The sequence below is a fragment of the Convolutriloba macropyga genome, chromosome 8, assembly GCF_964194025.1.
Source record: "Convolutriloba macropyga chromosome 8, txConMacr16.3, whole genome shotgun sequence".
NCBI lineage: Eukaryota > Metazoa > Xenacoelomorpha > Acoela > Convolutidae > Convolutriloba > Convolutriloba macropyga.
In genome coordinates this window covers 18,951,529-19,023,617 of record NC_134475.1, presented here as the reverse complement: position 1 = coordinate 19,023,617, position 72,089 = coordinate 18,951,529, and the positions used below count along the sequence as shown (strand labels likewise).

Genomic DNA, 72,089 nt, shown 5'->3' with positions numbered 1-72,089 from the left:
AACACCTCGCTGGATTTTTTACACCGCATGATATTGAATGACACGTTGTCGATGCATGTCGCGTGACGATCTTACCGTAGAAACTGAGAAACAGATAAATAGCAGTTTGTATCAATAAAAGAAATGGTGAAAATAAATAAAAAGGTTTAACACAGGATCAGGACAATTGAATCGCCACCTGCCAGGCTTAAAGGAATTGCTAAAGTACAGAAAAACAGTGCTCCGCTTTGGCCTGCTCTGTCAATTTCCGAAAGCAGTAACGAGAACCGCAACAATTGGGTGACTCTTTTTTCCAGAGTCGATTAGGAATCATGTAAAAGCTGGTTTCCTGCAAAATTCGAAAGTATTACTTGGAGTCTAAAAACTGGGGCAGGAAATTGTATGGATCTTTCCCATTGCGCAGAAAAATGTACAGTGGAGGACACACAGGAATTTAAAGCATTCAAGAGGTATGTGGATGACATAGTGTGCACTGGCAAGGGGAATCCTCAAGGGTACCTTGAGTACGTGAATTCTCTTCACAAAAACTTACAATTCACTCTTGAAACTCCCAACGCTAATGGAAACCTGACGTTCATAGATCTGAACTTAAGCATAAACGATGAAACACAAATTAGCTGTCATTCGTATCAGAAATTCACTGATACCGCCATAAACTTAAATTTTCCTAGTTGTGCACGGCTGCAACATAAAATGTGAATCAAGGGACTCTATATAGGATTTTCAATGCAATCAGTGATTAGCAATACTTTGATGCAGCCCATAAGGAGATTCTGGACTGAAAATCAGTATCCAAATAAGTAGTCTCCCTGCCTTCTCAACAAGACGTTGGACAAAATAGTCACAAAAGAAAAGGTTACAGAAATTATCCCAGAATATAAACAACATCTCGAAACAAATAAAAAATCAACGAAAATGAGCTTAAGCTTTTTTTGTTCAATATACATAAGAAACATCACTAAAACGTTTGCGAGTGAACTGAAAAAAATGTTTGGTATTCAAATCACTTTCTCAACGAGAAAACTAAAACGTGCTAGCCTTCCCTGAAATCACATTTCAATAAAAATCTGAGATCATTTGTTGTATATAAAGTTACATGTAATGGACGCATTTTCATCTGTATAAGTCAAACCAGCTGTCATATTACCACCAAAAATTTCAGAACAACAAATGAAAGATTCCCTTGTGGAGTAACACCTCGCTGGATTTTGAAGTACACCGCATGATATTGAATGATACGTTGTCGATGCATGTTGCGTGACGATCTTACCGTAGAAACTGAGAAACAGATAAATAGCAGTTTGTATCAATGAAAGAAATGGTGAAAATAAATAAAAAGGTTTAACACAGGATCAGGACAATTGGATCGCAACCTGCCAGGCTTAATGGAATTGCTTAAGTACAGAAAAACAGTACTCCGCTTTGGCCTGCTTTGTAAATGCCCGAAAGCAGTAACGAGAACCGCAACAATTTGGTGTCTCTTTTTTCCAGAGTCGATTAGGAATCATGTAAAAGCTGGTTTCCTGCAAAATTCGAAAGTATTACTTGGAGTTTAAAAACTGGGGCAGGAAATTGTATGGATCTTTCCCAATGCGCAGAAAAATGTACAGTGGAGGACACACAGGAATTTAAAGCATTCAAGATGTATGTGGATGACATAGTGTGCACTGGTAAACGGAATCCTCAAGGGTACCTTGAGTACGTGAATTCTCTTCACAAGAACTTACAATTCACTCTTGAAACTCCCAATGGAAACCTGACGTTCATTGATCTGAACTTAAGCATAAACGATGAAACACAAAATAGCTGTCATTCGTATCAGAAATTCACTGATACCGGCATAAACTTAAGTTTTCCTAGTTGTGCACGGCTGCAACATAAAATGTGAATCAAGGGACTCTATATAAGATTTTCAATGCAATCAGTGATTAGCAATACTTTGATGCAGCCCTTAAGGAGATCTTGACTGAAAATCAGTATCCAAATAAGTAGTCTCTTCTCAACGAGACGTTGGACAAAATAGTCACAAAAGAAACGGTTACAGAAATAACCCCAGAATATAAACAACATCTCGAAACAATTAAAAACTCAACGAAAATTAGCATAGGCTTTTTTTTGTTCAATATACAAAAGAAACATCACTAAAACGTTTGCGAGTGAACTGAAAAAAAATGTTTGGTATTCAAATCACTTTCTCAACGAGAAAACTAAAACGTGCTAGCCTTCCCTGAAATCACATTTTGATAAAAATCTGAGATTATTTGTTGTATATAAAGTTACATGTAATGGACGCATTTTCATCTGTATACGTCAAACCAGCCGTCATATTACCACTAAAATTTCAGAACAACAAATGAAAAATTCCCTTGTGGAGTAACACCTCGCTGGATTTTGAAGTACATCGCATGATTTTGAATAGGATAATCTCGATGCATGTCGCGGGGTTAAAGAACTAATGACAATAGAAGCGATCTACATCAAAATATTAAACCTCAAAAATATACGCGCGACGAGTACCAGGGGTGGAAATTTACACTGAAGTATTGGTTCAAATGCAGAAAATTTCACTTTTCAAGTTCAAAAATTTTTCTGATATATAATAATTGCAAATTTTGTCTACCCCAATAAATATTGGATAACAGAGGAATGAACGCAAAGACTCTTGTTCAGGAATTAAAATCCAAATAACTGTGAAATTATAAAAGTCCGGAATAAATTTTGAATCTTTTTGATGTATTAAAGGTAAATAAAATCTTGTAAATGTAATTTTAACTAATTAATTTCAAATTTTCGTTATTTTCCTAAATCATTTCGTAGAAATCGATAGATAGAGTCAATGACAAGCTTATAGGCGTTGGAAATCTTTTTAATCGATTGTGAAATCAGTTATAAGTAAACCTGAAGATGAACGCAATGTTTGAATAATGTTTTTAAGTAATTTTAGTTTTTAATTGACAATTCTTTCTGTAGCAAAGACATTAGTATTTTTGACTTTGCGAAATTTTTTACTCTACCACATAACGTGCTAATACAAAGTTTCCATAACATTAGAGTTGGAGTAAAATAAATTGAGTAATCTAACGAACCAAAAACTACTAATTAGGTATCTGTTAGGCTTGAAGTTAGCAGTGGCGCGTAACGGGGTTATATGCTATTTTCCTGATCGTTTCCTACAGTGATTTGCCTGAACAACAAGTGATATAGTTTCTTCGGTTTGGCTTATATGAAACTTGTAAGTGAGCAGCAATTTAATACAGAAGTTGCGACTAACCTCCTGAACGTCAAGGGAAGCATAACGGCGACTAATACTCATCATATGGTAGACCAAATGGAAAACCAAAGCAACCTTGTTACTTTGTAGCGATAATTACCTACTCTCAGGCATGGTTTCCAAATATCGCAAATGAAGGAAATTGAACTGCTAAAATTGAACTACAAAATGGATTTTAATTGAAAAACAGCTATGAAGAGCGACTTTTAACTTTAATTACTCCGTCTTAATTTTGAAATGCACCCTATTGTACCTTTAATTGTAATTTATTGATTTGAAAGAAGGTAAATATGACAGGTCTTTCCTATTATAGCCCTGCCCCCAGCGTACTGGCCAGATAACTTATAGCCCCACCCCCAATCCTGGTTATTATACCATAAGTGGGACTATGATTTCATCGGGGAGGGAGGGAGCTATAATGGCAAAGACCCTAGGGGTCTATCCCATTAATATTATAGCCCCGCCCCCGCCTACTGGCCAGGTAACCTATAGCCCCACCCCCAATCTTGGTTATTATACCATAAGTGGGGCTATGATTTCATCGGGGAGGGGGGGGGCTATAATGGCAAAGACCCTAGGGGTCTTTCCCATTATAGCCCCCCATGAAAGTATTGCCCCATTATGGTATATTTACCATGATTGTGGGGCTATAGGTTTTCTGACCACTAAGATGGGTGGGTGCTATAATGGGAAAGACCCGGTAATTATACCATAATGGGAGCTATAACTTCTTAGGGAGACTATAATGGGAAAGGACCGGACTGAAGAAATTTTCAACCGAATAAAAATTCTTTACAACCGGATCTATTATGTTTTGCGCCCCCACCCTAGTTAGCTTATTGTTCTTACGCCCCTCATCAGCACGTGCTATTTTCTTGCATAGTAACGTGCTATATAACAACATATAATTAACCGGGGGGGGGGGGGGGCAAAACAGAATAGATCCGTACAACCTAGTGCTTAAGGTATGCAAAATATGGAAAATGTTTACTTATAAATACGTTGTCTAATATTTTGGCATTATTTCTGCAATTTGCGTTTTGGGAAAGACTGCAATTTAGTTTTTCTGCAATTTCTTGAATTTACGCTATGGCTGGAACCCAGTGAAGATGCCATCACTATGCGCATGCAATAAAAACTTCACTGTGGCACATGCCCTCTTCTGTCCGAAAGGAGAATACACGCACATGAGACATAATGGACTCTGCGATTCCTTTGAGAATTTGTTAAATGATATCTGCCATGATGTCAAGATTGAACCTCATCTTCAGCCGTTACAAGGGGAAACCTTTACTTTTAAATCAACGACAACTGATGATGATGATGATGCAAGATTAGATATCAAGGCCAACGGACTTTGGGAATCAAGGTTCAACAAAAATGTTGGCCTGAAAGCAGTAGCGAGGCCTACGAGTACCATGAATCTATTAAAAAGAACAAATATGAACAAAGAATAACTGAGGTTGAGAGAGCAACTTTTTGCCCGCTTGTCTTCGCGTGCACTGGTAGAGCTGGCCCATCAGCTTCAAAAGTGCTGAAACAACTTGCATCAAAGCTCTCTGCGCGAAAAAGGGACAGCTACGCTGATTTCATATCATATCTAAGGACAAGGATCAGCTTTGCTCTCCGGATGAGTTCAATCCTCTGCCTTCGTGGGTCAAGGACGCTTAGGCGGCGCGAAATTGTAGATGGGAGCTGTGGCTGAAGGAGGGAGGCTGTTAGTTTGACTCATCTACTTTTGTCATTATTTGTTTGTTTAATAGCCGCCCTCATCTTCTCAGCCGGCTATTATAGCGCTCCTATTTTTTTTACTTAGACGAATAAAAAATGTTGCGCTTTACCTCATTTTGCCGCTTTTTCAACATTTTGCGTGATATCTTTTTGACTTCTCTAGGCTAGTTTCACGCTTCTGTCATTCTGCTCAAAGTCCTTTTAAACAGCAGCTGCTCAGCAAAGCAATTCAAAATGAAGAGAGTCAGTATTAAAAAAAATCAAAATCAGAAGTAGAAACGGGATAAACCCATAAAGCCCAATTTTAGATGCCCGCTATTTTAACGTCGTTCCTATAAGTCTTAGTTACCATCTCTAATGCTTAAAACTAAAACGTTTGCGAGTGAACTGAAAAAAATGTTTGGTATTCAAATCACTTTCTCAACGAGAAAACTAAAACGTGCTAGCCTTCCCTGAAATCACATTTCGTTAAAAATCTGAGATCATTTGTTGTATATAAAGTTACATGTAATGGACGCATTTTCATCTGTATAAGTCAAACCAGCTGTCATATTACCACCAAAAATTTCAGAACAAGAAATGAAAGATTCCCTTGTGGAGTAACACCTCGCTGGATTTTGAAGTACACCGCATGATATTGAATGATACTTTGTCGATGCATGTTGCGTGACGATCTTACCGTAGAAACTGAGAAACAGATAAATAGCAGTTTGTATCAATGAAAGAAATGGTGAAAATAAATAAAAAGGTTTAACACAGGATCAGGACAATTGGATCGCAACCTGCCAGGCTTAATGGAATTGCTTAAGTACAGAAAAACAGTACTCCGCTTTGGCCTGCTTTGTAAATGCCCGAAAGCAGTAACGAGAACCGCAACAATTTGGTGTCTCTTTTTTCCAGAGTCGATTTGGAATCTTGTAAAAGCTGGTTTCCTGCAAAATTCGAAAGTATTACTCGGAGTTTAAAAACTGGGGCAGGAAATTGTATGGATCTTTCCCAATGCGCAGAAAAATGTACAGTGGAGGACACAAAAAAATTTAAAGCATTCAAGATGTATGTGGATGACATAGTGTGCACTGGCAAACGGAATCCTCAAGGGTACCTTGAGTACGTGAATTCTCTTCACAAGAACTTACAATTCATTTTTGAAACCCCCAACGCTAATGGAAACCTGACGTTCATTGATCTGAACTTAAGCATAAACGATGAAACACAAAATAGCTGTCATTCGTATCAGAAATTCACTGATACCGGCATAAACTTAAATTTTCCTAGTTGTGCACGGCTGCAACATAAAAAGTGAATCAAGGGACTCTATATAGGATTTTCAATGCAATCAGTGATTAGCAATACTTTGATGCAGCCCTTAAGGAGATCTTGACTGAAAATCAGTATCCAAATAAGTAGTCTCTTCTCAACGAGACGTTGGACAAAATAGTCACAAAAGAAACGGTTTCAGAAATAACCCCAGAATATAAACAACATCTCGAAACAATTAAAAACTCAACGAAAATTAGCATAAGCTTTTTTTTTGTTCAATATACAAAAGAAACATCACTAAAACGTTTGCGAGTGAACTGAAAAAAAATGTTTGGTATTCAAATCACTTTCTCAACGAGAAAACTAAAACGTGCTAGCCTTCCCTGAAATCACATTTTGATAAAAATCTGAGATTATTTGTTGTATATAAAGTTACATGTAATGGACGCATTTTCATCTGTATACGTCAAACCAGCCGTCATATTACCACTAAAATTTCAGAACAACAAATGAAAGATTCCCTTGTGGAGTAACACCTCGCTGGATTTTGAAGTACATCGCATGATTTTGAATAGGATAATCTCGATGCATGTCGCGGGGTTAAAGAACTAATGACAATAGAAGCGATCTACATCAAAATGTTTAAACCTCAAAAATATACGCGCGACGAGTACCAGGGGTGGAAATTTACACTGAAGTATTTGTTCAAATGCAGAAAATTTCACTTTTCAAGTTCAAAATTTTTTCTGATATATGTTAATTGCAAATTTTGTCTACCCCAATAAATATTGGATAACAGAGGAATGAACGCAAAGACTCTTGTTCAGGAATTAAAATCCAAATAACTGAATTTATAAAAGTCCGGAACAAATTTTGAATCTTTTTGATGTATTAAAGGTAAATAAAATCTTGTAAATGTAATTTTAACTAATTAATTTCAAATTTTCGTTATTTTCCTAAATCATTTCGTAGAAATCGATAGATAGAGTCAATGACAAGCTTATAGGCGTTGGAAATCTTTTTAATCGATGTAAAAGAAACCAATTTGTCAAATTAAAATTACTTCCAATACTTAAAACAAACGTTTTCGAACTTTACGTTCATCGTCAGGTTAAAACTGTTTTACAAATTGTTAAAAGATAAAATGAATATGTATTTACATTTGTCTGAGATGACAATTAAAACAATTCTAGGAAACATTCTAAAAAATTCAATCAAAAATTTTTCCTTATATACAATATTTAGCCTATTTACAACACATATTTACATCTGTTATCAATTTACTTAAAAACATTCCTATTCCGGATTTTTCGATTTTGTCCATGTTCTTGTATTTTTAGGGTTATTCCGAATTTGCCCTAACCATAAGTATCCCTCTTGTGGAGGTTTTGCAAATTTCGTTTTGTCATGCACAAAATGTTTTTTGCCCTATGCATTCTCATTTAGTCAAAATTATGATTTGAACTAATATTTTAGCGTGAGTTCCCTCCCCCTATATTCGTCGCGTGTGTTTAGTGCCGGCTTCAGCTTGCTGATATATATAGCTTCGATGATCATTAGTTTTTCTACTGACCGACAGGCGTCCAGAATTCTCCATTCAATGTCATTCGTGGCGCCACGACATTCAACTAGATGTTGACCCACCTGTGAATCCTTCTTTTGATGTTCTGTTATCCTTGTGGTAACATGCCGGCTTGTTTGCCCAACATAGATGGATCCGCATCCATTACATTTAATTTCATATACCACGTGGGATTTCAGATCTCTATCAAAGGATGATTTCAGGGTGGGGAGGCACGATCTTAATTTTCGCGTTGTAAAAACTACTTGCAATTCGCATAGTTTCTTCAATTTGCTTGCGAAGTTTTGAGTGAGGTTGCCTCTGTATTGTAGAAAAATAGTTGGCTTATCATTAGATTTAGTCTTGCTTTTTTGATGCTCTTTTGGTGTTGTTCTTAATTGGTCTTTACCGCCACTTATTATTTTTTCTAGAGTCTGATTCACAATTTTTGAAGACCATTCCTCTGGATATTGATTTTTGGTCCAGCAAGATTTGTTCTTTTCAAGAGCCTGATCGAAGGCCAACCAATTAGAGGTTGCATTAAAAACCCTGTGAACCGTCCCTTGAATCACATTTTTCTTACGTTGAAGCGGTGCACAGCTGCGAAAATTCAGTATTATTCCAGTGTCAGTTGGTTTTTGATACCAATGACAGGTGATATTATTTTTGCTGCTCACATTTACGTTAATGTCAAGAAAAGCCAAACCCCCATCCATGTTCACTTTTTCTAAGGTAAATTGCAGGTTGTTGTGTAATGAATTTGCAAATTTTAAATACTCATCCGGGTCACCACGAACCGTGCAGATAATATCATCCACATACCTTTTAAACAATTTCATCTCCTTATCGTGTCCCACTGTCTGTTGGTTGCTGCAATAAGTACAAATCCAAACCACATCCTGCATGTTGGCGTATTCCTCATTCGATATTTTTTGGCATCTTGCATGAAACCAGTTTTTGCATGACTCACATTCCACTCCTTTTCCTCGGTAGGTCACTCTCCGGTTACAGTCTTTGCAATTCCCGTTTTGGTCGCATCTGGAAAAGTTTTTACTGAGCTCTGGTTTTTGAAGTGATGCCTCAAACGATTTCATCCACACATTTGCTAGTATTACAGCCAGTGATGCACCCATAGCCAGTCCCTCTGATTGTACATACCAGATCCCATTACATTTGAAATGAACATTCGTCACCGCAAGCTTTAGCAAACTTTTCATGGCGGACCTTGGGATATCTGGAGCTAGGTTGCTTGAATAGAGATCTCTTAGAGCTTTTTCTATCGATTGTGAAATCAGTTATAAGTAAACCTGAAGATGAACGCAATGTTTGAATAATGTTTTTAAGTCATTTTAGTTTTTAATTGACAATTCTTTCTGTAGCAAAGACATTAGTATTTTTGACTTTGCGAAATTTTTTACTCTACCACATAACGTGCTAATACAAAGTTTCCATAACATTAGAGTTGGAGTAAAATAAATTGAGTAATCTAACGAACCAAAAACTACTAATTAGGTATCTGTTAGGCTTGAAGTTAGCAGTGGCGCGTCACGGGGTTATATGCTATTTTCCTGATCGTTTCCTACAGTGATTTGCCTGAACAACAAGTGATATAGTTTCTTCGGTTTGGCTTATATGAAACTTGTAAGTCAGCAGCAATGTAATACAGAAGTTGCGACTAACCTCCTGAACGTCAAGGGAAGCATAACGGCGACTATTACTCATCATATGGTAGACCAAATGGAAAACCAAAGCGACCTTGTTACTTTGTACCGATAATTACCTACTGCTCTCAGGCATGGTTTCCAAATATCGCAAATGAAGGAAATTGAACTGCTAAAATTGAACTACAAAATGGATTTTAATTGAAAAACAGCTATGAAGAGCGACTTTTAACTTTAATTACTCCGTCTTAATTTTGAAATGCACCCTATTGTACCTTTAATTGTAATTTATTGATTTGAAAGAAGGTAAATATGACAGGTCTTTCCTATTATAGCCCCGCCCCCAGCGTACTGGCCAGATAACCTATAGCCCCACCCCCAATCTTGGTTATTATACCATAAGTGGGACTATGATTTCATCGGGGAGGGAGGGGGCTATAATGGCAAAGACCCTAGGGGTCTATCCCATTACTATTATAGCCCCGCCCCCGCGTACTGGCCAGGTAACCTATAGCCCCACCCCCAATCTTGGTTATTATACCATAAGTGGGGCTATGATTTCATCGGGGAGGGGGGGGGGCTATAATGGCAAAGACCCTAGGGGTCTTTCCCATTATAGCCCCCCATGAAAGTATTGCCCCATTATGGTATATTTACCATGATTGGGGGGCTATAGGTTTTCTGACCACTAAGATGGGTGGGTGCTATAATGGGAAAGACCCGGTAATTATACCATAATGGGAGCTATAACTTCTTAGGGAGACTATAATGGGAAAGGACCGGACTGAAGAAATTTTCAACCGAATAAAAATTCTTTACAACCGGATCTATTATGTTTTGCGCCCCCACCTTAGTTAGCTTATTGTTCTTACGCCCCTCATCAGCACTTGCTATTTTCTTGCATAGTAACGTGCTATATAACAACATATAATTAACCAGGGGGCAAAACAGAATAGATCCGTACAACCTAGTGCTTAAGGTATGCAAAATATGGAAAATGTTTACTTATAAATACGTTGTCTAATATTTTGGCATTATTTCTGCAATTTACGTTTTGGGAAAGACTGCAATTTAGTTTTTCTGCAATTTCTTGAATTTACGCTATGGCTGGAACCCAGTGAAGATGCCATCACTATGCGCATGCAATAAAAACTTCACTGTGGCACATGCCCTCTTCTGTCCGAAAGGAGAATACACGCACATGAGACATAATGGACTCTGCGATTCCTTTGAGAATTTGTTAAATGATATCTGCCATGATGTCAAGATTGAACCTCATCTTCAGCCGTTACAAGGGGAAACCTTTACTTTTAAATCAACGACAACTGATGATGATGATGCAAGATTAGATATCAAGGCCAACGGACTTTGGGAATCAAGGTTCAACAAAAATGTTGGCCTGAAAGCAGTAGCGAGGCCTACGAGTACCATGAATCTATTAAAAAGAACAAATATGAACAAAGAATAACTGAGGTTGAGAGAGCAACTTTTTGCCCGCTTGTCTTCGCGTGCACTGGTAGAGCTGGCCCATCAGCTTCAAAAGTGCTGAAACAACTTGCATCAAAGCTCTCTGCGCGAAAAGGGGACAGCTACGCTGATTCATATCATATCTAAGGACAAGGATCAGCTTTGCTCTCCGGAAGAGTTCAATCCTCTGCCTTCGTGGGTCAAGGACGCTTAGGCGGCGCGAAATTGTAGATGGGAGCTGTTGCTGAAGGAGGGAGGCTGTTAGTTTGACTCATCTACTTCTGTCATTATTTGTTTGTTTAATAGCCGCCCTCATCTTCTCAGCCGGCTATTATAGCGCTCCTATTTTTTTTTACTTAGACGAATAAAAAATGTTGCGCTTTACCTCATTTTGCCGCTTTTTCAACATTTTGCGTGATATCTTTTTGACTTCTCTAGGCTAGTTTCACGCTTCTGTCATTCTGCTCAAAGTCCTTTTAAACAGCAGCTGCTCAGCAAAGCAATTCAAAATGAAGAGAGTCAGTATTAAAAAAAAATCAAAATCAGAAGTAGAAACGGGATAAACCCATAAAGCCCAATTTTAGATGCCCGCTATTTTAACGTCGTTCCTATAAGTCTTAGTTACCATCGCTAATGCTTATTGGTATTGATAGTAGCCCCTGTAGCCTCTCTCTAAGAAACAGAAGTACGTTATGTTCAACTACGAAATGCCATCAAAATAAATCGGACTTAAAAAATTTTTTTGTACAAAAATCTTTTTTCAATATTTTCTTTTCTTTCAATCCCAATCATGCTTATTGGAATCAACGGCGGCTATTTTCCGGCAATCTGCCGGGTATGTTTTCTAATGCTATCTGTCTTTTGTTTTACTTCCTCAGCTGATGTTTGTATATATTATCATTTTATTGATAGATCTAAATTATACGAAATCTTTTATAAAGACGTAGTGCTGGGAGGGCGCCGGACCAGCCAGTATTCATCCAGTGTTGGGGAGTGGCCTTTGTTAATTTATTTTCTATTATTTCTGCAATCCCTACAGGAAAACAAATTTACCTAGTTCATCATATGGAAATGAGGACACTGCAACAGCAATCAGAAACTAACAAACTTGGACAACTGAATGGTTGTTAAACCCTGAAGATTTTACTGGGGGGGACACAAACGGAAAAATCTAAAGTTGCATTCCGCATTGTAAATATATAAATGTGACTTGCATTCTATTTGAACTTTTTTCTTTATAGTTAAAACTATTTGTAGGTATATAAAATGACTTTGAATGGAGCAGCGGATGCTGAGAATGGAAACCACGACACATGGAAACCAGATTATGCTATTCCTCCGCCCAAATTGAAAAATTTATTAAATGACGATCCGTATTTAAACAACTTTGAAAGAGACTTCAGATACCGTTACACACAGTTCAAAAAGTCTTTAGATGCGATCGAGGCTGGTGAAGGAAGTATTCTAAAATTCAGGTTTGTACTATGATTTGTCAATTCTCTTCTGCGGACCTATACTTTTTCGTCCCCCTTCAAAAAACCTTTACATATACCATTAACTCCTCCAGCTATTAAAACGCAAAATTTGTCAAAAACCGCTTGAATGTACCAAAAATAGTATACAGCCAAGTTTTTTCGGTAGACCTATTTGATGCTGAGTAATTGACTAAGTTTTTTCCAGCCGAGGTTATCAAAAATTTGGACCACAGTTTTTGCCCGATGGCTCTATGAGGTGGTTAGAGTATGCACCTGGAGCTGAAGGGTTGTTTCTGCGTGGGCAATTCAATGATTGGAATCGAGTTAATACCTCCTTTAAACAATTGGAACATGGAAAGTGGGTTCTTGATCTACCACCCCAAAATGACGGGACACCTCGTTTAAAGCATTTAGACAGAGTGCGGTTGAGTGTCGCGTCTAAGGTGAGTGGCAACATATGCTCAGCTGAAAATTGTTGAGAATATTTTCTTAACTGTGTTCATTTGTCCCAATTGTTTTCAGGATGGACAATTGCTGGACCGTATTTCTCCATGGACTTCATACGCTCTTCAACCAGACGGCTCTTTCACCTACGACCACGTTATTTGGAATCCGACAGATGTTTATCAATTTAAACATAAGTCACCTCCCGTTCCTGAAAATCTGAAAATTTACGAGGCGCATGTTGGAATTGCGTCCCCGGAACCGAAAGTGTCATCTTACAAACATTTCACTGCAAAGGTGCTTCCCCATATCGCTGACATGGGCTACAACTGCATCCAGTTGATGGCTATCATGGAGCATGCATATTATGGGTGCTTCGGATATCAGGTAACTTACATATCTCACATATTAGTAGTTTTCAGTTACAAGTAATCGGCATCCGTTAGAGGTGAACGTGAATAAGAAAACGTGAATTTCAATATCAACGTAAATACATACAAGCCTTTTAATGAAGTAATGGTTAAATGACTCTGCTTGAATTCACTGAGAACTTCTGGCGTTTATCGAGAACCGCGAAGCGGTTCGAGATATTATGTCAGAATTTCGAAGTGACTTCTGCAGAGTCACTTAACCATGCTTAAAACACGAAACGCGCACGTTTTAAAATGACGAAAGTCAACGGAAGTCAACTTCTGGCTAAGAAGCAACTTCTGGCATTTTAACTTACGGCACTGCAGACTTTCGGCATTTAAAATGTGCACGTGAGTGTTTTGATAAACGAGAAAATATCTGCGTAATATGAAGGAGAATATAACTTATGCTGAAGTATTTGTCTAATGCAAAGAATGAATGGGTCGGCGCTATGGTTACGTTTAGTGTCTATGGTCAAATACAGAAGTAAGTAAACATAGTGGGCGTCTCGTTCAAAACTTGACCATAAGCAAAAAACAAATATTAGAAACGGTTCAGCTGTCCCTCGTGAACAATGGCAGAGGACGAATTGACTACAATTGTATTAAGGATTAAGATCATTCTGGTCATTAATGGAATCTTTTTTGGAACAAAAATGTCTTCATGAAAGACAGGTTTTTATTGTCACCAAACGTGTCAAAAGTACAACCTGTAATTTAGATCTACCTCAAAAAGCAAAGTTATCTGAAAATGTTAAATTGCTTGGTTTTCAGTTTGATACTAGGCTTAAGTTTGTCCGTAGACCAGTTCGGTCTCTTTAATTATTATTATTACATGCAAGAAGTTATGTCGGCCCGTAATTAGCTTGATCACGTCCTTTCAGTTGAGTAAACTCGTTCTGTAGTGTTGTCGAGAGTGGACTTCTGTAACTCTCTGTATTAGGGACTTCCAAACTGATGGTTTGCGAACCTACAGCTGACTTTGAATTCGTTTGTACGATTAATAAACTACTTGTCATCACATTCACCGACAGCCAACTTTCTGAGAACACTTTACTGGCTTCCAATAAGAAAACGGGGATAGTATAAAATTTATCAGATTGTTTATTGTGGCATTCACCATCCTCCGAGTTATCTGTCCGAACTGTCCCATCGCAACTGCGATGGTACATGAACGCACTGTGTACAAGTTTGCCACACGGAAATTCGGATCTACTTAAGGCAGATGAACTGTATGTTTTGCAGTACCAAATGAATGGAATAAATTGCCTTTCCAGTTGAAATCGATCACATCTGAAATTGAGTTTAAAGAGAACTCAAAATACTTTTTTCGGTTCCTCTGTACTGTTGAGTTTATAAATAGTTCTTTTTTAGAATAATAAAAATAATAGTAATACGTTAAGTCAGAAATAATATGGACAACCACATATAGCTGAAAATAAATAGGCAAATTTGCATAGGTGAATATTAATTGCTCTCTAAAAATTTCGATAAGTTGTTCGATAAGAGAAATGTAAAATTTGCGCTGTACATTTGAGCAGCTCATCATCGACTAATACGCTGTGGGTATTGTTTGCTCTCAAACGAAGGTTTAGGCAATTATATTTTGCCGGTGGGTCTTCGTTTAATGCAATTTTTGTACTACTACTTTCCGACCGACGTTTATCTGTTGTTTGGTTGATTTGATTACTAAGCTATATGAATTATAGTCAATAGCTGATTGGAGCTATTTTTGGGCCTTCTCTTAGTTTTTCAAGTTCAAAGATTGTCAGTTTTATTGGGTCGCGGTATGTTCTAATACGAATTAAAGAGGAGTAATTGCTGATTTTGTCGCTTTCTTATGATTTTACGGAGGAAATTTGGTTCTCTGAGTTGGTGTTCAAGTTGGATTAATAGCCGGAGCGTTTCTTTTTAAGGGTTTTCTCGTCGACTATTTTCTTTTATGGTATTTTTTTGGTTTTGGCAATTTGAGCATAACAAAATTGCAAAAAAACTCGATTCAATTGATTTTGACAGTTTTCGGAGAATTACTTCTGATTAAACATTTTGTTATCGTTTAGTGGTATTTTTTAAAATCGTACTGTTATCAGTCCACGGCAACTTATAACTTTTAGTCGTTTAATGATATTTTATCTTTCTTGTTCAGTTCGCGGCAACTTCTAGCATCGTAATTTTAAGGTCTTTTCCTATAGTTTCCTGACAAGTTTAACTTTGTGTTTTTTTTTCCTTTAGTATGAAATTCAAGACAGCAGACTTGTTTAGTAAATCAGTGTTGACATGAGACTGATTTCCATATTTCTTCGGTGAAAACTTTTAAAATTTTAATGAATTTTTGAATGAAAATGTTCCACTATTTTTTTAAATACTTTTTGCATTTCTTTAATATTTTAATGTATTTCAAAGCTTAATCTGGTCAACAAAAGATAGTTTTCTTCTATAGCGGCCTCTATTGGAGTTTTTAAGTTGGAGTGTTCAGTGAAAGAGTATTCCCAACAAATTGTCGAGCTGATTTCTGAATATTTTTTCTGGAGTCTTTTCTGGAAAAATTCCTGCTGTTCTCCGCCTTTTTCCGAAAAGACATTCGAGGAGTCAAACTGGAATACTAGTTGGCGAACAAAGAAAGTAGGTTTAAGGTGTGAAATGTTTTGAAGCTTCTTTCAAAGTGCAATGAGAGAACAGATTTTGTACAGCTGTACAAGCACTCTTTTGCAAAGTTGTGTTCTTCTTTTAGAAACTGTGCTTTCATAAAGATTTCCGGATTTCTTCCTTGTCTCCAATTTGCAAATCCTTCTCTAGTCTTCTGGTTTCATTAATCAATGGTCTCTTCGGCTCTGCAATGAGGCATAATTAAAGCAATGTAATAGCTGAGTTTTGAAATCTTTTTAATGAATTTGACACTAAAATATTAGTAGTTTTATTTGGGCGGGGGGGGGGGGGGGGGGGGGGTTGATCTTTTCCGCGGTCCTGTCACTTTGAGTGAAAGTTTTCATGGGTTCTTCAACAAGGCATAATTTAGTTGATGCGATGGCTCTTGATCATATCTAATGTGTTTAAATTTGACAATACTGGTATTAAAAAATAATCAGTGATTTGAGGAGCCGACTTCATCTTCTCAGCCAGCTATTATTGCGTTTTTTTTACTTCGCAAGCCAAAAATTTGTTTTGCTTTATTTGGGTCAGTGGCGTGATAGCCGAAAGGTAGGGTGTGTAATTGACACACCATTGGTCGATAGTTCGAGCCCCTGCCTCCGTGAAGCTGTCTGTGTAACGATGAGCTCTTACTTAACCATAGCTTCAGGTTGACTATAGCCTGACCAATGTTGACTCCAATAATGGTACCACGTGAACGTCTCGGACACAAAAAAGTTACCATAGTCACCAAAAAAAGAGCATGCATGCTCACAAAAATGAACAGTCTGAGATGTAGGGAATAATAGAAAAAGGACAGCTGAGAACAGGCTACTGTTAATACGCTGCAGACTTAAAAGCCTAATGCTGCTCCGCTGCGATAACGCAGAAGTAAATTATTTTTGTTTAAAGTTTTGCGTGAAATCGTGTCTTTAGGATAGATTCATTCTGTTCAACCTGCTTTTAAAAAGTGATTGCGCAACAAAGCAATATAAATTGAACTACGTTGAAATCGCAAAAGCAAATCAAAATAGAAACGAGATAAACCCAAAAAGCCCATATTTTATGCTTGGTATTTGAATTTTCGGCAATCGGCTTGATATGTTTCAATTTTTGTCCGTAGTTGTTGTTCCTTGTCATTTAGTCTTTTTGGAGTGTCGTTGGCTCTCCGATGAAGTATAATGAATTATTTTAATCGTTTCAATCCTTATTTGATGGTTTTAAGGATCTTACACTACTTGTTAAAAAAACTGATTAAATGAAATTGAAGCCGTTCTCTGCATTCAGTTTGTAGCTTATTTTAATTGTTCCGATCCCACTTGTGGGGGGAGGAACTATATACTCAAATGGGTTTTTTTGTTCAGTCAATTTTGGCCGATCGATATATTCATCGCAGAAATGTGAGTGGTATCATTAAAAAGCTGGTCGATTGTAGAATTCAAAATCAAAAAATAAGATTTTTTGATTTTCGTTTTTTTTCAAGGAGTTATCGAGGATTGATGTTTTGTTTGAACAACGGGATTTTTGTTCTCTTTTAGTGTGATTTTTCAAATTAAGAAATTTTCTGTAAAAATAGTATTTCAAACTTGAATTTCGTCCCAAAAATGAACCGATTTTGTGTTAATAGACTAAAGGCGATAAAAAGACTAGTTCTGGTGTCATAGGGAGCTTCAATTTTTTAAGAAAATTCGAAATCTATTTGAGAGCTTTTTTTTAAAAAACTCTTCCATTTTTTTTGCTTTTTTAAGTCACCTAGAGACAAGTCACTTTTCAAATCGAAGTGACTAACATTGCAATATCTTCCGTTATGAGATTAAGTGAACATATCTAGTGCTTTGAGTGGACAGATAACGGCTGTTAAGACTTTAAAAAAAATTTCGAAAATTTTTTCGAACATTAATCAATCATGAACTTATATCGTGAACTGTAAGTCAGTCTCTGTGATGACAGCACCCTATTGCGTACTACAGTAGACGCATTTGGTTTAGCTGGCGGTTTTATCTTCAAACTTTTAGTAAAATGACTTCAATGACACAAGGTTTCAAAAAGGTTTAAAAACTTTTTTTGGATATTTCAGTATTATTGGTTACTTTTGAAACCTTATCACATTATCCTATTGACAGCTCCTAATGGCTTCAAGAAGACGTTCAGTGGATCACAGATAAACTGTTCAGAGAAGAGGTCATGGTTTCAAATGGCTTCGATTTTTTCTCGCACTTCTCTACTGATTTTTTGCTTTTTGCCTCATTTTGTTTTTTTTTCATAGTCATAAGACTTATGTTTTATTGATCAACTATGCACGACAAACATCCGCATACTCCCATTGAAGCATTTTTGAGCGTAGTTATTGACTTTCGTTGTTAGTTAATGAATTTAATGGCTCTTAAGAAGTTAAAAAATAATTTTTTGAAAATTTTGAACATTAACCAATCTTCAAAATTTTCGTGAACTGTTAGTCAGTCTCAGTATTGACAGAACCCATTTGCTTTCTACTGAAACTAAAACAAATTTTGTTGGTGATTTTATCTTCTAACTATTGATTATATGACTTCAATAACCCAAGAATTCAAAGTTTTTTTTAAAAAATTTTGGATATTTTCGTATTATTGGTTACTTTTGAACTCTTATCACGTTATCCAAATATTATACACTTTATCCAAAAAATCTTCGAATCCCATTGGCTTGGAAAAGACATTCAGTGGATCACAGATAAAGTTTTTCGAGAAAAGCTGATGGTTTAAATGGCTTCGAAATTTTCTCGCACTTTTCTACAGAGTTTTGGTTTTCGCATGTTTTTGTTGTTGTTTTCAGTCTTAGACTTATTGCGATCTCTTATTGATTATCAATGCATGACAAACTTTTTTCTCCTGCCATCGTGTTTTTTCTGAGCGTAGTTATTGACCTCCGTTAAAAGCTTTTGAGTTTAATGGCTGTTAAGACTTTAAAAACATTTTTTCTAAAAATTTTTTAAACATCAAACGATCCTAAATTTTTTCGTGGACTGTTAGTCTTAGTACTTACAAGATCCCTTTTTATTTCTAATGTAGCCAAAAATAATCTGGTTAGCGGTTTTATCTTCTACCTATTAGTTTTAAACTTCAAGGCCACTAGTTTTCAATTTTTTTAATTTTCGAGTATTTTTTAGTTTTGGATCCTATTGAAATCTTATCACATTATCCTAATAATGATAGTTCCCATTGGTTTAGCGAAGACGTTCAATGAATCATATATAGAGTTTTCAGAGAACTCATTATTTAAATTGCTTCGACACTTTCTTCTGGCACTTTTCTACTCAATTTATGGTTGTTGCCTGTCTTTGTTGTTGTTTTCAACTTCAAAATTTTGTTGTAAGGTCCTTTGACCAAATATGAATAGCCAATAAAATTGTTGTCCCATGGAGGCATAATTTAGCGTAATTAGTGGATTCCGTTGAAAGCTAATGAAATTAATGGCGTTGACTACGAGTTTTCTCAGAAGTTTCTTGGTTCTAATGTATTTGTTCATATTTGATTTTTTGAAACTATATTGATAAAAAAAGGGATTTTATCACTGTTAAAAAATAATTGAACATAGAAAAGTTTATTTTTTATTGCCTTCTCAATTTTTTTCTTGAAGTTGCTGTTTTTGCCTGTTTTTGTTCTTCAGGTAGCCGTAAATTGCTGACAAGTCTCTTAGGCTTTTAATTGATGATTGAACTAATGATTTTACCGGATCAATTAGTCAGTTTATAGCCTTTAGTCTTAAAGTTTATGACATACAATTTCAAACAATTTTCAAACTTTTCAGTTTTTGTTGTTCTTTTCCTCAAATTTTAATTTATTTTCATCAATGAGAGGTCACATCCAATTTCTTGTATTCCAAAAATTAACATATCTACTGATTTTATTTGTAACCGATGCTTCGTTTGTTGGAAAATATGCGTTCTTTAGAACGTTTTTTGAGTGGTCATTTTTTGCGCTTCTTTTTCTCTTCCTACAGAACAATCGCGTAGTAACAGATCCCAATGGTTTACAAATGTGGCCCAAATAAACTTATCTAATCTCTCAGTATAGTTCCTGCAGCTGAATTAGTAGAAATAAGAATTGAAAATTTATAAAATTCAGATAATAGCTAAAGATTTTAATGGTAGCAATAGTTTGTTTTCGCGAGTCGATTCCAATTTTTGTAGGTTTTTCTTTAGTTTGTTTCTAAGGCCTAAACTACCCAAAGACAAGGCCTTTTGGTTTTGTATTACTTTTTATCAAATTATCATGGATTATTTTGTTAAAAGCTAAAGATTTTTAAGACTTTTGAAATTTTTATTTAAAAAATGTTGGTTGATTTCTGAATTTCGCCTCATTGATAGTAACATAGTCTCATTAAGAAATTTTTCTGTCCACTGTATAGATAGGACAAATTAATTTTGAGTATTTAAGGTTCTATCTGACTGCATTTTGACGTTGTTACTATGTGCTTTTAAATTTAGATATTCAGTTTTTGCCGTGAAGTTTTTGTTTTTGCTATTTTTTTGTTGTTTTTTGTCTCGTGGTCTCTTTAAGGTCAGATCTCATTGGCGCTGTAATAAGGTATGGTATTATGTAATTCAATTAGTAGATAGGTTGTGTAACGATTGTTTTAATCTCAAACATCTATTTTTGTTATTTCTTCTTTTGGTTGACAATTAACTCAAAAATGTAGATGAGCTCGGGTCGGAACATCATGTGAGTGCGATCGCACATTAACGAGCCGCCTTGTTGCTTTAAGTTTTATCGTTTCTTATCTTTTTAAAAAAAGGCTCATTTTGAACCCACTCGTTAATCTATTTGGTTTCTTTAATATTAATCTGAATATTAACAGTTCACATTGCCTTCATGGTGAGATCAGACAGAATCTATTTTAGAGTCCCAGTTATTAGCAGAAGTCTTTTTTACCTTTAGAACATAAAAATAGGAACTATATATAGTTTTATCAAATTCATTGCCTGTTGTCCTTTTTTACTTTGTTTCTCATTTGGTTTCTTTTTTACAAAGGTGGTATATGTTGTTGAAGATCACGCGATGTAGACGTTTTTATTAAGATCCGGTTTTGGTTTGAATGACATTTGATCGATTTTAGCTCTCATTAGGGTAACTCTTGTTCGTGCAAATGAATATTTTTTTGTACGCACATGACAACTGGCGGAAATGTGATTTTACCACGATGTCAAAAATAAGCTTTCAATTGAGGAGATATCATCAAATATAGGTAAATTAATATCTCAACCCTGGTTCATCCTTTCGAAAAATAAACATAGCTGGAAGATTGTCAGAAAATTAAATTTACACTTAATTTATTTCTAAGTTATTTCTAAAAGCAGGTGACCTTCATTTAGATTTGAACGCTGTAATCGAAGGTTATTTGAAGGCTTGTAGAAATAACGCTTGCGTATTCGACAAGGTTATGGCAAAAATTCTTGTTCGCAGTTTCTTTTTTGTTAGCTTTTCGAGACTACAGACTACCAAGCTATCGCAGCTATTCTGACTATCTTCCAGCTATGTTCCTCTTTCCCATGGAAAAGTGTTGAGATGGATCCTTTACTTAAATGCTCGTAGTGCATTATGCAACGCCGGATTCGCGCACATAAGTGTAATAACTGACGATTGCTTGTGTTTTATGGTATCTTTTCTGCGTTAAGAATAAAACTTTGTATTTTATTGCTTTTTATTTTTTATGCAAGTAGAGGGGAAATGAGTTTGTTGGTTTGCAGGTCACTGCCTTTTTTGCTGCCAGTAGCCGGTACGGTACTCCCGAGGAGCTGAAGGAACTCATAGACACAGCACATAGTCTCAAATTGGTTGTCCTTCTGGACGTTGTCCACAGTCACGCTGCCAAAAATACTTTAGACGGGTTGAACATGTTCGATGGAACGGACAGCTGCTTTTTCCACTCAGGTCCCAGAGGCAATCATAATCTGTGGGACAGCCGTCTGTTTGACTACAAACATTGGGAAACCCGGAGGTAAGAGTTGTGATTAATTGCAGTAAGAGTTGTGATTGATTCATCTCGAACGAAGTTTGAAGCAATTATTGTTTTGTGTCTGTCTGGCCGATTTGACTTTTTGAGTGACTTATCTAAATTGCTCTGTCATTCAGAATTTAAGGAGGTGAACTCAATTGGCGAGTTTACCACTAGTATTGAAATAAAAGGTTAAAACAAAAATTGGTTTGATTTGTTACTCTAAATCTTACTAGTGATCTATAAGCTATATTAGCATCATTCGTAAACCTATTGTAAATGATTATCACTTAGTAAACTTATTGCCCCGCTACTGCCCCTACCTCTGCTCAAGCAGATTACAATAGAGTAGAGCGACGTCAGTCTTTCGAGAGCAATTCGAGCGACATTTGTCGATTGTGTTAATTTGTGTTGCTGATCAACAATTCAAAGGGCAATGCGTAGATCTTTTAGTTACGAGGAGAATTTAATTCAATAATTTGCTGTAATTCTAAAACGTATATGAAAAGAGGGTCATTTACTGTAGGTTCTTGCTATCTAATCTTGCCATGTGGATGGAGGTGTACAAGTTCGATGGGTTCCGATTTGACGGAGTCACTTCAATGCTCTATCATCATCATGGAATTGGAACAGGTACGTTCAAAAGAAAAGTTTGAAAAGATTTAAACTAATCGATCGTTATTAGTTTAAAACAGTATGTTGAAAAAAGGCTTGGAGAAATGTTTAATAAGATAAAGTTGTCCAAGTGAAAGCTTCTAAAAATATTGAAGAAATGCAAACAATTGAATGGCTAAAGAGTCAAGAGTGAAGGGTGTGGGGGAAGGGCTAAAGCCTTTTATGTTACCAAGGCTTCAGAAACGTTTACAAATATTTACAAATATAATCCAAGTGATGCGATCCGTAGCAAATCAGTGTGTGTTAACTAAGTATACGTTTTGCAGGGTTCAGTGGGGATTACGGAGAGTATTTTGGAATGCAAGTGGACACAGATGCACTTGTGTATATGATGCTAGCCAGTCACCTGGTGAAGAAGTATCTGAAGCCTGATGCAATCATGATAGCAGAGGATGTGTCAGGAATGCCAGCTCTATGCAGGTAATGGTAGAGCTAATTACTTCCGAAAAATATGATGGTAGGAATCGCTCAATTAGCTAGCAGAGCGAGAAGTATTGGAACCTTAATTAATATGAATTTCAAATCTGAAAACGCTGCATCACTGCTAGAATTATAGCTACCAGTTATTCCAGCAGTTTTTCTATACCTCTAACAGTAATCAGAAAGGTATGGATATGGAAGCGTATGAAAAGTGGGGAGGGTGTGGGGGATTTCATTTGGCATGATACCTGTTGTAATCCAGGGAAGTGGAGGAGGGTGGTTTGGGATTCGACTACCGTCTGGCGATGGCTATCCCGGACATGTGGATTAAACTGCTGAAGGAGAAGAAGGATGACGAGTGGGACATGGGGAACATATGCCACGTGCTCACAAACAGAAGACACAAGGAGAAGTGCATTGGATATGCAGAGTCACATGACCAGGCACTAGGTATCCTACTCCTGTTTCTACTCTCCCATCTACTAAGAAGGAGTTTCATCGTCTAGTCCTTTCATTACCTTGCTTTTAGTCGGAGCATGTATACTAAACGTCAAAACTAAATTAGCGCCTCCTAGTTTTACGAAGTAAAAGTTCAATTTTGGATGCAACATTACTCAATACTCAATCTTATCAAATTTCAAAAACAATTTCTACCCCCTAGGCTACCGCTCTTGCCTAGTTATAAAATGCAGATATTGAGTAACGGCAACTCACCAAATGCACCAATGTAAAGCTGACGAACTTATTCCAAGTTTCATTGTTAAAAGAAAGTTGTCTCAAAATGTGATGTTTTCACGTTTGTTCAACCATGATTAAGCTTGCATTTGCGTACAACGTCAAATTACCGTTGCGTATGATCAGAATTTCATAATTAGACAAAAGCACCAGCCTAGGGGATCGATGATATAAAAATTGTTTTCAAAAATTGATTAAGATGAGTAATATTGCGTCAATAATTGAATTTATCGAGAAACTAGGGGGTGCTAACTTACTTCTGACGTTCAGCATAATATTAATTGCTCTCAAACAAAGTTTGTAGCAATTTTATCAGTACTGTGGTCTTTTTACGACTCGAAGAAGAGTATTGAAATTCTACAGGTTTTTTTTAGTTTACGCAAGTTGTTCATGACTTGAACTTTTGACTTTTGTTTTCGAATATTGAGTTCCGTTTTCGAACATTGGACTTTAACAGTAGCATAGAAATTAACAACTGCTGGTATTACTTCAGGTGAAAAGTTCATGGTGCGAAGTTTTCTTACCATAACAGTCTCTTCTCTCTTCAAACTACAGACACCGCCCACCTACCGCTTCTACGCCCACGTACCCCCCCCCCCCCCCCCCGTAGAACCTATCAACCCCCTCCCCCACCTACTTACCTGCCCCCACACCTACCTACCTCCCCCAGCTAACCCCCTACCCACTTAATCCCTCTCGTGCCACCTAACCTACCTCCCCCAAGCCTACCCAGACTCCTAAACTAAAAGCTGTGTCATTTTTTAAAGCCATCTCTACAATTTCATTAGGCCTTTAATTTTTTCGTAATTTTTTGTTTGGTATTTTGGTTAGATTATTTTAATTCAAGGTTGGGTTAGTAAATATATTGCACGACTCTTCGAGTGGTTTCCCTTATTCTACTGGCTATGACTTTTATTCAAAATTTTAGTTCGAACGATTTGGCTTCTCGTGTGACTTTTGCGTTTCGTTTTGCGTGATTTAAAATTCCCTCATTCACGTTTTAAGCAGCTGAACTAAAGTGTCGGCAGTTCACTACTAAAAGTCGACTTAAAAGTGATCGGAAATTGTTGTAGTTTTTACAATCCAAACAATTTAGATTGTATTGGTGCGCTGTGTTTTGATAAGATGTTTTCGCACATTTGTCAATGACTTTGATCTTTCAAAATGGGATAAACAGGTAAAGCCCTGCGGGAATTAAGTTTAATTAGAGGCCCCAAGTAGGTCTTGATAGTGCTTAGAGTGGTGCACCTGCTGGTATAACCCTAAAGGTTAAAAGGTCTATTTTAGGAATTTTTGAGCTCAAAATGATGCAATTTTTCATTTTTTTATTTATTTTTTGACTTTTTGTTTGATTAGTCTTAGGTTGAAGTTTTTAAAAGCCGACGAAGGTGTTTTGCGAGAACAGATTTTAATTGTTATGACCATTTTATGAGATAAATGTTAGTGCTCATGTTTTAGTATAAATGTTTTAGTATAAATGTTAATGTTTTAGTACTACAAACACAAACACGCAGAATTATACACATTTTTTCAAGTTTTTAAAATTTTTTGTTATTTCCAGACTCAGGGTCCAGGGAATCTCCTTTAAGAATTAAGAATAGGGCACTGCATAGTTTACAATAACAATGGAATGGTTTTCAACATTTTAATCGAACAATGTTCTATTTTTGATTAAATTTGAAATTTTTTAAAATTGTTGTCTTGTAACTTGTTTATCGATCTTTGAGCTGGTGAATTTTTTAAGGCCTTGAATTGGGTTACTGTATGGCCTCTGGAGAAACACAAATGGTTCTGAAGATATTAATATCACGTTTTTCAGAAACATTTCATCAAAATTTGCAATTGATTTCATTTTTGAATTTTTCTTTCATTTTCGAGTTCATCGATCTTAATGGGCAATGAATTTTTTCAGGTCTTAGAGATATAATACCGGACCGGTTCCAGAGACAAAATTTGGTTCTGATCATTTTTTGAAAATAGATATATTTAAAGGGATCAAATTTTGCCTTTGTGGTAAAATCTAGCGTTTTAGCAATGAGTATATTTTTTTGATTTGTTTGATTGCTTTAGTTTCTCAACTTTTTGAGATCATTGATTGTGTTTCGACTTGCATCGTTCAATTGATCTGCTGGTCAGGTATAGTACTTCTAAGTGTTTCAGTCAATTCTTTGGATTGTATTTCAGGACTTATCCTGCTATGTTTTTTCAGTTCTGTTAGTGTCTATTTTATTAAGTGTCTTTAGTGATATATAATAACCTGTATTGACGTCTTTTGAAGCCCCCCACAGGGATTTTAGTCCCCTTCCTCAACTGAAGCAGGCTGATATAGGTTAGTTGTTCAAGAGCAGTTCTTTCTACGTTAATCGGTTGTTTTAAATTGTTTTTACAATGAAACTCAAACTCAGATATGTGCCATTAGTTCACGTACCGATATAAGTTGTTTTAAATTTTGAAGATATAGACGAAATTTTGTTTGTCGTTTTGAACAAAATCAATTTTACAGATATTCATGTAAATGGTTTTTTGTTTATTTTTTTTATACTTATTAAATTATTATTGCTCCGCTATACTTTTTTAAAACTCGTTTTACGTTTCGTTCTCGTTTTTTGTTTTACTTAAGTCACAATTTTCACGTTTGGTTTCTGAATTAGCTCTATATTTTTCAACTGTTAGAGAATGTTTCACGAATACGTTTAATTTCAAATACCGAAATGAAAAGAGTTAGAATAAACCAATCTATCCAGACACCTGAACTAAAAGCTGTGTCATTTTTTAAAACCATGTCTAGATTCATTAGGCTAATAATTTTTTTCGTTTTCTTTCCTCTGATATTTCTTCTTTTAGCTAAGTTTGGTTGGTAATTATATTGCACGACTATATTTTTAATTCGATTTTTCGCTTCAACGAGTTTTCCTCTGACCCATTTGACTTTTCGTCCTTAAAAATGGGATGAACAGGGAGGGGGCATTCTCTGACAGGGAAGTTCTCTTAGATCCCTAAGCCTTTCTATACTCTGAGAATGCAATTCACCAAAATTGTTTTGAGGAGACAATAAAAGGTGAAAGTGCCCCCCCCCCCCCCCGCAATTACAACCCCCCACGCACACGCACACACACACACACACACACCGGTCAACCCCCCTTAGTGCTGGCATCCGTAAGCCCCAGCTGGCTATTGATGAAGCCAACCGCTAGCCGGTCCTTTGAGAGCAAGTTGTCCGACGTTAGTCGGTTACGTTTACAATGCCTACTTCGCCCGTGCTTATAAGGTTTATTCAAGTAACACGAAAACTGAGACAGGCCTTGTATAATGTACACTCTGAGTTTCTTAAGGGAGAAATCTCCTTTGCTTATTCCTGTAGCAAAGTTAATACTATTTCAAATTAATGCTTTCGTATACTTTGTGCCGAAAGGAACTTATCAAGTAGTGAACATTTTACAACCACTAGATGACAGTTCATTGGCATAATATTAGCTCAAATAACGTTGCAGATAAGTAAATAAAATAGAGCTCAAGTAATTTTTAGTTGGTGACAAAACACTATCATTTTGGCTTATGGACAAGGAGATGTACACTTCGATGTCTACTATGTCTCCTCGCAACCTCATCCTGGACAGGGGTATGGCCCTGCACAAGATGATCAGGCTCATCTCACACGCACTGGGTGGAGAGGGATACCTGAACTTCATCGGGAATGAGTTCGGACATCCTGAATGGCTCGACTTCCCTAGGGAGGGAAACGGATTCAGTTATCACTACGCAAGGTGAGGGCAGATATTTTTCAAAACTAGATTGCTAGGTAGGAGCAAAACAAAACAAATTGGATAATAGCAAAATATTCTAATAGATAGCCGCGTCAGCAATTCCAGGCGGCTATTAAAGTGCTCCTAATTTTTTTACAATTCAAAGAATTTGAATTGTATTGGGCGCTGTCTTTTTTTATTAAAAGCCGCGTCCTCAATTCCAGGCGGCTATTATAGTGCTCCTAAATTTTTAATAGCCGCGTCCTCAATTACAGGCGGCTATTATAGCGCTCCTAATTTTTTTTTACAATTCAAAGAATTTGAATTGTATTGGGGCGCTGTTTTTTTAAGACCTGTTCACACATTTTCATGATTTTTGAAGTCAAAGAGTAGTGATTTTGGTCACGCCGAAACAGGAAGTGGAGAGAAAAAGTGAGTGGTTTTAAGGCGTGAAATTTCTTCGCTCTTAATTTAAAGTAGAGAAAAAACGGTGGTTGAACAAAAATTCGCTTTCTCGCTAGTGGTTTTTTGTTCACATGCGGCAATTTCACTTTGATTTTTCGAATGTTTTTTCGATTTTTTGGATCGGTTTTTTTTCTAAATGGTTTTCCCAATCCATTCATAGTCCGTTCTAGGTCTATTTTTCTGTTTAGTCAATGAAAATTCTTTGAATTGTACGTCAGGACTTGTCCTGCTATGTTTTTTAGTTCGTCTAACAGATTTTTGTTTCATCTTACCCTGACTTCTTGAAATTGAATTCTTCAATGACTTGCCTCACTCAAAAAGATGACTTCTGAACTCAATTATGGAAATTTAAGTTTTATGAACATTTACTTGTTAAAGGTCAATAGTGTGCATCTAAGTAGTGTCAAACATATATGCCCTAATTCTTGATTATTAGAGTCTTGAGTTTTTGATTTCGAATATTAATTTTGGGATCTTCTCCTTTTGTACCCCCAGTACTTTATGCGCCTCCAGTTACAGAGCGCGTGCCATTACATAGTTAGTCATTATGTAAGATTTATTGCACGTGCATCTGAGGGGTGCAAATAATATGCGCCCACTAAGCTGAGGGGGCACAAACGGAAAAGATCCTAATTTTGAAAAGCCCTATTAGGGCTTTCTCCTTAGAGCTTATGTGTCTAATAAAAATGGCAGTCCAAAGCTAACTCAAAAAGTCTAGTGCTAGTGGTCTATTAAAGGACTGGTGGTCGATCTGTCTATCTAATCTCTTTAGTTGTTTCAGTTCATTGAAGGCCCCAAGCGTCTATCGCGGCTATTTTCCGGCAATCTGCCGGCTATGTTTACAATTCAAAGAATTTGTTTTAATTCAAAGAATTTGAATTGTATTGGAGAAGTACTTTTTTGAACAATTTTATTGGAGTGCTTTTTGAAGCGTGAAACGAAACGCGTGAAAAATTTGGAGTGATGTTGGTGCTGAACAAAAAAGAAGAGCGGATCGAAAAGAGTTGTTTTTGTTGTACCGCTGTTTTTGAGAGAGCGAGAGATTGATGTGTGAAACAATTTTGATGGCTTTGAGGTTTGATTATGGTATTGTAATAGTTTTAGGCTTGTTTTGATAGGAATTGAAGGTTTCAACCAGTTAGTTTGAGCTTGATGCCTCTTTGGAGGTTTTTGATCAGCTTTGCTGATTTTTAGACGAGTTTTAATGATTTTTGCCTGTTTTTTAATGCTTTAAGTGGGGTTTGAATAGAAGCTGGTTAATTAAGGAGTATTCACATACCGATTTTTCTTGGTATTAATCATTTTTTTCTAAGGAAAATTGACAGAAAAATTGAGAAATTTTAAACCATTTTCCTTTTTTTTCTTAGTTTTTCTTTTTCTTTTTATCTTAGACAAGTTTCTTAGCCTTTTGTGACTTGCCCATTGTTTTGCGAGCTTTGCATTACTCTAATTGAGAGGAATTTTATTCGGCTTTATGTTTCCTTGTACTATTAAAAAACTCTTTAAATTTTTCTTATTTTTTTTGTTAGTTTGTTTTTGAATGCCAATTCTATTCTTGCTTACATTTTTATGACATTTTGGAGGCTCGGGGCTCACAATAGTTGTTCTAGTTGTTCAGGCATAAGTATGGGGAGTTTTTTCTTTCGAGTCGTTTCTGGAATTCTTCCGGCTGTTTTTTTTTAATATCTGTTCACACATTTTCTTGACTTTTAGAGTCAAATTGGTGTAGTGACTTTGGTCACGCCGAAACAGGTAGTGGAGCGAAAAAGCGAGTTGTTTTTTCGGCTTGAAATTTTTTCGTTTTTAATTTAAAGTAGAATGAGAAAACGGTATTTGAACAAAAATTCGCTTTCTCGCTAGTGGTTTTTTTTGTTCACATGCGGCAATTTCACTCTGATTTTTACTGTTTTTTTTTGGTTTTTTGGATCGAGTTTTTTTCTAATGCGTTTTCCCTATCCATCGATAGTTCATTTCAGGCCTAGTTTTTTCTTTGAAAAAAATTTCCATTTCTCGCTAGTGGTTATTTTGTTCGCATGCGGCATTTTGACATTGATTTTGTTTTAATTTTTTTCTGTTTATCTAGAAATGGTTTTCGCAATTCACTCATAGTCCGTTCTAGGTCTATTTTTTTGTTTAGTCAATAAAAATTCGTTGAATTGTACGTCAGGACTTGTCCTGCTATGTTTTTTACTTCTAACAGATTATTGTTTTGTCTTACCCTGACTTCTTGGAATTGATTTTTTCAATGACTTCAGTGACTTCTACTGCTTTGCAGTTAAAATTTGTGTTCGTGATGTCTTTTCTGCTTTTAGGTCAATTACGTGGCTTATCTCAGTAAAAAAATGACTTCTGAACTCACTTATGGAACTTTAAATTTTATGAACATTTACTAATTAGTGGTCAATAGTGTGCCTCTAAGTAGTGCCAAACCTATATGCCCTAATTCCTGAGTAATAGAGTCTTGAGTTTTAATATCAAATATTTATTTTGAAAAAGCTCCAGTAGGGTTTTTTCCTTGTAGAGCAAATGTGTCTCATAGAAATGACAGTAGTCCGCATCTAACCCAAACAGTCTAGTGGTCTATTTAAAAGCTGGTGGTCGATCTGTCAATCTTATTTCTTCAGGTGTTTCAATTCATGGTAGGCCACAAGCGTCTATCGCGGCTATTTTCCGGCAATCTGCCGGCTATTATTTTAAGTCGTTTACGAATGCCTTTTAAAACGCTAAAAAGATAGTTTTTTTGATCCAGCTTACTCCTTAATTATGTTATGTATTCACAGGTCCAACTTAGTTTTAAGTCTTATTGCTTTCCCTTTGCGTTATTTGCATTCACAAAATCAATTCTATATGTTCAAAGGTTTTAAATAATATTCAAACAATTTAGCATCTGTCTTTTTTTCTGGTGGGTAGTTTAAGGTACGATAGACGGGATTGTCATTTATATGAACTTATAAGTTACTGCAGCGAGTGCTGTGTTCTTGCCGTCAGAATAAATGCAAACATCTCAATTACTCAAATCCGTTTACAAGCACCGAATTCGACGAAGGTCAACTTCAATATCAGGGCTGAGCAAACATAGAAGTTTGTCGAAGTGGTCTGATGCCTCAACTAAATGTAGATTGAGAAATTCGTTTGCAATTCTCGCATCCAACCACTGTACGCAATTAAAGCCGGATTATTATGCGTTTGTCATGCTTCACAAAAATGTCGAAAATGAAGCTTTGTACGAGTTCAGCACTTCGCTTATGTTTTAAGAGGTTTCGTAAAAACTGAATAGTTTGTTGCACATATTGGGGACTTCTTTGTCTTTTTAAAACTTCTTTGGAGATATTTATATAAACTGTTTAATTGATCTCAAACGAAGTTGGTTCCAATTATTTTAGTCCTGCTGGACTTTTTTAATGCAATTTTTTGTGCTAAGAACTTCTCGTCTGATCGTTTTTTTCATCTGACCATTTGGTTTTTCGTCTTCGAGTGTGAAGGGCCGTTCTTAGAGCTTGACCTCCTCCCATTTGATCCCCCTCATTTAATCCCCGCCCCCGTTACTTCCCAATTCCACCTCATTCCAACCGTAACCCCGCACGCTATCCCCCACCCGTGCTCAGGAGCCACCCTACGCCCTTCACCCCCCCCCCCCCCATGCTCTCTCTCTCCACCCCTCCCTTAATTTAGCTAAGGCTAGCTTCTCTAAGCAGTGTCTAGCTACTGACAAAGCTAACCGCTCGGCAGTCTTATCAGAGCAATTTGCCGGACGTTAGTGGGTGATATTTTCTTAAATAGTAATTTTTTTGTAGGTAGGAGATAAAAACCTGAAACATTTGGCAACGCGATTATTTCAAATCACGCTGACATAAAAGTAAGCCAACGTACGAACACAATCGAAATTTATGCAATCCGTCATAAGGAATAATCGTTAGCCATTACAATTAATACAGATTTTACTGACCGTAATTTTTTATAAATTCCAGTGCACCAGAGATATATACATATATTTAGAAATCGGGAGTGTGAAAAAGCCTCAGCTTACTGATGGCCAGGGTCATGCCTCTCATGCGCAGTGGGATGCAATCCGGGAAAAGCAGGTCGATTATCACAGTGGTACCCCAGGGGCTATTTATAAGGCTCTCAATGAAATTTACGCCGTGCTGAGTTTTTAATAGCTGCGATAACTGAGCTAGCTGTTGTTGGCCTTCTCATGGTTTTCTTCATATATTCTGAATTTATTTACGTGTTTTGTTCACGCTTCCTACAAACGGAGCTCCTTTTATTCATTCGTGCCACTAATCAATTAATCTACATTCTTGGCACGTCATTTGTTGAACCTTCATTGGATTGTTGTTCTGCATGAATAATTTTTTGGTGACATTTAACTCTAAAAAATGGTCTGTTTGATTGCTCTCGAAGGAAGCTTGAAGCAACTATTGTAAACCTGTTGGTCTTTTTTATGCAAAATTTTCGCTTGGCCGTTTTGACTTTTCGAGTGACTTCCGTTTTGTGTGATCTGAATTTTTCCCTCATTCACAAGTGTCCTCAGCTAAACTCAAGTGGCGACAGTTCACTACTAAAATTCAAATAATGTGTGCGCCGAAATTGATGTAATTTTCAATTTCAAATTGTATTAGTGGTATATTATAACATCTAATGACCTCATTTGACCCTTTTAATGAATTTAATTGCTCTCCCACCCCCTGACTGAAGCAGGCTTGAATAGATTCGATATCCCATTAGTCGTTTGAAAGCAATTCTTCTGACGTTAGTTGGTTATGTTTGTTTTTGCGTCTTATGAAAGTATGAGGGTTGTGTACTAAAATGAAAACAGTTTGCATGGTTTTAGGATTTGATTTATTCGCTGAGCAGAGTAAGAATGAGCAGAAAAAGAATTAATGAGCAGAATAAAATGAATGCAGCTGACAATTACAAGGACTCAGGCAGAAGATTTGTCTTTATGGGCGCTTAGTTTTGTAGAGTTAATAATTGGGCTTATTTTCCGGTTATGTTTAAATAATTCGTTTTACTTAAATAGTTGGAGGGATCAAGGCCAACTGAGAATATATCACTCTTACTAATTGATCTCGAACCAAGTTTGAAGCAATTATCATTGGCCTGTGGTCTTTTTCGATACATGTTTTGATCGTTATTCGTCTGACTATTTGACTTTTTGTCCTCAAAAACGGGATAAATAGGTAAAGCCCAGAGTGGATTTTATTTCTCCTAAAGCCCTACGATTTAATGGCCTCTAAGTATGCAATTCTCCAAAAATTATGGGGAAATAAATTCATAGTGTGAAGGGTGATTATTAGAGTTTGAACCCCACAGACACACGCACACAAACACACACGCACACACTTGACAGTTTCCTCTAGTCTCAGACACTTTTTTAATTGCTTCATGATATTAGTCTTCAAAACATGGAATTCTATTCAGAACCTGAGTATGTGCTAGACACTCCAGTACCTACCACTCTCTTTCATTAGGTTGAGAAATACGGTCTTGAAAAAATTTTTTTGTAAATTTTCAAAATTCCAAATTGAAGCTTGGCAGGTTTGGAGACATTGCATTCAAATTCTTTCAATCCGGTTGCTTTGCACTACAAAATCAGTGGTCGTTTGTTGATAGCTGACCTCATTTTCTCAGCAGGCTATTATATTGCCCCTTTTTACAATCCAAAGTATTTGGATTGTATTGGTGTTTTAAAGATCTGGTAACACTTTTTCTCGGCTTTGTCACGTTTGAGAAGTCAAATTAAAGTAATGATTTTAATCGCGATGAAGTAGTAAAGTGAGTGGAAATTTGAGTAGGTCAGAGGCGCGATTTTTTTCGAACTACATTTAAAGTGGAGTGAGAAAATTCCGCTTAATAGAGTTTTAGTTTTTCAGAGGTGTGTCAATCTGACTTCTGTTTTTAGTTCTTCTTTTTAGTGCTATTAAAATGATGCGTATGTGTTCTCATTGCTTAAATTCACCAATAGTAAGTTATAGCTTTTTGTGACTCTGACCTATTTGTAGTCATGAAATATTAGTGAATATTTGAATTTTGTCCTTTTTTTAAATATTAGTGATTTCCTCTCACTTATCGTTAATGAGAGGTCTTGTTGGTTGCAAGTCAGACAGAAATGAACCTAGTTAATGTTATGAATCTAAAGCTAGTTGTTTGACACTAATTGTTCTCAAAAGTTTTTATTGAATTGTTGAGTTTTTCTTGTATTTGTTTAACTTTTTTTTGTCGTACCGTTTAATCGCATTAGGGACAGTTCCTAATAGAGAATAAGTTGATCGATTTATTTTTTTCAATAAAAATCTATAGATTTCTATGACTTTGATACTAGTTGTTTTCAATAATCATTGTCGATTTTTTAAGTTTTACGTGTTTTTATTTCAACTTTCTTGTCTTATTTTCATTAATGATAGGTCTCATCAGATGCTTAAGTAAATGAAGTTATTATTTTCAAGTCATGGCTTTTACTTCCTATGAATTATACGCTGTTAGTTTTCAAAAATGGTTAGTGAAGTTTTAAGTTTTGCTTGTATTTGAATTATTGGTGTCTTATCACATTCTCAATAATGGCAGGTCTCTTCGGTTGCTTATGAAGATATAATTATTTAATCAGCGCGCGGCGTGACTTCGTTAGTTCAAAAAGTATACGCCAGTTCTTTAGTTCTCACGAAAATTGATTGTATTTTTGTGGTCTGATTATTTAAGTTCATTTATGACAGGTTTCTTTTGGGTATTAATGAGGAAAAAGTGTACCTAACTAGTTGCCTGAGTTGTGTCTTTTTTTATTCAAACACCTTTTTAAAAATTTTGATTTCAGGTTGATTTTTGAGTCTTGCATTTTTTTGTGGTTTTTCTTGTGTTCGCGCTTAATTGATAAGAAATTACAGTTGTCATTGGTCTGGTAGTGCGGCATGATTTGATACTTCTGATTTGCTTCCTTATTTGCTATTTAAATAATCGAGTGAGATACCCTTTGTTTTCGAATATTTTATTGAATTTGTATCTTGCCATTTGTAGTTCCATTGTGCCTTCATCAGCCATTAGGACTGCTGAAAGAAATTTCTATGAGTTCTTAACTTGAGTCCTTTGTTTTTCAAAATGTTTCTAATTTCTTCCTGTTTTCTTAAAATTTGACGTATCTGCTTTGTCTGCCATTGATTCCTGCTAGGTTGTTGTTTTATGTACTAAGTCTATGGATACGCAGTCGATGTTTTCATAAGGTGCTAAGTTTATAGTTGTTTCTCAAAAAATCTAGACCTTGAAACACGAAATTTGTTCTAATTGTTTCTAGATTTTTGTGTTTTTTGAACCCATGTGGGGCTATGGGTTTTAGCCTATTTTCGTTTGATATTGCTGTTTAAATGTAAAAAATGTTTTTACTTCGTCTTATGAATTTTTTCGCTTTTTGCTCATTTTGCCGCTTTGTGAACATTTTGAATGAAATCTTTTTGTCTTCTCTAGGCTAGTTTCATTCTTCGCTCCTGTTCAAAGTACTTTTAAACAGCAATCTAGTGAACAGAGTCAAAAAAGAAATCAGATTTAGAAATGGGATAAACCAGGAAAGCCCAATTTTAGCTGCCCGCTACTTAAATTTTGTTCTTATGAGTCTCAGTTACCATTTCTAATGCTTATTAATAGTGATACTAACTCTTGTAATCTTTCATTAAGAATCTGGAATGGGTCATACAACGGAATGAAATCAAATTAGTTTGCACTTCAAAAATTTTTTTGTACGTCCATAAATTTTTTTGTTAGTTTTATCCCAATCGTGGTTATGGGGATCAATGGCGGCGATTATCCGGTACTCTGGGGGGTATGTATGTTCAGAACTCTGGGGGTGAGATTTTTTTCTCAAGAAATATCGTTATATTACTTCAAAGAACTCGAACATTGAGAGATGTGGAATTATGTCTCTTCAGCAAAACCAACATCCTGTCAACAAGGGGCGAGCTGTTCTTAAGCATCTTCTTAACGCGTTTTGATCAAAGTTACTTGCTTTATTGCATTGAAACTGATTTTTTGGCATTATTTTTGAAAACTCCCCTGTTTTTGAGAATTTGTCTGCACTTCATTTAATTATATCACTGCAAGAGAGATTTTTTTGAGCGACTCTGATGCGTCCTAGTTGGTTTTTCATGGAGATGTTTCATTAACTAAATGCTTCCAATTTTTCGGAGTCTTACTCTTGAATTTGTGACCTGGAACCGTATTTTTAGGTTAAGTTTGTATGCATGCTTTTTAATTGCTCTCGAACGAAGTATGAAGCAATAATTGTAAACGTGTCTCTCTGCAAATTTTTTGCTTGACCGACTTCTCGGGTGACTCTTTCACACTTTAGTTCGTTTCATTTTTGAGTGATGTAATTTGCTCTCGTTTTGTAATAAAATTTGTTGGTAAAAGCGATTGCGAAAGCAAGGCAATTAAAGTCATTGCAGCTGTGTGATTAAGGTGTCAGGGTGCCAACCTAGAGGTTACGGGTTCGAGCCCTTTGAGGTTTTTTCTGCACCCATAAAACATTTCTAAGCTACCCCCTCTCAATTAAATTTTCCCGTCTCTCGTTCGAGAACAATTCATCTGGTGTTAGTCGGTTTATGTATCAAGTTCTTCTTTATATTTTTTGTGAAAATCCGACGTTGCGTAGCGTTTCGCCTTGGAGAAATTTAAGAGAAAATGAGAATATAGTCACAATTTTTTTCACGATTTTACGCATGTTTTCACGCCCAATAGAAATTTACGACACGGGGCTCAGTTTAAGCTGGAAGCGCAGAATTTTTGCTGTATGTAGCTTTTTGATAACATAGGGAGTCTTTAGATCAAACTAAGCAATCATTGCGAATAGTCAGAAAACGCATTTAATTGCTCGCGAACAATGTTCGAGGCAATTTTTGTAAAGGTGTCTGTTTTTTACATGCAAAACTTTTTGACTGAACATTCTCGTTTAGATTGTTCTTTTTTCGCTTGAGTGTTTTTACATTTCGTGGAAGGAAACGGGAAAATTTTGTGGAACCCTATGGCACTAAGTCTCTGAGCCGCTCTGAAGCTTTATGGCTCTAAATGTACGGTCAAGCTGAGCAGCAGAGGAACGCTTGAGGAGGCAGATATTCATGGTTAGAGGGACGATTTCTGATCCCTTTCGCACTTTTATCCTCGCCACGAGGCTAGTCTAGCGATGCTTAAGTTTCCTACAGCCAACGCTGACCCATTTTTGTTCGGTAGCTTTTCGACCGTCGGTAGTCGGTTATGTTTTTGAGGACTGTTAATTGCCGTAGTCTTTATCATTCCTCTCGCGCTATGTTCGAAGCAGTTATTGTAGTCGTCGGTCTTTTTTAAAAGATGGTCTATCGGAAATTGCGGTTTGGGATATCAATTGTTTGAGATTCTTCCTATACCACTTGGATATATTGTAAACATTTTTTTTATTTTTAGGCGGCAATTCAACTTAATTGAAGACGAGCTACTTCGTTATCGAAACTTGGCATTCTTCGACAAAGACATGAACCTGCTAGAGAACCAATTCAAATGGGTATCGGCAACCCAGGCCTACATCAACAGGAAACATGAAATGGACAAAGTGATTGTGTTCGAAAGGGCTGGTTGTGTATTTGCGTTCAATTTCCACCCCAATCAGAGTTACGCAGATTACTGGATCCCAGTTGAGCGTGAAGGAGGCTTCGAATTCAAACTTGGTTTGTGTTCTGATTGTGGAAGATACGATGGGTTCGATCGTGTTGATATGAACAAAGTTTTCCAAGTGTACCCGAAGGGTATTGACGGGCGTTCTGGATCTGTTCAGATTTATTTGCCAAGTCGAGTGGCTATTGTGTTGGTTCCATCTGACATTTACGTTGGTATGGAATGAAATGCTGTCATTGTCATTTGATTGTCATTGTTGAACTTTTCTGAGATGACTAAATATTTTTTCCGTACAAGTTGTAGGGTGTTATGTGCCCTTGACCATGTTAAGAGATCTGATATTGATTATCAGGTCACAATAGAGTGGTGGATGGTATAGTAGATACCCTTATCAATTGCTCTCATTCAAAAGTTGCTGCTATTATTTGGGTCCTGTTAGGCTTTAGATTTTTTGATCATTTACCGTGCCAACTTACTTCTTTTCTACTAAATTTTCCTGAATGACTTTAGAATTCGCTCAACATTGATTGAGAGCAATTCGTGGACGTTTTTTTTGGTTATATTTGATAATTTGTTGAATTGAATTATATGAATGAGTGCTACTTAGAAAGGCATTAAGTTTTTGCCTCCACAGTAACTGGAACAAAAATGTAAAAGATTAGGTGAACCAAATCTATATCCTGATTTATTTATCGTCTATTATAAACGTAAAATTCCTTTTTGAAGAAAGGAATCGTTGTTATCTCATATTTTGTATCTTAATTGATCAAGTTTATTCACGACTTTCAGGTGCTACCGTCTATCTTCGAAGTGGTGTAAAGTTTATTCAATATTCAGATTTATAATTTTTAAATTTGCACTAATTTAACAAATTCTGTATCTTACAACTGTTTTTTTACCGATTACAACCACGAAACAAGTGATAAGTGATGAGCATCACCATTTTAGTGCGTTCACAGGTCATATGTAAAATGTGTTCCCCAATATTACCGTTTTTTTTTAAATTTTGCCAATTTAATGCTGTCAATTGTAGATGAATTAGACTAATAGTCCAGTTGCATGTTAAGGCAAAATCTTTAATTTTTAGAAGCAAGTGGAATGTACATGTCACTATGTTTCAACCTGCGTCAAAATTGCATTTCTCAAACTTTTTGAGTCTAATTTGAATTTGACCAATTTGTTTACTTGAAAGACATTATCACGCTTTACGATAACGGTCACTAGAATTTTGTTCCAGCCTTCCATAATAAACTTAAATCATATCACACATCAAGAGATCATTTAAACATTTTTGAAATCAAGGATTGAGAATTAAGGTAACAGAAAAAGGCTGTCGGGGAACACTTTTCGACATTCTTCCATAAGAAGATCAGTTTGTATGAAGCATAAAGCTAGAAAATTGCAAGCTGATGATAGGTTGAAGCTATAATTAAGAAATGAAGAGAATACGGCTCGCGCACAGCTGTGTCTGGCACAGAAAGTTCCAACATGATCAGTGATAAAAAAATATTTGGATGATTCGAGAATGGACCGCTTAATGTTGAAAACGAAAGGAAATTATTCAGAAATTCGGGATTTTTGTTGACATTGATAAGCGATCGCTAGTTCTGGCAATCACTCGAAGAAACGATAAGAACATTTTCTTCACGATTTTTAGCAAAAGTTGCAGGGTTTTTTATTGGAATGATTGGCCCAAATTTTTGGCTTCTGAACATATCAATTTTCATCGCCTAGACAAGCGGAGAATTGTTTTTTTTCAGAAGCAATGAGAATTTGTTTTGTGCATATATTAATAATTAATAGCCGCCGTCAGCCTCTAAAATGGCTATTATTTAGGCGCTCTCCCTTTTTACAATTCAAAGAATTTGAATTGTATTGGGGTGCTGTCTTTTCACGACTCGAAGAGGAGTACTGGAGAAGCTCTTTTTTAAATCACTTCCATTGGAGTGAATTTTGAAGCGGGAAACGGAACACGTGAAAAATTTTGGAGTGATTTTGTTGCTGAACAAAATGAAGAGTTGAGCGAAAAGAGTGGTTTTTTGTTCATATCGCTGTTTTCTAGAGAGCGAGAAATTGAGGTGTGAAAAACAATTCTGTTAGCGAGCAAAATTTTTTGTTCACGTGCGGCATGTTAAAGCAGTTTTTTTTTCATTTTTTTGGTTTAATTTTAGGCTGGTTTTGGTAGTGTTTTGAAGGTTTCTGAAAAATCATATGAATTTTATACTAATTCGGAGGTTTATAGTGTATTTTGCCGATTTTCGGGCTGATTTTTGCGTTTTTTTGACGATTGTTTTGTTTTACTGGCTCAAATTGATATTGAAAAGACCCCTTCTACTTAAGCATATTTTAGATAACAATTGGGTACAGGCTTGGATATGAATCATTTTGTTGAGAAATTTGACAAAGAATGGCGAAAATTGGATTTATTTTTTTAAATTTTTTTTTTTGCAGTTTTTTGTTTTATTTTCTGTTTTTTAGACATGTTTTTCCTTTTCGAGTCGTTTCTGGAATTCTTCCAGCTACGTTTTTTAAGATCTCTTCAGACATTTTCATGACTTTTGAAGTCAAATTGGAGTAGTGTCTTTGGTCACACCGAAAGAGGAAGTGGAGTGAAAAAGCAAGTTGTTTCGCAGCGTAAAAATTTTTTGCTCTAATTTTAGAGTATTGTGAGAAAACGGTGTTTGAACTAAAATTCGCGTTCTCGCTAGTGGTTTTTTGGTTCAAATGCGGCAATTTCACTTTGATGTTTACTGTTTTTTCCATTTTTTTGGATCGGATTTTTTTCTAAAGAGTTTTCCCAATCCATTCATTGTTCTTTCTAGGCCTAGTTTTTTGTTTTAACGAAATTTCCGTTTCCCACTAGTGGTTTTTTATTCACATACGGCATTTTGACATTGATTTTATTTTTCTTTAAATTTTTTTGATCTGATTTTTTTAGAAATGCTTTTCCCTGTGCACCCATAGACCATTCTAAAAAATTTGAATTGTATTGGGGCGCTGTCTTTTTTTAATATCTGTTCACACATTTTCATGATTTTTGAAGTCAAATTGGAGTACTAATTTTGGTCACGCCAAAACAGGAAAAAGAGCGAAAAAGCGAGTGGTTTTGCGGCGTGAATTTTTTTCGCTCTAATTTTAAAGAAGAGTGAGAAAACGGTGTTTGAACAAAAATTCGGTTTCTCCGTAGCGGTTTTTTGTTCACATGCGGCAATTTCACTCTGATTTTTACTGTTTTTTCGATTTTTGGATCGGATTTTTTCTAAATGGTTTTTCCAATCCATTCACAGCTCATTCTAGGTCTAGTTTTTTGTTTGAATTAAATTTTCATTTCTCGCTAGTAGTTTTTTGTTCACATGCGGCATTTTTGACATTGGTTTTCTGTTTTTTTTTCTTATTATTTTATCTGATTTTTTAAAAATGGTTTTCTCAATTCACTCATGGTCCATTCTAGGTCTAGTTTTTCTGTTTAGTCAATAAAAGTTCTTTGAATTGTACGTCAGGACTTGTCCTGCTATGTTTTTTATTTCGTCGTCACGATTTTTGTTACGACCATATGACGTCACAACCACTTCGAATCTGATTTTTGTTCATTCGTTCTTGCAATTTTAACTGAAATGCGTGTGTGACGTCATTTTTCGCTCTTAGTGGAGCGAGTTTTTTGTTGATTCGCGTGATTAAATTTTTGGTCACACTTGACTTACCTCACTCTCAAAAATGACTTCCTCACTTTGAAATTGACTTTTATTTAGTTTAATTCAAAGAGATAAGGTCAAATGGATGTGTGCCACTCTTAATGAAGGTTATTTGAGAGCAGCTAATAGAGGCAACAAAAACTTATACAGATTTTTAATCAAAATATAACACATCAGCCTTCAATGAAAAGACGAATTTTTGCGGTCTGTCTGTTTTCTGATGTTTTGAGACTGCAGATCTACAAAGCTATTGCGGCTATTTTCTGGCAACCTGCCTGCTATGTTTTGATTATTTTTGGACAAGAGTGTTTCAGCCTCCTTGCTTCTTGATGTTGCATCATTTTTCAAATAAAAGTTTAGTTAGTTCAAAATGTTTTATAAACCGATCAAGTATTCGAATTTTGAGATAGACTAAACAATTGTAATGTGAGACTTGAAAACAGTGTATAGAAAAGTGCAATAATAATGGTCTTTTTTTAATAGCCGCTGTCAGCCTCTCAAAGGCTATTATTATGGCGCTGTCCTTTTAATTCACTTTTCCTTTTGATCACGTTTTTCGTTTTACATAAGTCAGGATTTTCACGTTTGACTTCTGACTTACCTCACTCACTGTTTCAACTGAATGTAATCTAAATTTTTTCACGCGTTGAATTACGCAATGTAGTGAATACTGTCAATGTCAAAATAGCAAAATCTAAATCAAAAGAAACGGGATAAACCGATAAAGCCCGGTCATTAAGTCAGAGTGCATTAGGTTATCAAAGTTCATTAGAGCAATTGCTACCTGATATTAGTATTAAGCTTGATATTCTTCAGTTTAGAAGCCAAATTAAATATAATAATAAAACTGCACACTGAATCAGAACAGTTTTTGAAACTTTTTTCGTCAATTTCTATCTTTTTCTGTTTCAATCCCGATGTGCGTCTAGCGCGTCAACGGCGGCTCTTTTCCGGAAATCTGGCTTTTTTCTGGCTTTGTTATGAATACATTTTGTAATTTAAAAAAAGAGTAACTGTATTAAATTGCTCTCGAACGACGTTTGAAGCAATTATTGTAAACGTGTCTCGTTTCCCTGCAAAATTTTTTTTCACAGTTTTCTAGATTGTTTAATTGCTCTCAAACGAAATTTGTAGTAATTATATTAGTCCTGTCGGTATTTTTCAATGCGATTTTTCGCCGGACTAGTTTTTGTTCTGAGCCATTTGACTTTTCAGCGTGATTAATGGTATAAACAGGTAGCGCCCAGCGAGCATTAAGTTCTCTTACAGCCGTTCAGCTGACTAGTCTTCAAGTATGCTTTTCACAGTATGCTCGCCGATCGTTTTAGAGCAATTCGCACGGCGTTAGTCGGTTATATTTTCGGATTTTACTGGAATGACCTTGTCCCGCTAGACTGCTCAATTTCTGCTTGATGTAGATTGCTCTCATTCAGAAATTCAATTGTGTTAAAACAATAGAACCGCAAGATAGGCCACCACAAGGGACTGACTGTCGAGTTGGTAATGACATTACCGCGGAGATCCGGGTTTCGGCGCCTCCTTATGCGGAGTTTTTTTCTACCCATAAAAATTACTAGGCTACAGCCCCACCGGTCGTTTGAGAGCAATTTGTCCTACGTTAGTTGTTTTTTTGTTGAGCTAACTTGCATTTACAAACTGCAACTTCATTGAGTTGTACTTCCATTTAACTTTTATTTTGGGTCTTTGACACCGGACAGTTTTTCAAAATTTTAAATTGTGCTGAAGTTTTGAAAAACCTGGAAAAAATTTTTATGTACCTCTTATCTCAAAAACTGCTAAATATTTGGCATTTTTCTACCGATTGAGTATGGTGGACTACATTTTTTTTTAATCCAAGAGGCTAGCTAATGTTTTTAGTCCGTTAGCATTGAGCAAAAACGCATATCCTTAATCATTGCGTTTAGAGATATTTGTAATGAATCGAACTGATCAATATGTAAAGAACAATGGAGAACATGAACAATGGAGATTAGTTTTGTTCCATCGTTATTGCTTTTATTGTGTTTGAAGACAACTAAAATGCTCTTGAATAAGGGCTGTTGATCAACGATAGTAAATATTGGCAAATAAAAGTAATTTGGGTTTTAACAGTTTTTCTCAGATAAAGTCAGAATTAACATTTTTTTTACTTTTCGGGTTAGTCTTTAATTTTGATCATATCTGATGATCATGTTCGTCTTAGGTGTCTTTTTTTGCTTTTGATCGAGCATAGAGTCTCTACTGAGCCTTCTATTGCTTCCATTTGTTGGGGATAAAAAATTGCTTTCATTAACAATTTTTTATCACTTTAATAGCTTTTTGTTTTGAAATTGTTTTTTATGGTGCACCCAATTGTCCGCATTTGACGAAACAATTGCCTGACAAACAATTTCAAGTATTATCATTCTCTTAAAGACATAATGTAACAATTAATAAAAAAATTGATTGGGAAGGGAAAACAAAAATTCTTCGTTTTCAAATCTTAGTTCACACTCAGTTTCCTAAATTTTGCGGTATATTTGCTAGGTTGTTTGTTTGCGCGTATGCGAGTTTTCGTCTGAATTCTTTTTTGCCAGGAGGGGGGGGGGGTTGGGTGGATGATTGGGTGATTTGTTGGTTATGATAACGTGTATTTGTATGGGCTGCCTTCTAGCCATCTAAATTGCAGCTCGTTACTATTCTGTCATTGAGACTTTGTCTTGTTAATATTGTTCCAATGTTTTATTGAAAATGGATTAATATATATTCACGTTCAGATACATGTTTCCAAATGTGCAATTTCAAAACAATTATTGGAAATGAAATCCACTGCACCTCTCCTGTCTTTTTACAATGCCAGAAAGGATGAACTTGCAATAGCTGTTGCCACATTTCTAGTTAAAATTTCTGGCCGATTTCAAACAATTAATCAACAGTTTTTCAATTAAAACTGCTGATCCTAATGAGCACTGCACGGGTGCCGTAACTTTGGCATCTGACACAACTTTGAAAGATGACAATGATTGAAATTTTGGCTGTAATTAATGCTTTCAAAGCGACGACCACTATCACACTAAGAAAATCCTATAATGATAATCCTGTTTTGTTCGATTTTCTTTAGATCCTCAATCATTCATAGCAAAGCTGTTGAAGTACAAAAATCATTGTCATGCTGTTACCTGTTTAGTGAGAAAATCTGTACCAAGAGATTCTATTCTTTACTTTTATGACTATGAAATTTTGATCTTCCATGTAACCTTGATAAACTACTGACTTATTGAAGTTCTTTTTTGCACTTTTTGCGTTTAATTGGTTTTTTAACCCATAATGTGAAAAATATAGCTTCTTCTTCATAGTCACAGAGCATCTTGAAAAGGCACAAGGAAGTCCCATCTAAGAAAACCAGCATTTTAAAGATATATAACGCAGGTTGTTTAATTGCTCTCAAACGAAACTTGTATCAATTATATTAATCCTGTTGGTCTTTTTTATGCCATTTTTCGTTTGACCGTTTTTTTGTCTGACCCATTTGACATTTCGTCCTCAAAAACGGGATGAACAGGTAGCGCCCAGCGGGCATTAAGTGCTCTTAGAGCCTCTCAGCTCTGTTTCAGCTCAAACTGTTTTGGAGACTTATACTTATGGTGCGAAGGTCGAAGACCCCCCTCTTGATCCCCCACTATTGCCCCTCTCCCCCACAGTGCGGTTGACTCCATCCCACTGTTGCCACCCTCCCCGTGGCTAATTACTGTCCAACAACCTCTCGCTAAAACACGCAAATTTATATTAATTTTCACAATTTTTTCAAGCTTTTTATCGTCCTGTGTCAAAAAACTCCTCTAGGGTTTGATACTGCATAGTTTCAAGTGGTAATGGATTGGTTTCAACATTTTAACATCACGAATTTTAGCATTTTTTGACAAAACGTGCAATTTTTTAAATTTTTTTGACATTTATTTTTCATTATTCAAGTCCTTCATTACCCAGGGGCCAGAAAACCTCCTTAAGGGTTCGATAAAAAGTTACTGAAAAATTTTTATAGCCATTAAATAGTTTTCAACTTTTTAATATCGCAAATGGTAGCAATTTTTTTTATATAACTTGCATTTCAAGTTTTTTTTGAAAATTTTTGTCGTGTTTCAATTTTCTCCAGCCTCAAGAGCCAAGGAACCTCCACTAAGGTTTGACAATATTTTATTTCTTAGTTTCTAGATGTAATGGATTGCTCTTCAAGATTTTAATATCACGAATTTAAGCAATTTGCAATATCACGAATTTAATATTTGCAATTTTTTCAAGTTTTTTTTTATCTTTTTGATTTTTCCGCACTTGGGGCAGAAACTCATCCAAAGTTTGATAATGAGCTGCTGTTCATTTTCTAGATTAAATGGAGTGGTTATCTTTTTTATTGACTCCAGTTTAATCAATTTTTTGATAAAAATTAAATTTTTTTCAAAATTATTATGTTCCAGGTTTATCGATCTTTATGAGCCAGTGAAACATTTTAAGGCTTTGAATAGCGTTAATGAGTTGTCTCTTGAGACAATTTAATGGTTTTGAAGATATAAATAAACTGAGTAGAAGCAAGCTATTGTTAAAATTTGTGATTGTATTCCAAATTTTTGAATATTAGTCCTTTTCTGAGTTTAACGATCATTACTGGCCAACGATAGTCTTGCAGTTCAGTTATTTGGCAGAACTCCTGAGACAAAAAATGGTTCTGGAACATTTTTTTACTGCGAAATCTGGAAACCTATCTTTTAAATTTTGTACTTATCAGTTTTTTTTATTTGATTTAATTACCAACAAGGTAAAACTAAAAGTTGCTGAATCGAATAACATTATGGAAAATATTCCTAGCTCTCTTTCTCTCTCTGTCGCTTGAGGTTTCTTTCCTTCTCTTTCTCGTTCGCATTTAATCTTTCTCTCCCTCTCTCTTTCCTTAACTCTTAGTTGATGCCGCACTTCAGCTGCTGTTATGTGACGTGACATCATCATCCATTATTCTCATTAACGCTGAATTATAATAGCAATATTTTATCAGAAATGACTTAGCTAGCACTTTTTAGGAAATCGATGTTAATTGCTCTCAAACGCAGTTTGTAGCAAATGTTAATCCTGTTTGTTTTTTTATGCAATTTTTCGCTTGACCTATTTTTCGTCTGACCCATTCGACTTTTCGTCCTTAAAAACGAGATAAACAGGTAGCGGCCAGTGTGCATTAAGCTTTATTAGAGCCCCTTCATCGCGTTTAGTGGTCCTTCAAGTGCTTAGTGTCAAGGGCGGTTCTTAGAAATTGATCCCACCCACCGCCCCTACGTCGCTCCCCAATCCACTGTTGCACCCCCGCTGTGTTGCACGATCCGCTGCGCTCACCGCACGCCCCTTCAATTAAGCTGAAGCTAGACTCACTAAACAGTGGGTAATTACTGAGAAAGCCAACCGCTCGCCGGTCGTTTGAGAGCAATTCGCCCAACGTTAGTCGGTTATGTTCTTAAATTGGAGTCACAATGACTATGGATTGGGAAGGATCCCATTCTTTGACAAATCGCTTTGTCATAATAAGTTACTCTAAACTCAATTGGCTGCAAAATACATCAAAATTGTCTTAACTCTAACTTTAACTCTAACTAGTTGTTTAATATAAGCTATAATGGAGCAATTTCAAACTCGGTGAATTTATCCAAGCTACAGCCCCATCGGCACTGAGTTGAATTGAGTCGCCGTCTCTGTCGTTCAAGAGCATTTGACGAGACGTTTATCGGTTTATATTTAAAATTTTAAAATGTATCTTTGACGTCACACGAACTATAGCAGTATCCAGTATCTTCTTCGGTTTCCCTGGGTGGAAGTAGTTTTCGAACTAAAATTGATAAGAGGAGATAAGATTCTTCTCACTATCATTGGTGGAATCCTAATTTTTAATGATTTGATGTTAACAAGTGTAGGAAATAAAACCACAATGAACACTCTTGAAATTGTTTTTTATGGTGCACCCAATTGTCCGCATTTGACGAAACAATTGCCTGACAAACAATTTCAAGTATTATCATTCTCTTAAAGACATAATGTAACAATTAATAAAAAAAATGATTGGGAAGGGAAAACAAAAATTCTTCGTTTTCAAATCTTAGTTCACACTCAGTTTCCTAAATTTTGCGGTATATTTGCTAGGTTGTTTGTTTGCGCGTATGCGAGTTTTTGTCTGAATTCTTTTTTGCCAGGGGGGGGGGGTTGGGTGGGTGATTGTGTGAATTGTTGGTTATGATAACGTGTATTTGTATGGGCTGCCTTCTAGACATCTAAATTGCAGCTCGTTACTATTCTGTCATTGAGACTTTGTCTTGTTAATATTGTTCCAATGTTTTATTGAAAATGGATTAATATATATTCAGATACATGTTTCCAAATGTGCAATTTCAAAACAATTATTGGAAATGAAATCCACTGCACCTCTCCTGTCTTTTTACAATGCCAGGAAGGATGAACTTGCAATAGCTGTTGCCACATTTCTAGTTAAAATTTCTGGCCCATTTCAAACAATTAATCAGCAGTTTTTCAATTAAAACTGCTGATCCTAATGAGCACTGCACGGGTGCCGTAACTTTGGCATCTGACACAACTTTGAAAGATGACAATGATTGAAATTTTGGCTGTAATTAATGCTTTCAAAGCGACGACCACTATCACACTAAGAAAATCCTATAATGATAATCCTGTTTTGTTCGATTTTCTTTAGATCCTCAATCATTCATAGCAAAGCTGTTGAAGTACAAAAATCATTGTCATGCTGTTACCTGTTTAGTGAGAAAATCTGTACCAAGAGATTCTATTCTTTACTTTTATGACTATGAAATTCTGATCTTCCATGTAACCTTGATAAACTACTGACTTATTGAAGTTCTTTTTTGCACTTTTGCGTTTAATTGGTTTTTAACCCATAATGTGAAAAATATGGCTTCTTCTTCATAGTCACAGAGCATCTTGAAAAGGCACAAGGAAGTCCCATCTAAGAAAACCAGCATTTTAAAGATATATAACGCAGGTTGTTTAATTGCTCTCAAACGAAATTTGTATCAATTAAATTAATCCTGTTGGTCTTTTTTATGCCATTTTTCGTTTGACTGTTTTTTTGTCTGACCCATTTGACATTTCGTCCTCAAAAACGGGATGAACAGGTAGCGCCCAGCGGGCAATAAGTGCTCTTAGAGCCTCTCAGCTCTGTTTCAGCTCAAACTGTTTTGGAGACTTATACTTATGGTGCGAAGGTCGAAGACCCCCCTCTTGATCCCCCACTATTGCCCCTCTCCCCCACAGTGCGGTTGACTCCATCCCACTGTTGCCACCCTCCCCGTGGCTAATTACTGTCCAACAACCTCTCGCTAAAACACGCAAATTTATATTAATTTTCACAATTTTTTCAAGCTTTTTATCGTCCTGTGTCAAAAAAACTCTAGGGTTTGATGCTGCATAGTTTCAAGTGGTAATGGATTGGTTTCAACATTTTAACATCACGAATTTTAGCATTTTTTGACAAAACGTGAAATTTTTTAAATTTTTTTGACATTTATTTTTCATTATTCAAGTCCTTCATTACCCAGGGGCCAGAAAACCTCCTTAAGGGTTCGATAAAAAGTTACTGAAAAATTTTTATAGCCATTAAATAGTTTTCAACTTTTTAATATCGCAAATGGTAGCAATTTTTTTTATATAACTTGCATTTCAAGTTTTTTTTGAAAATTTTTGTCGTGTTTCAATTTTCTCCAGCCTCAAGAGCCAAGGAACCTCCACTAAGGTTTGACAATATTTTATTTCTTAGTTTCTAGATGTAATGGATTGCTCTTCAAGATTTTAATATCACGAATTTAAGCAATTTGCAATATCACGAATTTAATATTTGCAATTTTTTCAAGTTTTTTTTATCTTTTTGATTTTTTCCGCACTTGGGGCAGAAACTCATCCAAAGTTTGATAATGAGCTGCTGTTCATTTTCTAGATTAAATGGAGTGGTTATCTTTTTTATTGACTCCAGTTTAATCAATTTTTTGATAAAAATTAAATTTTTTTCAAATTTATTGAAAATTATTATGTTCCAGGTTTATCGATCTTTATGAGCCAGTGAAACATTTTAAGGCTTTGAATAGCGTTAATGAATTGTCTCTTGAGACAATTTAATGGTTTTGAAGATATAAATAAACTGAGTAGAAGCAAGCTATTGTTAAAATTTGTGATTGTATTCCAAATTTTTGAATATTAGTCCTTTTCTGAGTTTAACGATCATTACTGGCCAACGATAGTCTTGCAGTTCAGTTATTTGGCAGAACTCCTGAGACAAAAAATGGTTCTGGAACATTTTTTTACTGCGAAATCTGGAAACCTATCTTTTAAATTTTGTACTTATCAGTTTTTTTTTCTATTTGATTTAATTACCAACAAGGTAAAACTAAAAGTTGCTGAATCGAATAACATTATGGAAAATATTCCTAGCTCTCTTTCTCTCTCTGTCGCTTGAGGTTTCTTTCCTTCTCTTTCTCGTTCGCATTTAATCTTTCTCTCCCTCTCTCTTTCCTTAACTCTTAGTTGATGCCGCACTTCAGCTGCTGTTATGTGACGTGACATCATCATCCATTATTCTCATTAACGCTGAATTATAATAGCAATATTTTATCAGAAATGACTTAGCTAGCACTTTTTAGGAAATCGATGTTAATTGCTCTCAAACGCAGTTTGTAGCAAATGTTAATCCTGTTTGTTTTTTTATGCAATTTTTCGCTTGACCGATTTTTCGTCTGACCGTTTCGACTTTTCGTCCTTAAAAACGAGATAAACAGGTAGCGGCCAGTGTGCATTAAGCTTTATTAGAGCCCCTTCATCGCGTTTAGTGGTCCTTCAAGTGCTTAGTGTCAAGGGCGGTTCTTAGAAATTGATCCCACCCACCGCCCCTACGTCGCTCCCCAATCCACTGTTGCACGCCCGCTGTGTTGCACGATCCGCTGCGCTCACCGCACGCCCCTTCAATTAAGCTGAAGCTAGACTCACTAAACAGTGGCTAATTACTGAGAAAGCCAACCGCTCGCCGGTCGTTTGAGAGCAATTCGCCCAACGTTAGTCGGTTATGTTCTTAAATTGGAGTCACAATGACTATGGATTGGGAAGGATCCCATTCTTTGACAAATCGCTTTGTCATAATGAGTTACTCTGAAATCAATTGGCTGCAAAATACACCAAAATTGTCTTAACTCTAACTTTAACTCTAACTAGTTGTTTAATATAAGCTAGGAGCAATTTCAAACTCGGTGAATTTATCCAAGCTACAGCCCCATCGGCACTGAGTTGAATTGAGTCGCCGTCTCTGTCGTTCAAGAGCATTTGACCAGACGTTGATCGGTTTATATTTAAGATTTTAAAATGTATCTTTGACGTCACACGAACTATAACTTCCAGTATCTTCTTCGGTTTCCCTGGGTGGAAGTAGTTTTCGAACTAAAATTGATAAGAGGAGATAAGATTCTTGTCACTATCATTGGTGAAATATTAATTTTTAATGATCTGATGTTAACAAGTGTAGGAAATAAAACCACAATGAACAATACTCCTGATTAAAATTTGTTAGAGAGTATATCACAGTGCAGTTCAGTTTGATAAATTCATTCAGTTGCTAGTAATAACTTCATTTCCCGATTTGAATGTCTTCGAGACACTGTTGTATCACTCTTTCGCAATGTGCAGCAAACCACAAATTGTATAAGATAGTTCTGAACACGACCGCAATTCGTTCATCGATTTTTGAGGTAATAAATGATTGCAGACAGAGACTTAGACGGGTGCTCTAACCAAATCAAAGTTCTTCAGCCCACAAATAATGTGAGAGAGCTTCAGACGCAGATTAGAGACAAGTAAGAGCAATTCATCAACTTCATCACATAGTAGTATTTATAAATTATAACTGATCTTCTCAGTTTGTGCCCCCCCCCCCCCCCCAGTACTTTATGCACCCTCAGTTACAGAGCACGTGCCATTACATAGTAAATCATTATTTGCAAATATATGGCACGTGTGTCTGGGGGTGCAAACAATATGTACCCACTAAGCTGGGCGGGGGGGCACAAATGGGCTCATCATAAGTGTAAATGCACACATCAGTTTGTTCTCACGCGCAATTGAAAAGAAAAAGTTTGCTTCACGACTGAAGAAAGACACATATCCACAATTTTGAGGATGATTTAGTTTCAAATGTGTTATTATATTTGTTCCATCAAAGGGGTATACACCGTGATTGTAAGAAAGTGAAAGTGGCTGAAACCTACCAATCATTGTATTTCTTCAACTAAGGAAATAACAGATTCATGAAAATTCATTGAGTTCATTTCAGATTGTTTTTCATGCTCATATCCTACAATGAAGGCATTCATAATACATGTTCTCAAATACAATTTTGAGACTTATTTTGCTCAACGAAAATGAATTCATCTGAAATGGACGGGTGGAAGTTAGCATCTCGAATTGAGGAATGGGACAGTGGTATACTAACTGGAGCTATCAACGGTGCTATTAAATTGCAAATTAAACAGATATTTCAACATTTACCTCAATTGAGTTATTACTGGGATAGATATAACTTGGATCCATTCGTAGATTTTGTCATCAATTTTGCCTCTTTGAATCGATTCTCATGTTATCCTGGTCAGCGATTTGTGGGATTAACTTTGCTTGACCAGAGAGATAGATTGGTTACAGGACAACTAGCTCTAAAAGTTGTCTTATGTAATTATATTATAGACGTTTTCCAACAACCTTTTGAAGGCCCTAGCATTAATCTAAAGTGTTTGAAAAATTACAGACAGTACTTAAGTTCGCGGAGGAAATTTATACCCTTATTTAAATGGATTATAGCGCTTGTTATTCGCACTTTGCTGCTATTGAACGATTTCTACTTTTTATCGACTGGGAAAGGCCGGAGATTGACTGATCATTTGTTCGGAATAAAAGCAACTTCAGATTCTGATCGTAAGCAAAGCCAATTTTCAGAAACTACTGCAAGATATGCTGTTTGGCAGATTTCTTTCAGAGTTTTGTACTTCTTACTTCCAATTGTGGTCAGAGCTCGATTATTTGAGAAGTTGAAAATGTTGATTTTTAAAGGAACTAATAAAAGGGATGCCAGAATTGAGCCAGAGGGTGCTGTGTTAAACTGCCCTGAATGTAAACATCATCCTGTAATGCCTTGTAGAGTGGGTCCATGTGGCCATATATATTGCTATGTGTGTATTTACGAAAAATTGGATAAATTTAGTCAATATTTTTGCACACGTTGTTTCGGTGAAATTGAGAAATACACGTTATTATAATATATTCAATAAAGTATTTTGATTAAATTTTTCTGGATGAATTTTGTAGGAACGATTCAGAGTTATTTGTTGTAGCTGGATTTTTTGTAGCCGACGGTTCTATTTCAGCTACTGCAGATGCATTCACGTAAATGAGAAAAGGGTAAATGGAGTATTGGAGGCAAATCTTTTTACGAAGGGCAATAATGACATCTTGTTCTTTTTAACAATGTCTCCGCATTTTTGTAATTTATGAGTTGTTAATTTTGTGACTCCGAAACATGAAGTGGAGCGAAAATTGTGGTTGTGCGGTCTGGAATTTGAAGTTTTTCTCAAACCTTGTGGTAAAACGATTTTCGAACCTAAGCTTGATATTGGAAAAAATTTTCAGCACAGGGAGTTTGACTAATTTTACTGATTCTTTTGGCTTGTTCCTTATGGATTAGATTTTGGGTTGTTCGCTGTATTCTTTCGGCTATTTGTTTATTCGTTTTTTGAAGGTTTGAGCAATCATCAGGTTTTCAAAGTCTTGCGCACATTGAGAAACCGTTTTTTTTTTGTAAATTTCGGGCTTTGAGTGAAGTTCTCCAGACCATGGGTGGCAATTCGGTTTCAATTATTTTGAATTTTTCGTAGGATATTCTATAAATTAGTTTTCAAGTAGTTTTTACGCAGTTTGTAACTTACAGCACTTTTTGTAACCAGTTAATGAAGTGTCCCTCACTCACAATTATGCAATCAGCAGAAAATGTGAAGGTCAAAAGAGCAAAGTAAAAAGTATCGGAATAAAGCGCCGTCATTAATTGAAGAGTGCGTCAAATTATCAATGTCCACTTAGACTGCAATTTTGTTGCTACTAAAGATTATCAATAATGCTCAGCTTCAGCTCAAAGTTCAGTGATTTTTCTTGCGAGAAATCATTGTACGAGTGTTGTTCATCTTTTCATACTTGGTTTTACTCTTGATCGCACTTCCATGTTAGCTGTAATCTACGACGTGGTATAAATCGAGCAAATTGCTGAGCAAAATTCTTGGGGGGAAAATCGTAGACGCGCAAGGCAAGATTCTTTGAAAAAAATTATGGAAAGCCCATTTAAGACTTAAAAAATTCTTGATGTATTTAGCACTTTAAGCTGTCTTTTTAGCTCTTTTCAATTACTCTAGCACATTTCCAACGATTATTGAGAACGTGTGATTAATTGCTCTCTTACGAAGTTTGTAGCAATTTTATTACTCCTGTCGGTCTTTTTTATGCGATTTTTCGCTTGACCGATTTTTCGTCTGACCCATTTGACTTTTCCTCCTCAAAAACGGGATAACCAGGTAGCGCCTAGTGGGAATTAAGTGCTCGTAGAGCCTTTTAGCTCACTAGTCTCCAAGTATGCCATTCACAGAAACTGTTTTGGAGACTTATACTCATGGTGCGAAGGGCGGTTCTCAGAGGTGGAACCCGACCCCTCATCAGCCTCCCTCACTTCATCCCTTGCAATCCCCACCCCTGCACATCGTTCAGACCGTAAGAGCCCCGTGCAGCCAAAACACCCACCGTTGTCCTCCGCACAGTTGCGGCCATCAGCCCCTTCCTCCTCAGTTCACCCCCTCCCCGCTGCGCTCGCCTCAAGTCCCATCAATTAAACTTAAGCTAGCTTCACTAAACCGTGGCAGTTAATTTCAGATTAAGTTTTCGAGATTTATATGCTGTTCAATATTCTTTTTGTCATTTCTCTGTAGTCCTTTTGTAAGAAAGACTAGTTGATGTTCAGATGAGACGCAAGTGATGATTTTACAGTTCTTGTACATAACATCTTATAAATATAGTGCCTTGAACACTGTGGTGTCGTAAAGTTTTTTGTGAAAATTTGGCTTCTGCCTGTTTTTGTTACTACTTTGAAGTCTCGTGACTTAGTCTCATTAATGACACGCCCAATTGGCTTCCTGACATATTTGGGTTTTTCAGCTCCGCCATTTTTTTTAAAATAGTTTTTTGGTCGATTTGTAGGTTAGTCTCTGTAAATACAGGTCACAGTCTGTTTCCATTGACCCATAATTTAATCTATAAAACGGTTATAGTTTCAACATTTTTTCTCGGCTTTGTTTCTGCTGTCACTGCAAGATTTCATGTTTCACATTTTCTTTTATATATTGGTACATTTTGAAGAATTTTTTTTCTTTTTAAATTATAACGTTATTGTAAGGTCCCATTGGCTCTGAAATATTGCACAAATGAACATTTCTGATGCTCTTAGTGACAAGTTTTTGGTATTAACGGCTTCACTGCCATTTTCTCGCATAGTTGAACCTTTTAATTTTGCCGTATTTGACCCTATTTTTGAAGTCGGATGGCGTACACTGGATAATGACAGGTCTCAATTGCTTCCTATGGAGATACAAATGAACATTTTAGTGACTTCAGTTATCATCTAATGAGAATTATCACTTTGAAATTAATTGTTTTCAAAAATAGAAACCTATTTTTGAACTTCGCACCTTTTTGCTCTTTTTTGTCGACCTCATTTCCAGTCGATTGAGGACAGGTCACATATCTTTTTTAATGAAGTATAGGTTGATTTGTTTTGTTTAGGTTTTATCTGAATCGAGTTTGATTATATGATTTTTTTTAATATAGACAACGAGTTTTGGTCGTAATTAACGTTTGTTAGTTTTTATTGTCTTTTCTAGTAGTTCTATTAACAACGATTTTGATCGGCCTTCTAACGTGGCATTTTTTAAATTCCATTAGTGGTTTTTAAACAATATGTATGTTTGTAATAGCCGCACAGCGATAGCTGGGGTTATTATTGCGCTTCTATGGTATTTTTTCAATTCACAGAATTTGAATTATATTGCGAGCTTTTTTTCAAGATCTGCTCACACATTTTCATGATTTTTGAAGTCAAATTGGAGTAGTGAGTTTGGTCACGCCGAAACAGGAAGTGGAGCGAAAAAGCGAGTAGTTTTGCGGCGTGAAATTTTTTCTCTTTTTTTTTAAAATAGTGAGAAAACGGTGTTTGAACCAAAATTCGCTTTCTCGCTAGTGGTTTTTTGTTTACATGCGGCAATTTCACTTTGAGTATTAGTTTTTTGGTTTTTTTGATTGGATTTTTTCTAAATGTTTTTTGTCAATCCATTCATCGTTCATTCTAGACCTCTTTTTTGTTTGAACCAAATTTCAATTCCTGGCTATTGGTTTTTTTGTTCACAGGTGGCATTTTGATTTTGATTTTCTGATTTCTTAAAAAGTTTTTCGATGGGATTTTTTTAAAAATGGTTTTCCCAATTCACTCATGGTCCGTTCTAGGTCTAATTTTTTGTGTTGTCAATGAAAATTCTGTGAACTGTACGTCAGGACTTGTCCTTTTATGTTTTCTTATTTCGTCGTCAAGATTTTTGTTACAACCATATGAAGTCACAGCCGCTTTTTATTCATTCGTTCATGCAATCTCAACTGAAGTACGTGCGTGACTTCCTCACTTCGAAATTGACCTTTGTTTACTTTAATTCAGCGATATAAGGTCAAGTGAATGTGTGTAACTCTAAATGGAGGTTATTTGAGAGCAGCTAATAGAGGCAGCGAAAACTAATACAGATTCCTAATCAAAATATAACATCTCAGCCTTCAATGAAAAGATTAATTTTTTGGTCTGTCTTTTTTACTGTTTTTTTTTGAGACTGCAAAAAGTTTTTCGAAGTGATTTTTTTTAAAAATGGTTTTCCCATTTAACTCATGGTCCGTTCTAGGTCTAATTTTTTGTTCAGTCAATGAAAATTCTGTGAACTGTACGTCAGGACTTGTCCTTTCATGTTTTCTTATTTCACTTCTACAAAGCTATTGCGGCTTGTTTCTGGCAATCTGCCAGCTATGTTTGAAAGTTTTCTGTCTCTTCATCATTTGGTAGCCAATTAGTCAAGCATGTAGATAGGTTGGATGTAGTGGGGTTGGATGGGTCTGAACATAATGAGCTTATGCAGACTCCTTTTTTGAAATTAAATAGCATGTATATGCTGCGTGAGAACAGAGGTATGATACTGAAGCAATATTTAAGTTATATGTAGAAAGTAATATTTGGTGGGTGTTTGATTTTTTTTAAATAGTGATTGTATTTTGAAGACTCGCCCGGGTCAGAATATGAGACAAAGAGTAACTTGGTTTTGCGTCCCTATTAATCAAAGCTACTTTCAAGTAATATTGATTTTTCGAAATCTGGCGCGGTCTTCTGTCCTAGTCATTAGTCTCCAAAAGACATTCAGAATCAATGCAACAATATCAATTGAAATGCAGAAAATTATATCTTCAAAAAGTAAATGTGATTTAGACGTCTATTGTGATAAAAAGTGATTGGGGGCATTTTATTTTTTCAGTAAACTATTTTTTTGAATTGGTATTTTTTTCTGTTCAAAAGTATTTCGATAATCGTTTCGATTTTATAATAGTAGTACGTAGAATTTCGTTAGTAGAATTTTTAGTAGCATTTCGTTAGTCGAATTGTAGCACTTTTTTGTCATTTGAGCACAGTATTGCGATTAAAAAAACTTTTAAATTTTTATTTGGTTTTTCATTCTGGCAAAAGATAACTTTTTTCAATACACTGATTGAAATTTCTGTCGACTGTTTTGTAGTGATATAACTGTCATTTCTTCGTGAACGGAAAATCCAGAAATAGTTTTTTTTAAAATTGATGTTTTAAATCATGATGTTAAATTGATCTCGCCCCATTTTTGAAAAAAAATTGGCCTAATTTTCGACGAAATATACATTTTTTCTGTAAAATGAAAGATTTTCCTTGATTTCGTTTATTTTTGGCATCTTTGTCGGTTTTGGTTATTCACCGAACGTCCGCACAGTAAAATTTCCGTTTTCATTCATGCTTAGTGTCCGTGGCTTGTGAGGTTTTGTTTGTGTCCAAGGTTTTTCCATTCGCGAGTTTATTTGTTATCAAATAGTTATCTAATTTTGACTCAAACTTTGCCGAGTTTTTTTTGTGAGGATTTTGACAAACAACTATATCAGCATACAATGTATTATGCATGCTTTAGCAATGGGACACAAATTGAATTTTCAATTGAATTTTTTGGAGCGGTATTAACAACGAAATTTGAAGCAGTTTTCTGCAAAGTACGTAAATTTGCAAGTCTTTCTAAGTTTCGAATTTGGTTCATTTAAGAGTAGCTGTAGTCATATAAAACTGGTTAATGATTTCGTACCATTGATGCGACATTAATATAGATAAAAAAGACGAATTTTCTTTTTGACGAATGTGAATTTCACAGTATATTTCTATGTGGGCGCCACTGCAGGTTTAATAAAAGTTGATGAAGAGGTTAATACCTTTGTTTGACCTATTTTTAAAAGTTAATGAAGATAGTTGCGCTTATTATAAATTTTAACATACAAATAATGGCTGTTTTCGGGTACATTTCATACAAATTTTTGTCAACACTCAGTTGCATGACCTTGTTTTTGTAAATTTTTAGTCTAAACTGTTTTGAGATATTTCCGTAAAGTTTCTGCTGAGACAATTCTCATATCTTCTCAAGGAAAAAAGAAGTTCATAAAAATTTGTGCGATTTGTTTCTACTCAGTAAAGATTTACAAATGGTACCACTCATGTTTTGCTGCGATATTTATTTCATGAGGTTAAGGGACATAACAAAGGAAAGGCAGGTTGGCGTAGAGTTTGTTCCCGCTTTGCATGGGGTTCCCGCTTTGCATGTTCCCGCTCTGCAAACAATAGTATTTTGAAAAGCTGACAATTACAGTTATCATAACATTTGTTCCTCGTATCACAGTTTGTATTTAATCATTGAATTTTGCCAAGGCGAATTATGTTGTAGGATAGTGCTACTTTTTCTGTTAAATATGCAAAGCCCTGTCGGTTCCGCGCTCTTTTAAAGAGTCACCAACCTAGTAGCCCCAGTGCTTGCTCTCAGTGAAAATTGAGCGGGTGTAGATCGTCCAACCTATAGTTGTTGGATGACACTTGGAGTAAACATTATACCTACTAATTTTTAAGGTTGAGGTAAGTACTTGTTTTCTATAAAGGGCCGTGAAATGATGTGAAGTCAAGCCTTCATTAGCAACACGATTGCATTTTTTGGTCGCCTGAGTTTTTTTCAGATTGCGCTCATTTTCAAATTTAGATGAACCAATTTTATTGATCATCCAGTAAGCTAGTGGATAAGAACGAAATAATAGAGTGAACGTTCGTCAACCGTTTACCTTCATGCAACTTCTCGCCAAATTGCTCACAAATTGGATTTAACACAAACATCTCAAAGTCGGTGTAACATTTCTTTCCAAAAGACGATATTTTGAAAACGAGTTTGAAGCCAAAAATCAGGGAATGAATGCACTGGTCTTCAAAGACGTCAATAATTAGAACTGACAATTTTTGCAATTTAGCAGGATTTTTGAAGATAGAACCCGTTTATCAGAGTAGCAACCAAATTCAATTAATCGATACGGTCAAAAAATGCATTTTTGGATTTCAGAAAATTACAAAATTCAAAGATTCGCAAAAAGCAGGCAAATTTTTTGGCACTAAGATCGTTGAGTAAGAAGCACTCGCGGGCCGTAAGAAAACTCAAATTTTCCTTCATTTTTCCAATTTCCTGCCAAAGCATATATACTGTTCTATTTTCTTCCATTATCTCAAAACCCAACTCTCTGAGGCAAATTTGTTGTCACAATTCAAATATTGCTTCACAACTGCTTTCTGAGAGGAATTATTTGGGGGTCAGAGTATTGGTATCACGAATGGCTGATATATTCCTGAAAATCTTCAGTTTTTTTAAAATGTTAACTGAGTAACAATTGCATATTAGAAATGCTACAGCTCGGAATTCAACGAAACATTTTGTTTCTAGTTCACCATTATCGACAAAAAGTAGAACGAATTTCAATAAATAAAAAATTAAGATGCCAATTTTTTATTCATAACGCCGTATACCCAAATCAGCACGGGAAAATCTGCCCGATCTGAATAACACTTGCTCGTTTTTACGATGTTATACATTGAAAATGTGACAATATTGCAAAAAATAGATACTTCAGCAATTTTGGGCCAAATTGAAGAGAATTGCACAACCCGTGTTCGAAAAGGTGTCCAAATTTCAACACCGGAAATGAGTTACAAGCTTTGTATCCTATTTTTCGTGCGCTATGTAAAACTTTCCAGCACAGTTCAAGTATCTATTTTTTTGCACTGAGCGTAACTCTATTGAGCATGTAAAGTGCTTTAAAGCTTAATAATTTACTATATAGGGCTTAGATAAAGTTACCCTAATGTAGTTGTTTGCTTTGAATTTTAAGTTGTGAAATTTGACTAAGATGTGCATTAAACCAAAGACAACAAAATGTTGTTTTTTAAATCAATATCGGACGTCCTTAATTTCTAGGTTGGTGCCATGAATTTTTTTTGCAGCAGAAAAGATTTGTTTTATGCTCTGTTATTAATTCGGCTATTTCATCAAGACACCAAAAAGTAGACGCAAAAAGTACTGAATAAACTCAAATGAAAAATTTCATTTGCTGATGTAACTGAAATTAATTGAAATAAATAAGAAAAAACTGTAAATCATTTCATATGTGATTTACCACAAACCACTCTATTTCATATTAGTGTTTATCTGTCGTTGAGATTTTTTGTCATTAAACGAAAAAAGTGTTGAATGAATTCCATTGAGAAAATTAATAAAAAACAGTAATCAATTCCTATGCGATTTTTTGCCGAAGTCTTTAGTGATTATGATCGATCAAGGGAAGTTAAGAAGTTACTACAGAAAAAACTTCATTTTAAAGATGGCAGATTTTATCTGAATGCTAGGTTTATTGATGAAATAGCCGAATCAACATAATTTTGTTGCCCTTGGTTTAATGCACATCAAATCAAATTTTCCGACCTATATTTCAAAACAGATAAACATTTTGATAATTTTATGTAAACCCTATTTTGTATAATATTAAGCTTTGAGCCACTTTTATATGCTCAATTAAAAAAGCTTTAAACCACTTTTACGTGCTCAAAAGGGCGCATTAGTTTAGGCGCGATTGTGGAGTATAGGTACATTAACTGCGGATTATGGAAACATCAGTGCGAGAAATGAATTTGTGTACGAAAAATAGATACCTAACTTCGCGGTGAAGTTTAACAGGACTTGTTACCTAATTTATAACTTGCAAGTAACGGGGAACCTCTTGCGAAAACTAGATACTAAGCTTGTCTCCTATTTTTGCAGATTTTAGGTATCTTGATTTCTGCTACTTTTACTAAATTGGAAATTTTTGGGTTATACTTTGTGGTGTTATGTTAAACACATGTCCACTGCATCGTTGTGGGTCGGTTCAGCTAATTTTACTGAAATACTGAACAGGATGACATGGATAGTCAAAATGGGGTCACCTTATCGTGATCTAACTATTTATTCAATTGCTTGAGCATCTCTGAGGATTTAATAATCATTGAGATATTTTCTGTTTCAGAACAACACCACGTGATCGATTTGTTTTTGCAGCTGACAGACTGGTAAGACGCGTATCAGGCTCAAATAAATTCATGCTTGTCTCATTTTTACTAAGTTGTGACTTATGTTGAGATCCGGTTGACAGTTGAAGCTGGTTTGACTCTTCTGCCGTATGTGGAGTGTAATGTTACCACACCCCATGGCTTCCCCTATCAGGGTCTCTATCATCAACCGGGAAACTGTGGAGTTGCAATCATGCGATCAGGTAACCACTTTTCTGTTTTAGTTAGCCTAGATTTCTGGTTGTATTCTGTAACCCGTGTCGTGTAGGACCCCAAATTAACAATATCAAGTTTTATATAACTCGTCATTATGTAAAACCTGAGACGTACGTTTTTGGTCGTAAAAGTTCTATGCTCGCTAAACGATGGGATGTGGGTAGTGACTGAACAGATCCGATAATTCTTTTGTAATGTTCAATGTTAATCAAAATTGGAAAGAGGCGAGACTGGACATAACAATTAATATTTATCATAGAGTAAAGGAATTATTTATAGTTGAACAATTTCTAACCCGGTGTTATTTAAATTTCTTTTGACAGGAAGTTTTGAAATAAAATTAGCATTTCAGGCGAAGCGATGGAGAAAGGATTGCGGGAATGTTGCAAATCGATGCGAATAGGGAAGATTTTGGTGACAACAGACGAGGAGACGGGAGTTGCGAGTGTGTGCTACCTGAAGCTGCCAGCTGATATTGCCAACAGGAAAGTGTTGCTGTTGTATCCAATCATCAAGTCAGGGGACACATGTACCAAGGCGATCGAGAAGTTACTCGACAATGGAGTTGCACAGGAAAACATCTTGTTACTCAATCTCTTTGCCAGCCATGAAGGTCAAGACTAGCATCTGTTTTGTTCCAACCCTCATTTCAGCTTAGTGTGCATAGGCATAAATTTTACGCTCTTAGGCACAGGCACACATGTTAATTTTTTACAGTAATGTGCTATATAAAAACACTTGTTTTTAAGCTTTCGGAAGAGGTATACACCCCCCCCCCCCCCCCCCGGGGGGGGGGGGGGGACAAGGGGCCGATTGAATAGATCGACTGTGTACAACTTATTTTTAAGTAAATGGCTGGAAAGACTGGGTATGTATCTCTTTGCGTGAATCTAAAGAAGAATCTCGTTTTGAAATGTTTTTGCATAATCAATGCTCCCGCTATATTACACTGCTGCTATGAATACACAAGGACTTGATAATTAATTGAAAACAATTTGACATATTATTTGAATATTATTGATTCGAATATGATTCGAAATCTGCTAAGCACTGAACGCAAGTTGACATGTGAATATCGAATGTCAATTCATTGCAGACGTCATCCAGAACTGAGTTGGCTTTAAGCCTGGATTAATCAATTCATTTTAAAATGAATTGATTAATCCAGCGCTCTTACTCTGTCCTTCGCTTGACCGATTTTTGTCTGACCCTTTTGACTTTTCGACCTCAAAAACGGGATAAACAGGTAACGCCGGACGGTATTAAGTTCTCTTAGAGCCTTACCGCTTAACCCACCCCCTTACTTAGTTAATGTTAAATTATAGAATGTGTACTTAATTTTGGGCCGATATAATTTTAGGATTATAGCAATTAAATTGAATTTAGCATTGGGTTTTTGTCGCGTCGGGTATTTTGGCATTGGGTATATTAGAATTGGGTATAATGGTAATGGGCCTATTGTCATGTCACCGATTTTTATGATTTTGAGCTAATTAGCAAGTATCTCGCTTGACAAAGCCAATTCGGATCTGGAGATGGTTCCTTGTTTTGTCGCATAAATTTATGTGCGTCAATGCAAGATGAGTTTATTGTTTGTTTGTTCAGGTGCTCGCAGTCTCTCCAAAGAGTTCCCAGGAATGACAATTTTGACGACTGAGATGTCAGAAATAGATATCCCAACGAACTTTGGTCGAAGATACTTCGGAACAGACTGAAAAGTGACAAACATAGTTTACTGATTGATCTATTTGCTTCTTGAATTGTACCCAGACAATTAGTCTACTATCTGATGGATTTTTGATCTTATCAATAGAAGCTGTTTTTGCTTTGAAGCACGAGCATGTGTTGAATTGAGTGATGCACCTACTAGTAATTTAAGAATATGAAGATTAGTGTTTTAAAGGGTTTGAACTTAGGCTGCTGTTATAATCTTAGTCTCTGATAGTCACTTGAGAATCACCGACGAGAGAAACGAAAGTAGGCTGCTACTTAGTAACGAGATATTGTCAATCCCGTTCACGAAAATGTCAATTATTTTATTGGAATCAACATAAGCAAAGTAATTCAAAAAAGACGCAATTCAACATAAAGACCTAGTATAAATATATCTGGGTCGAGGTTTTACCCTATTCTAACTCAAAATAGCAGGTAATGCGTTGTAAAAGTCCAATTTGCTGTTTTTGAGTTTATTTGGCGTTTCGTGGACAACAGTGACAACACCTCATTGCCAATGTTTGACTTTGCGTCACTTTAAATCACTGTGAAAAATGGTTGCACTAATCGTGGACATAAGTGACAAGTGACGGACAAAACATGAATGTCGTCACTCGTATTCACGGATAAACGTAAGCCATGTCCACTATTCTGAGCATTCAGATAGCCTAAAACAATTATTAGGCCGTGGAGACCCGTTTCAGAGACTTAATTGTTCTTGTGAGCCATGATATGGGTAGTTGCAAAACTGCTAATATCTTCTTAATCCACAATCAGTATTTCCCGGAAAATTTCTGAAAATAATCATCAATTAGGTTATGTTTAATTTCGGTTCAATTGAGAAACTTAACTATAAGTTTGCATAAAAGATGTGAAAAATTGCAACAAACTCATTAATATAGCCGAAAAACACATTTGCTGCCGCATTATAGAATAAGAGTGAAATCGTACACTACCAGTGAATGTCTGACATCTGTTGTAAACTCAAGTAAGCTGCAATGCATGGTTTACTTAAGGAATTTCCATAGAAACGGAACTGTTAGCTAGAATCGACTCGAAGCAAAACAACTTACAGCTCAGGCAACTTTGTACCTATATTTTTCTATATTGAAAAAAAAACAACCAAGGTAAAAAAGCAATGGAAAAAACTGATGACCGGCACTATCATGCTCCACATGCTGCTTAACTTACCACCGAATACAACTTATCTTGAAACACGGTATCATTATGAGAACATTGACAAAATAGTAGGAACGAAAAAGAAAATGCAAAAATAGAAGAACAAAAAATTTAATTGATCTAATCGAAATTTGTTGCTGGAAACGTACTTTATAACTATTGGTAGCACAATAAGTGGTCCCGCAAGGCTTCCCGGGTCGAGGAAAAACCGGAAAAATATGTAAGATAAGCGGTGAAGTTGTTTTTTTTTCACCGCAAATTTCGTAGATATTTTTGCGGTGAAATGTTAGCTTTTTTCCTCAGTCACAGCGCACACGACCTGTGATACAACAAACAAAAATGAATTGCACTGTTTTAAAGAAGTATTCCATTAAATGAAGTCAAAATATTACCTTGCCTGTTTGCTTGGTAACAAGCCACCGAATACCTCTAAAGAGGCAATTGATTTTAAAATATTTTCTGAAAGGCTGAAAATAGAAGTAGGCAGAGATAGTAAACAAGACAAAACACGGGTTCGTGAACACCCGCAAATGTAAAAATGACTGTAAAATCGAAGAAACACAAACACTGAAAAATTAAAGAAGAAAAAAGACAAAATTGCTAAAAGTGGCATCTAAAATACATGGTGACCACTACCTAATCTTAACACATGGTCAATTTATAGCCTAATTGTATCCAATGGGTAAAACCTCACGCGGGTATGCCGCCATACACTTTCTTAATAACGGGTTCAACTCCCACGATTGCAAGCAAGCCGATCAAATCTATTACTACTACACTGTACCTTCGGTCAGCCTTCGAGATAACATAAGGCTATGCCTGATGTCCGATAGCTATAAATAAATGCCCTTTGGCAAAAATAGCACTAGACAATAGTAAAATGAATTGTGCGAAACAGAAATTTAAAAAGAATTTCTGAAACTATGCCTAAGATTAAAATGGAAAGAAAAAAATGTAATCTATCCACTTTGGCGAAGCTTAATAATACAGAAAAAATTCTGCTTATGGGCGCCAATAACGTATCCAACAGTATTATTCGACCTCTTGCCTTGAAAAACACTGTACAAGTTTTTCCCTCTTTTTTTGTATCTGGTGGCGTCGAGGCTCTCAAAGCTGCACTGGAACGATCTAACGATTCTATTTCCTTTCTCAATCCTCTGAAACCAACTTCATTTTTTGTGTTCCGCCGAACTAAAATAAAAATTATTCAATGCGACATCCTATTTGCTTCATGTTCTTTTTGAGGTTACTCTAGTGTCAGATTTTAACATGTATTGCTACTATGCAAATGACATTCCGCACACGAGATAACCGACTAGCCTTTTAGAAGACGGGTTTTCTGAATTGAGGGTTTAAAAAATATGCAGAGCAATAATCTCCAACTGCCTGGGTGGTTTTTATTGTTTTTAAAAATACAAAGCAACGCGATTTTTTAAAAAAAACATTGTGCTTCAAATAATTTTTGCATTTATTAGATAGGTTACAGGCTAGTTCATTCAACTGACGCAATCGCGTTACATAGCATTGAAAGTTGAATTAAGACACAGAAACAATTTTGCTGAAATTTTATATACGCTGCTGTATTGTTTCATTATTGGTGGCACCGGTTCTGTGCATTAGGTGGATGATTCCGCTTTTTGTGTTTACATGTGAAACAATTAGCGTTGCTGTTTATTTTTCCTTCTAAAGTATACGATTGCAAGTATTTGGTACGATATTTAGTACAACCAACGGAAAGCTTCCATGCAATCGTTGATCGCCTATCCTATATGCGAGCTTAGCACTCATATGAAATTTTTAATTAACCTTTTTCTCTGCATAACTACTCCTTAATTCAAATGCTCCCTTTTATTTTTACAGATATTACGCAAAATTCATTAAATGTATAATATAATGCGCACGGCCGACTACTGTACTCCTGTGTTCAAAAAAGAATGAGGTTCTCACAGAGTTAACTTCTCAATCCTCTGAAGCCAACTTCAGTTTTTGTTCCGCTGACATCAAATACAAATCCTTCACTGCTACATACTATCTCATTCCTCTAAAATTATGTTATTCGCTTCATGTTCTTATGAGGTTAGTCTAGTGTCTGATTTTATACATGTATTGCTACTTTACAATTGACCTGCCGCACACGAATTAACCAACTAGATCTTTAAGAGACGGGTTTTCTGAATTGAGGTTTTGATAGATATTTGCAGAAAATGGATCTCCAGCTGCCTGGTGGTTTATAATGTTTTTAAGAATATAAATCAACGCAATTTTTTTCTTAAAAAACCATGTGCTACAAATAATTTTTTCATTTATTTGTTAGTGTACAGGATAGTTCATTCAACTGACGCAATCGCGTTACATAGCCTTGATGTTTGAATTAAAGCGCAGAAGCAATTTTGCTGATGTTTTAAATACGCTGCTGTATTGTTTCATTGTTGGTGGCACCCGGTTCTGTGCATTAGGAGGATGATTCCGCTTTTTGTGTTTACATGTAAAGCAATTAGCGTTTCTGTTTAGTTTTCGTTCTAAAGCATGCGATTGAAAGTATTTGGTACGATATTTTGTACGGCCAACGGAAAGCTTCCATGCAATCGTTGATCACCTATCCTACATGCGAGCTAAGCACTCATATGAAACTTTAAATTAACTTTTTTCTCTGCATAACTACTCCTGAATTCAAATGCTGCCTTATATTTTACAAGTAGCACGCAAAATTCATTAAATGTAAAATATAATGCCCACGGCCGAATACTGCACTCCAGTGTTCAAAAAAGAAGGAGGTTCTCACAGAGTTAAACTAAATTACCGGCCCATTATTCTTCTCACGCCTCTGTTTATCATCGCTTTCCAATGAAACGATCCAATGATTGTATTAACTTCTCAATCTTCTGAAGCCAACTTCCGTTTTTGTTCCGCAGAATTCAAATAAAAATTCTTCACTGCTAGATCCAATCTCATTCCTCTAAAATTATGTTATTCGCTTCATTTTCCTATGAGGTTATTCTGGTGTCAAATTTTATACATATAATGCTACTTTAAATTCGACCTGCCGCACTCGAATTAACTAACTAGGTTTTTAGGAGACGGGAGTTCTGAATTGAGGTTTTGATAGATATGCAGAAAATTGATCTCCGGCTGCCTGGTGGTTTATATTGTTTTTAAGAATACAATTCAACACGATTTTCTTTCTAAAAAACCATGTGCTTCAAATAATCTTTGCATATATTTGTTAGTCTTTAGGCTGGTTCATTCAACTGACACAATCATGTTACATAGCATTGGAGTTTGAATAAGATACAGAAGAAATTTTGCTGAAATTTTATAAACGCTGCTATATTGTTTCATTGTTGGTGGCACCCGGTTCTGTGCAATAGGTGGATGATTCTGCTTTCTGTGTTTACATGTAAAACAATTAGCTTTTCTGTTTAGTTTTTTTCTCAAACATACGATTGCAAGTATCTGGTACGATATTTTGTACGACCAACGGAAAGCTTCCATGCAATTGTTGATCACCTATCCTACATGCGAGCTTAGCACTCATATGAAACTTTAAATTAACATTTTTCTCTGCATAAAAACTCCTTAATTCAAATGCTGCCGTATATTTTTACAAGTAGCACGCAAAATTCATTAAATGTATAATATAATGCGCACGGCCGATTACTGTACTCCTGTGTTCATAAAAGAAGGAGGTTCTCACAGAGTTAAAATAAATTAACGGCCCATTATTCTTCTCACGCCTCTGTTTATCATCTCATTCCACAGGAACGATCCAATGTTTGTATTTACCTTCTCAACCCTCTGAAGCCAACTTCCGTTTTCGTTCCGCAGAATTCAAATATAAATCCTTCACTGCGACATCCAATCTCATTCCTCTAAAATTATGTTATTCGCTTCATTTTCCTATGAGGTTATTCTGGTGTCAAATTTTATACATATAATGCTACTTTAAATTTGACCTGCCGCACACGAATTAACTAACTAGGTTTTTAGGAGACGGGAGTTCTGAATTGAGGTTTTGATAGATATGCAGAAAATTGATCTCCGGCTGCCTGGTGGTTTATATTGTTTTTAAGAATACAAATCAACACGATTTTTTTTCTAAAAAACCATGTGCTTCAAATAATCTTTGCATATATTTGTTAGTTTTTAGGCTGGTTCATTCAACTGACACAATCATGTTACATAGCATTGGAGTTTGAATGAGATACAGAAGCAATTTTGCTGAGGTTTTATATACGCTGCTGTATTGTTTCATTGTTGGTGGCACCCGGTTCTGTGCATTAGGTGGATGATTCTGCTTTCTGTGTTTACATGTAAAACAATTAGCTTTTCTTTTTGGTTTTTTTCTCAAACATACGATTGCAAGTATTTGGTACGGTATTTTGTAGGACGAACGGAAAGCTTCCATGCAATCGTTGATCACCTACCCTACATGCGAGCTTAGCACTCATATGAAACTTTAAATTAACTTTTTTCTCTGCATAAATACTCCTTTATACAAATGCTGTCTTTTATTTTTACAAGTAGCACGCAAAATTCATTAATGTATAATATAATGCACACGGCCGAATTCCGTACTCCTGTGTTGTTCAAAAAAGAAGGAGGTTCTCACAGAGTTAAAATAAATTACCGGCCCATTATTCTTCTCACGCCTCTGTTTATCATCGCGTTCCAATGGAACGATCCAATGATTGTATTAACTTCTCAATCCTCTGAAGCCAACTTCCGTTTTTGTTCCGCAGAATTCAAATAAAAGTTCTTCACTGCTAGATCCAATCTCATTCCTCTAAAATTATGTTATTCGCTTCATGTTCCTATGAGGTTAGTCTAGTGTCAGATTTTATACATGTAATGCTACTTTACAATTGACCTGCCGCACACGAATTAACTAACTAGATTTTTAGGAGACGGGTGTTCTGAATTGAGGTTTTGATAGATATGCAAAAAATTGATCTCCAGCTGCCTGGTGGTTTATATTGTTACAAATCAACGCAATTTTTTTTCTAAAAAACCTTGTGCTTCAAATAATCTTTGCATATATTTGTTAGTTTTTAGGCTGGTTCATCCAACTGACACAATCATGTTACATAGCATTGGAGTTTGAATAAGATACAGAAGCAATTTTGCTGAAATATTATTTACGCTGCTGTATTGTTTCATTTTTGTGGCACCCGGTTCTGTGCATTAGGTGGATGATTCTGCTTTCTGTGTTTACATGTAAAACAATTAGCTTTTCTGTTAAGTCTTTTTTTCTAAAACATACGATTGCAAGTATTTGGTACGATATTTTGTACAACCACAAACTGTAGTCCTGTGTTTGTGCCGACTACTGTAGTCCTGTGTTCAAAAAAGAAGGAGCTTCTCACAGAGTTAAAATAAATTTCCGGCCCATTATTTTTCTCACGCCTCTGTTTATCATCGCATTCTACAGGAACGATCCAATGATTGTATTTACCTTCTCAATCCTCTGAAGCCAACTTCCGTTTTTGTTCCGCAGAATTCAAATAAAAAGCCTTCACTGCTACATCCTATCTCACTCCTCTGAGGCTATGTTATTTGCTTGGTGTTCCTGTGAGGTTAGTCTATTGTCAGATTTTATACAGGTATTGCTACTATACAATTGATATGCCGCACACGAGTTAACCAACTAGACTTTTAGCAGACAAGTTTTCTGAATTGAGGATTTGAAAAAAATAGGCAAAAAATTGATCTCTAGCTGACTGGTGTTTTCATTGTTTTAACAATACAAATGAACGCGATTTCTTTTCTAGAAAACCATGTGCTTCAAATAATCTTTGCATATATTTGTTAGCTTACAGGCTAGTTCATTCAACTGACGCAATCGCGTTACATAGCATTGGAATTTGAATAAGATACAGAAGCAATTTTGCTGAAATTTTATATACGCTGCTATATTGTTTCATTGTTGGTGGCACCCGGTTCTGTGCAATAGGTGGATGATTCCGTTTTTGTGATTACATTTAAAACAATTAGTGTTTCTGTTTAGTTTTCCACCTAAAGCATACGATTGCAAATTTTTGGTACGATTTTTGGTACGATATTTGGTACGATCAACGGAAAAATTCCATGCAATCGTTGATCACCTATCCTACATACTGGCTTAGCACTCATATGAAACTTTAAGATAATTTTTTTTCTGTATAATTACTCGAAAGCTACCATTGTATTTTAACCAGTACCACGCACAATTCTTTCATTGTATAATTTAATGCGCACGGCCGACTACTCAACTCCTGTGTTCAAAAAAGAAGGAGGTTCTCACAGAGTTATAATAAATTTCTGGCCCATTGTTCTTCTTACGTCTCTGGTTATCATGGCGTTGCACTGGAACAATCCAGTGATTGTATTTACCTTCTCAATCCTCTGAAGCCAATTTCCATTTTCTTGTTCCGCAGAATTAAAAAAATCCTTCGCTGCTACATCCTGTCTCATTCCTCTGAAGCTATGTTATTTGCTTCATGTTCCTATGAGGTTAGTCTATTGTCAGATTTTATACATGTATTGCTACTATACAATTGACCTGCCGCACACAAGTTAACCAATTAGTTTTTTAGGAGACGGTTTTCCGAATTGAGGATTTGAAAAATAAGCAGAAAATTGATCTCAAGCTGCCTGGCGGTTTTTTTATTTGTTTCAACCAATATAAATCAACGCAATTTCTTTTGTAAGAAAACATGTGCTTCAATAATCTTTGCATATATTTGCTAGTTTATAGGCTAGTTCATTCAACTGACGCAATAGCGTTACATATCATTGGAGTTTGAATAAGATACAGAAGCAATTTTGCTGAAATTTTTTATATGCTGCTCTATTGTTTCATTGTTGCTGGCACACGTTTCTGTGTTTTAGGTGGATGATTCCGCTTTTTTGTGTTTACGTTTAGGAGAGGGATTTTAAAAGACGGGTTTTCTGAATTCAGAATTTGAAAAATATGAAAAAACATGTTCTCTAGCTGCTTAGGTGGTTTTCACTATTTTTAACAATACAAAGCAACGCGAATTTTATTTAAAAAAACATTGTGCTTGAAATAATTATAGCATATATTTGCTAGTTTTCAAGCTATTTTATTCAACTGACTCTCAAAAGGGCAATGTGTTACCATCGTTTTCACGGTTTTTATTGACAAATTTTAACATGAATTGTTTAAAAAAACTTCACTCTCCAAAATATAAAACGGGCAATCAATCATTTTGTAAAGAGTTTAGCTCAACTTTGAACCATTATAACGTTTGGTTCTTTTAAAATCTCGTATATCATTTTACACTCGTGTTTTCCTGTATTGGAGGCACAGGGATGTCTGCAGCAAGAAAAGGGAGGGACACAAAACTTAAATCACTTTACAGAGGACCAAACACAATTGTTGAATTCATGATCAATTTGAATTCCAAGGTGGAAGATAAAAAACGAAAAATGATACTGAAGTTCATTATAACGCATTCCAAGTCTCAACATCGAAAAAAAGAACCATTGTGAACTTTTGTCGGGAATTGACCAGAAAGAGTGCATACTCCAAATTTTAATATGAGTACATCCTAAAATTCGAATAACACAAACTTGGTCTTTTTTTGGATAATAAAATTCAACTGCCTGACATTTTGAGAAAGTGACTTATAAGACATCATAATAGCTTAATTTTCGTATTTCCACTAGAAATAAACATAGTGTTGTTAAGATTTAAAAATTGATGAGTATAACTGTTGCAAATTAGCTTGGTATTGAAAAGAACAAGTGAAGCAGTTTGCAGAACAACAGGTTTTGAATAAATTATCGATGGTGCGGCACTCCTCAAAAACGCTGATACAGGAATCGTTTACGAGATACAATGTTTTTGAAAGTTAAAATGCACACTTTGAGCCCCAGTCACAACTTTAAAAGTGTCAAAAAAAAACAGTTAATT

General features: G+C 35.8%; 2 protein-coding genes across 3 annotated transcripts; both read left to right on the top strand.

The window, feature by feature from the left end:
- Positions 1 to 12,210: 12,210 nt before the first annotated feature.
- LOC142344546 (1,4-alpha-glucan-branching enzyme-like) lies at positions 12,211 to 38,433 on the top strand. Its single transcript, XM_075396308.1, has 9 exons — positions 12,211 to 12,426; positions 12,632 to 12,869; positions 12,949 to 13,257; positions 21,634 to 21,884; positions 22,408 to 22,514; positions 22,823 to 22,976; positions 23,239 to 23,426; positions 27,238 to 27,475; positions 37,340 to 38,433. The coding sequence occupies exons 1-9, from the start codon at positions 12,218 to 12,220 to the stop codon at positions 37,770 to 37,772; spliced, it is 2,127 nt and encodes a 708-aa protein (XP_075252423.1). The 5' UTR covers positions 12,211 to 12,217; the 3' UTR covers positions 37,773 to 38,433.
- On the top strand, positions 26,252 to 63,174 carry LOC142344547 (uracil phosphoribosyltransferase homolog). 2 transcript variants are annotated; one of them, XM_075396309.1, is made up of 6 exons: positions 26,252 to 26,262; positions 51,007 to 51,113; positions 61,024 to 61,066; positions 61,137 to 61,269; positions 61,635 to 61,895; positions 62,888 to 63,174. In XM_075396309.1, the coding sequence occupies exons 2-6, from the start codon at positions 51,016 to 51,018 to the stop codon at positions 62,995 to 62,997; spliced, it is 645 nt and encodes a 214-aa protein (XP_075252424.1). In that variant the 5' UTR covers positions 26,252 to 26,262; positions 51,007 to 51,015; the 3' UTR covers positions 62,998 to 63,174. The 2 variants fall into 2 exon arrangements, with proteins under 2 accessions (XP_075252424.1, XP_075252425.1); XM_075396310.1 differs by lacking the exon at positions 26,252 to 26,262 and having other exon boundaries at positions 50,676 to 51,113.
- The last annotated feature ends 8,915 nt before the right edge of the window (positions 63,175 to 72,089 follow it).

Coding starts and splice junctions, on each gene's coding strand:
- LOC142344546 (XM_075396308.1), top strand. CDS start 12,218: ATGACTTTGAATGGAGCAGCGGATGCTGAGAATGGAAACCACGACACA. Junction 13,258..21,633: donor ATGGGTGCTTCGGATATCAG/GTAACTTACATA, acceptor GTTGGTTTGCAG/GTCACTGCCTTTTTTGCTGC. Junction 27,476..37,339: donor TTCAGTTATCACTACGCAAG/GTGAGGGCAGAT, acceptor TTTTATTTTTAG/GCGGCAATTCAACTTAATTG.
- LOC142344547 (XM_075396309.1), top strand. CDS start 51,016: ATGATTGCAGACAGAGACTTAGACGGGTGCTCTAACCAAATCAAAGTT. Junction 51,114..61,023: donor CAGACGCAGATTAGAGACAA/GTAAGAGCAATT, acceptor TTTCTGTTTCAG/AACAACACCACGTGATCGAT. Junction 61,270..61,634: donor AGTTGCAATCATGCGATCAG/GTAACCACTTTT, acceptor TTAGCATTTCAG/GCGAAGCGATGGAGAAAGGA.